This window comes from Ipomoea triloba, chromosome 1 (genome assembly GCF_003576645.1).
Source record: "Ipomoea triloba cultivar NCNSP0323 chromosome 1, ASM357664v1".
Taxonomy (NCBI): Eukaryota; Viridiplantae; Streptophyta; class Magnoliopsida; order Solanales; family Convolvulaceae; genus Ipomoea; species Ipomoea triloba.
In genome coordinates, this window is record NC_044916.1 from 22,489,758 (window position 1) to 22,561,846 (window position 72,089).

A 72,089-nucleotide genomic window follows, 5' to 3' on the forward strand; every position below is an offset into this window, starting at 1 on the left:
TGTGGAGTTTGTCCAGCTCCTCCTGGCCGCAGCCGACAAGGTTTCCGACCACCACTTTTGTTGTTTCCTTAGGAAAAATGCAGCTTTCATTGGCACACCTCCTTTTGCACTTCCAACTCAATCACCTTTGATTTCTTCCTTCCAAAAGCTTGTTGTACACTTGTTTGAAATTTGAATTGTTCCAAAACAGCCCAGACTTGCTTGCGATGGTCAACTAAGGAACCCTCATTTGTGGGAACAATGCATGTTAACATACCCTGAGGCAAAACCATTACTTAAACTAGGACTGATCACTAGATTCTGTTCTGAATCCCCAGAGTCTTCACTTGCTGCCACATTATAATGATATAATGATACGATCCCACATCGGCTCTACAAGAGATTGTGGAGTGGTACTTAAGTTGTGGTGGAGTTAGGGTCTTGGCTTGAGTACCGTATCATTGGTGCTTTCATTGAGAGGCCGGAGTGTGGTGGGAAAGGGCTACCTGGAAGAGGGCTACCCGATGCTTGATAAGGTTCAAAGGGAACCGAGAAGAGTCCGGAGTGAAAGCTATCCAGAGTGAAGCCATCCACTCTTCCGGTGCCGGCCTAGCGGAGGGGGCGACCTAGAAAAGGGCTACCTGGTGCCGAGAAGAGTCTGGAGTGTGAGCCGTCTAGAGTAAGCCGTCGCGGACGTCGGCTTCTCAAGGGGTGGGCAATGATACGATCCCACATCGGCTCCACAAGAGATTGTGGAGTGGTACTTAAGTTGGGGCAAATTGTTAAGGAGGGAATGTAGGTAGCAAGGTTTCCACTTTAGAGGATGGAATGCCTCCAGACAAGAAAAGGGTTAGGGAGAAGAGAGAACCAGAGTTTAGAGGAAGGAAACGATGTTATTTCTTTGACCATCACTTTGCTGTCAAAAACGCCATTTATACAGCACACATAACTAATGAATTCCTACCAAGAAGCCTACATTATTGCTTAACCACATGTAATCTAATAAAGTTGAAAGCAGAATAAGAATTTGTCAGAACTAGACAATTTAGGAGCAAATATAGTCCTTCAGTTTGCTAGGTGGTCTTGTGATTCTCTTGCCACGTTCATGTTCCTCCTCTGCGGATGCATGGTTTGCTGATGCATGGTTTGTAACATTACCCTCTCCATCGAAAGAAGCCTTGTCCTCAAGGCTGATGTGGGGAAAGGTAGCATGGAAAGGTTCCCAGTATTCCCAAGTAGCTTCTGAAGGCATAGAGTGAGCCCACTGGACCAGAACTTGTAGGAGCTTTCGACGATTTTCCTTCACAACCCGACGGTCAAGAATACGAAGCGGAGCTGGGAACTGTGCTGCAGAAGGGGGAGGATGGACTGGCGTAGTAGCGATCGGGTTTGGGCACCCCTTTAGAAGTGATACATGGAACACAGGGTGAATGTTTGCACCGTCAGGCAGTGACAATCTGTATGCCACTTTACCGACCCGAGCCACGATTCGGTAAGGGCCGAAGTAGCGCTTAGCCAACTTCTGGTTAAGGCGATGAGCAACGGATCCTTGTCGATACGGTTGTAGCTTAACGTAAACCCATTCATCAACATTGAATTCTTTATCTCGGCGATGGCGGTTGGCCTGCATTCTCATTCTCTCCTGAGTTCGCTGCAAATTTAATTTTAGTTGAGCTAATAAAGCATCACGGTCCCGCAAGGCAGTGTCTAGAGAAGCAATAGGAGTTTCATCACCCGAATACCCAACTAAAGGTGGCGGAGCTCTACCATATACAACTTGGAAGGGAGAAAAACCAGAGGAGCTATGGACACTGGTGTTATACCAATACTCAGCCCAAGGAAGGGTGGGCACCCACCGAGTAGGATAGTCACTTATAAAAGCTCTTAAATACATCTCCAGACACTTGTTGAGTACTTCCGTCTGACCATCCGTTTGAGGGTGGTAAGCTGTGCTAGGCTTCAAATTTGTTCCTTGCAACCGAAAGAGTTCCTTCCAAAACAGACTAATGAAAAAATGATCACGGTCAGAGACTATGGAACGGGGGAACCCATGGAGCCGAACGTATTCACGAACAAAGTATTCGGCTAATTTAGGGGCTGACAAGCCGTTTGGTAAGGCACAAAATGCCCATATTTAGACAACCGATCGACAATTACCCAAATAACAGTTTTTCCACAAGACGATGGTAAAGATGTGATGAAGTCCATAGAAATGTCTTCCCAAATCTGGGAAGGAATTGGTAGTGGTTGTAATAACCCCTTTGGGCAAAAGTTTTCGGGTTTGATTTGTTGACACACGAAACAATGCTTGATATACTGCTGGGTGTCCTTACGCATTGCCGGCCAATAAAAAGAAGCTGCCAGTCTGGTGTATGTTTTCTGTTCTCCGGAATGACCGCCCAACAATGAGCTATGGAATAATTCTAACAAGTGTTGTCTCATGCCCTTCCCTATTGGAACATATATTTTTCCATGAAAATATAAAATTCCATTTTGGAAGGAGAAGCCCACGTCAACCACACCACCTGTGCGTAGTGAGGTAATGATATCTTGTGCAACTGGGTCACCATGCAATGCCTCTTTAAGATCGAATAAAAACGTGGTGGTGGTGATAGTAATAGACATTAAATTAGTCGTTGCTTCTTTAGTCCACCGTGACAACGCATCCGGACCACTATTTTCTGCACCTGGTTTGTGCTCAATTGTAAACTCGAAGCCCAACAATTTGGCAAGCCACCTTTGTTGTTCTAGAGTCTGAATAGTTTGAGATATTAATTGTTTCAAGCTTTTGTGATCGGTCACGACCGTGAAGGGTCGCCCTAGCAAATAAGGTCGCCAACGTCGAATCGCCGCAGTGATAGCGTACATTTCGCGACTGTAAGCCGAGGCAGCTTGGTAGCGGGGTGGGAGTTTTTCACTGAAATATGCAATGGGATGGTTTTCCTGGGTTAGAATGGCACCAACTGCACTCCCAGAAGCATCCGTCTCCACGGTGAAGGGCATATCAAAGTTTGGAAGACGTAGTACAGGAACCTCAGTCATAGCTTTTTTTAATCGTTGGAACGACTCTTCTGCGGCTGATCCCCATAACATCCCCCCTTTTTTTAATAACTCGGTTAAAGGGCCGGCAATGGCAGCATATCCTTGGACAAATCGCCGATAGTAGCCAGTAAGGCCGAGGAAACCCCGTACTTCGGTCACCGTCGATGGTCGTGGCCAATCCATTACAGCTTGTACTTTTGCTGGATCCACATGAACTCCTTCGCTAGACACAAAATGGCCTAGATATTCAAGTTGGCGTTGTCCAAAACTACATTTGGAGAGCTTTGCATAAAACTGGTGTTGGCGTAGTGTTTCTAGAACAATGCGAAGATGTTGGACATGATCCAGAAGGGAGCGACTATAGATGAGAATATCATCTATAAATACCAAAACAAACTTCCGCAAATACGGGTGGAAAACAGTGTTCATAGTAGCTTGAAAGGTTGCTGGGGCGTTGGTGAGGCCAAAGGGCATCACGAGAAATTCATAGTGACCTTCGTGAGTTCTAAAAGCGGTTTTAGGAATGTCAGGTGGGTGAACACGGATTTGAAAATATCCGCTACGTAAGTCCAATTTGGAAAATATTACTGCACCATGTAGTTCGTCGAGCAATTCATCAACCGTTGGCATAGGAAATCGATCCTTAACAGTGACAGCGTTAAGAGCCCGGTAATCAATGCAGAACCTCCAAGTCCCATCTTTCTTTCGGACCAATAAAACTAGGGATGAAAAAGGGCTAGTGGACGGTTGGATGATTTGTTCTCGTAGCATGTCTTGGACGAGTTTTTCAATTTCGTCTTTTTGGAAATGAGGGTAGCGGTATGGTTTGACGTTAACTGGACATGCGTGAGGTAGGAGGTTAATTTTGTGGTCTAAGGTTCGATTAGGTGGCAGCCCTGTAGGAATACTAAAGATATCGGAAAATTGGTCTAGGAGTTTCTGTATGGTAGGATGGTTTTTCTCTTCAGGTGAGGAATTGCATGGATTGATAATTAGAAGGAGATATTGAGCTATACCGTTAGTTTGTTGTAACCTTGTCAATTGGTGGCAGGAGATATTCGAGGCAATAGGTGTAGAAGTGCCCACCAATTTTATTGGTTGTCCCTTATAAACAAATTCCATCGTTAAATTCTTGTGATCTGTAACTATACGTCCTAAGCCTTCCAGCCAATGGACTCCCAAGATGGCATCTGCTCCTGAGAACTCCAATACATGGAAGTCAGCATCAAACTCTGCCCCTTGCATGATGAAGGGCACAGCCCGACACGTTCCCTCGCTCTGTATGCGCTCCCCATTACCAACCGCTACCGGAAAATGAATGGTTTTGTCCACTGTTAAATGGAGATATTTTGCTAGTCGAGGTTGGATATAGTTGTGTGAACTGCCTGTATCAACCAGCACCGTGAATTCTCTTCCCTTAGCGCAGGCTTTAAGTCGAAATGTTTGAGGGCCAACAGTACCTTCCAATGCATGCAACGAAATTTCAGGCACAAACTTTGCTTCTGGTTCGACTTGAACGTCTTCGACCGTCTCCTCGCCATAGTCGACGTTTTCTCCTTCGTCAATCGCCACAAGTGGTTCGTCTGCCAATAGCAATAAGAACTGCTTTGTTTGCCATCGATGTCCCGGTCGAAACCTCTCATCACAATTATAACACAACCCTTGTGCACGTCGTGCTTGGATTTCAGCCGCGGTTAGCCGTTTAATGGGTAGGGTGGTTCTACGGGGGGTATGTTGGTTGTTTGGTGTATTTTGGTTGATTGGTGTAGGCAATAGTGGAGTTGGATCAACTTGTCGAAGTGCAGGGGAATGGCTAGTTTCAATGTTGAACGGTCTCCAGGTGGTGGGCCTTGGGTTTAGAGGCCTTGAGTCCCGTAGCTTTTCCTCAACCAACTTTGCCAAAGCTATTGCGTCTGACAAGGTCGTGGGTTTGAGGATAGACAGCTCATTCTGTATTGCAGGTTTTAAGCCGGAGATGAAACAATCCAATAAAGCATCTGGATGAAGATCGGTAACCCGGTTGCTCTTCGTCTCAAACTCAGATTGGTAAGCCTCCACAATAGTCTTTTGAGTTAGTTTGAAGAGTGCTGCACGGTGGTTGACATAGGTTGACGGCCCAAACCATTGTTCCAAAGCGGTCGTAAATGCTCTCCAAGAGGACAATTGCTGGTTCTTGTGCATCCATTGGAACCAGGATAAGGCTTGTCCCACCATGTAAAACCCAGCAATATCGATTCGTTGTTCGTCGGCAATCTCCCAGAAACTAAAGTACTTCTCTGCTTGAAATACCCAGTCTAACGAATTGGTTCCATCGAAGGCAGATTGAAATACCCAGTCTAACGAATTGGTTCCATCGAAGGCAGATATGTCGCACCTGAGCGAACGAGGATATTGCATGTTGCCAGGTTGGTTTATCGCAAATGGTCCGGCACGGAGTGGTGTTGTTGGTACTGGCGGGGCAAATGGTCCGGCACGGAGTGGTGTTGTTGGTACTGGCGGGGTTGAGGTAGAAGCTGCTGGAATAATGTTCTGTTGAGTGATATGGAGGGTCAATTCTGCCATGGCAGTTTGGATGGCTTTAGTGGCCTGGGTTTGTTCAGCCAATGTTTGGCGTAACTCTTCTGTGGTTTGTTGATGGGTTTCACGTATTTGCTGGACTTGGTTTTCCAGTGATCGACTTCGAGTTTGTGCGCCATCGGGAGCCATAATTTCTCTCAATGAGAGCACCAAATTGTTAAGGAGGGAATGTAGGTAGCAAGGTTTCTACTTTAGAGGATGGAATGCCTCCAGACAAGAAAAGGGTTAGGGAGAAGAGAGAACCAGAGTTTAGAGGAAGGAAACGATGTTATTTCTTTGATCATCACTTTGCTGTCAAAAACGCCATTTATACAGCACACATAACTAATGAATTCCTACCAAGAAGCCTACATTGTTGCTTAACCACATGTAATCTAATAAAGTTGAAAGCAGAATAAGAATTTGTCAGAACTAGACAATTTAGGAGCAAATATAGTCCTTCAGTTTGCTAGGTGGTCTTGTGATTCTCTTGACACGTTCATGTTCCTCCTCTGCGGATGCATGGTATGCTGATGCATGGTTTGTAACATATAATTAGAAAATACATATAAATATATATATATATATATATATATATATATATATATATATATATATATATATAGAATATTAATCAAATGTGGCCTGTGCATTTTGTGCGGTCGTGTAGCCCAACATATGCCGCTGGATTGAGGTGATCTGACGGTGGAGGCTATATATTAGGATTTATGAAGTTTAATTCGCGTAACTTAAGTGGGACTTTATGGTAATTGTAAGTGGGAAAGTAATCTTAGAGTACAGAATGCACCAACAAACGTATTATTAAAACACGCCATTCAACGTACTAAAATGCACCAGTTCATAGATTAAAACACATCACTTAACCACCACACACCAAATGTAACTACTCTCGTAAAATTTACCACCATGTGTATTAAAACACATCATTCTACGTATAAAATACACCACTGGAAAAATTAAAACACACCATTCCCCACCATACCGAAATACACCATCCAATTCAAATGCACCAACAAAATTAAAACACATCATTATACGTTATAAAATGCACCAGTTCTCAGATTAAAACATACCACTTAACCACCACACACCAAATACACATACTATTGCGAATTACACCAATATTATCTCAAATATAAACCAGATTGATGCTGATAATGACCAAACTATTGCGTATTACTTCATTCTCGTTTCTCTGTTAGAGTCGACCTGTGCGTTCTGTTCAGGATGGAGCGTTCGTTGCTGGTGATGGAGTCCTTCTACACTCGTCTAGTGTTCGTTGCATAGTGCTCATCAACTTCAAGTCTCCGCGTCGTCATCTTTGTTCGTTGCTGGGTTTTGAAATTGTAGTGAATTGTCAACATTATCCTTCCAATTCGCGTAACAAAGATCAAGCGCCTTTATTGTGTGGATTAATATGAAAACTTAGATCATGGAATCCAATGGTGCAAATCAGGTCACACAGCCGCACCTAAGAGACTGTTCACATCTGATGAGGCCTATATATATATATATATATATATAGATCGAAGGATTCATATACGTACAAATCAATATATGTAGATTGAAGGATTTGAAGTTGCTACGCTCGTCGCCACCTAACCTGGTACGGACCTGCTACGCTCCACCTCTACCATACCGCTACACCTGCTACGCCGCTGCCGGAGAAGACGACATGACTTGTTGCTGCCGGAGAAGACGACGTGACTTGCTACTGCCGGAGAAGACGCCGCGACTTGCTGCTGCCGGAGATGACGATCTGATTTGATGCCGCGACTTACTGCTCCCTGGACGAATAATGCGAGATCTAATCTAGGAGTTAAATAAATAAAAAAAAACTAGGACTTATGGCGTCGGTTCTTAGAAAAACCGACGCCGTATGTCGCCGTATGTCTATAAATTTTTTTAATAAATTACTTATGACATACGACGTCGGTTCTAGGGAGAACCGACGCCGTATGTTTTAATTTTTTTTTAAATAAATTATTTATAGCATATGATGTCGGTTCAAGGGAGAACCGACGCCGTATGTTTTTAAATTTTTTTAAAAATAAATTATTTATAACATATGATGTCGGTTCTAGGGAGAACTGACGCCGTATGTTTTTAATTTTTTTTTAAAATAAATAATTTATAACATACAACGTCGGTTCTAAGGAGAACCAACGTTGTATGTCTTTAATTTTTTTTATATAAAAATATTAAAGACATACGACGTCGATTTTTTCCAAGAACCGACGTCGTAAGTAATATATATTACTTTTGCTTTATTTTATTGACATATAACGTCGGTTTGTCAAAAACCAACGTTAATTAGGTGACGTAGTATCCTTTTTCTGTAGTAGTGCTCGTCTTTTTAATCCAGCTAGGTCAATAAAGCTATGCTATGTGTCGATCTTGTGTTGTGTTTTTTTTTTTGTATTTTGTGTTACGAAATTTTGTACCTTGCGTCGATGTCGTCTTTTTAATCCAGCTAGGTCAATATATTTCTATCATAATATAATTACCATAATTACTAATAATGAATTATAATCAATTATAATTAATATTATTTTATCATAAAAATTTAGAAAGTAAAGTAATTAAGGTAATAACATTATTATTATTATTATTATTATTATTATTATTACTATTATTATTATTATTATTATTATTATTATTATGCATATACTGGATAATTGGAGACTAAAATCATTATTTGATCACAATTTTGCAAATAAAGTTTGCAATTTTCTTGTTTATAAATAACATTATAACCAATAAACATAAACACATAGTAAAGTATGATTGTTTAAGAGAAATAATTTATAATAAATGCCTTTAAATTTTGGGGGAAAAACTTGGTACAAATTAGTTGATTTAGTGCAGAAAGAGAAAGAGTTGCTCTATTTTCCAAGGTGAAACCCGATCAGGCCTTAAAATCATTGAAGTTTCATCCCACTGCACCTAAAGATAGCAATACATATCACTTTAGGCATCACAAATAAAAATGTATCACCAAACCCCTCCCTTTTAAACACAAGGGTATTACCTTTAGACATCTCCATTTTGATTCCGGCCACTTGTGGGGATCATGATCTTCAATGCCAACAATAGTTCCAATAAACATAAAACAAAAAAAAAAACAAAAACAAAAAAAAAACAAAAAAAAAAAAAACCCCACCACATAGCGCTCATAATATTAGTTACTGGTCTAGAATTGATACGAAGAAAAGACACATCACCCTCAATAATGCTAACACATGTGACATACCTCTGCTCAGGAGCTTCTTCTCCTTCAAACCTCATTTTAAATCTCATTCCTATGGAGTACTTGTTTTTTAGAGACTCCAGGTCATATGGAATGATAAATTCAGCTGCGCTTGTTTTGTAATATATGATGATATATATAGCACAAAAATTGTGAAACAAAGGATCCTCTCAAAGGAAAGTGTAATAACTTTTAATTGTAATAATAATTGATTGCTAATTTTATAAAAATATATTTGGTTGATTAATAAAATCAATGATTTTACTAAAATAATTTTGAGTTTAATTTTACAAAATGCTCCTGTTTAGACAGGAAAAATTGTCCAGGCACTTCTGTTTATATATATATATATATATGTATGTATGTATGTATGTATGTATGTATGTATGTATGTATTACCAATATATCACCAATTAATATTAACAATATTACTATATTACCATAATAATATTATAGATGAATGAGCTGAGATTGGTATGTTCTTAGCAATTGACTGATTTTATGAATAAATATATATGGATAATTAATTAATAAATGAATAAATGAATAAAATAAATGATTTTACTAAAATGCCACTAAGTTTGGACAGGAAAATTTGGGAGGAGGATATTGTTTTTATATATAGTATAGATAGATTAATTACACATATATGTGTATACATACACATATATATATGATAATACAGAAAATAAAAAAAATTATTAAATACAAAAATAATTGTATAAATACATATACCCACACAATTAAAATCGGACCACACAATTAATTGAATTGTTAAATAATTAAACTGTTTTTGGGCTTAAATATATAATTTTAATTTAACTGGCTCAAAAAGAGCTCATACCATATCCCAGTCCATAATCTAACCCTAATTATTCAAGTATTTATTTTTATCCATAATTACTCAAGTATTTATAAATACATAAACTAATTTTTTTAAAAAATGGATCTAGAAATAATTTTTAAATAATAAACCCATAGTTTCAGTTTTATTAGTCTAATATGATACACATGCGATGCATGCACGGACTAAATATTTGAAATATAAATTTAATTTTATATTATAAAAAAATATTAATGTTATTAAATTTAATATATAAAAATGAAATTTGAGGTTTATTTTTTAAAATTTTGTTGTTCACTTACTATAATAGCATTATGACCATAAAGATGTGAAATTAAAATAATAATTGATATTTAAGGTGGTAGTGATATTTATTGGAGCATATATACACATTTTTGCTTACACCTAAGTTCTCATTGTTCCATACAGTTCTTGTAAAATAAGCAATTAACACTTCAATAATAGCAACTACAATTTGTATATTAAAGTTACAAATTCTTAAAAACCTCATTGTATACAACATTTCATATATAAAAAGTAAATATGAGATTTATCCATTTATAAATTTTTGTTATTTAATTATTACTTGTTAATTTTCCTCAATAGCCTAAGTATAATCATCTTTGCCCTAGGACACATTAGGGGATCATATCTAGGGATGGCAATTCAACCCGCCCCCGATGGGGAAAACCGATCCCCGCCCCGATTGGGGGCGGGTTCGGGAAATTATTTCGGGGAACGGGGAGGGTATTCCCCGCCCCAACCCCGACCCCGATCCCCGATCCCCGATCCCCGCCCCGTCCCCGATTCCCCGTATATGTATGTATGTGTATGTATGTATGTATGTATATATATATATATATATATATATAAAAGAAATTCAACTTATAATCATACTTTAATGCTTTATGGTTGTCTGCTCAACGCCCTAGCCTCCCAAAACAGTGTAGAATTGTAGATGCACATTCTCATAGTTTATGCTATTACTCAGTTTATACTTTATGATTTATAGTTCATAGTCTATTAGTTTATAGTTAATAGTTGTCTAGTTCTTTGTTTATAGTTTATACATAATTTAAACAGTGGAAAACTTAAATAAGCAGTGCAAAGACTGCAAACTAGAAATAACCAGTGAATTACTAAAAATAAGCAGTGAAAATTGCAAAGTGAAAACTGGCAGTTCTTTATTTATTGTTTATACTTTAAACAATGGAAATAAACTAGCATAATAACCTGTTTATATTGAATTAGAGTTATATATTCTATTTTCCTTGTATTTGATGTTTATACGTTATGATTATGTTTTTTTGTTTGAAAGTTTGAAACTTTGAATATTTCTAGTAAATTTAGAGTTTGAATATTTTAATTTTATTAATCTATTTATTTTAAATTTGGACTTTGTTTAAAGATTCAAGGCTTAGTTTCTTTTTCATAATATTAGTTTTTTTTTTTTTTTGTAAATTGACATAATTCAAAAAAATCCCCGCGGGGATTCCCCGTCCCCGAAAAATCCCAGCGGGGGACGGGGATGAGGAATAATTCCTATCCCCGCCGGGGAACGGGGCGGGGACGGGGAATGGGGAGGGATTTCGGGGACGGGGACGGGGACCCCATTTCCCGCCCCCGCCCCGCCCCGTTGACATCCCATTCATACCACTTCATAAATTCATAGCGTGATTCATTATGAAAAATTACCGAAATTGAAAAAAAAAAAAAACCTCAATTCAAAATTACCGTAATTCATTAACCATACACTGCATTATAGATTAGCCTCATTGCAAAAAGAAAAAAAAATTACTATGAGATAATTGAAAAAAGAACAACAATACTAATCATAGTAATAATTATATTCCCATATATCTACTATACTAATAAGAGCCAAAGAAAGTTAGGCCTATAATGGGTAGATAAAATGACGGTCAAATTATTAAATCAAATGGATGGTTCAAATTGTTTAACTTTATATTTTTCCTTGAGATTTCCTAATTTATCCTTAATTATATGATTATCCATTAAATTTTCCGTTAAATATTCTCTTCTCCGTTAATATTTCGTTAACTTTTAACTTACCCATTAATTTCTATAAAGAGGTCTTAGGTTCGAACGTCATCCCAATCAAAGTTGGCATATTGTTGAACATATACTACGAATATGTTAGAGTATATTATTCAAAAGTAATTACCACACTTTATTACTCTTATTAAATTAATAAATTAGTAGTTACAACAACAACAAAAAAATAATACATATGCATTTCTTTAATTTATAATTCGATGTCTACAATACCTTTTATTTATAAAAAAAAAATATTCATCATCAAAAAAATTAAAAAGATATATAATTTCATTAGTTATATTGTCTATATTTTCTACAATGCAATGATTCTGTACCTTCAAATTTATTAATTAATTATATTCACTACATTGTTCATTGTTTTCTTTTTACACTATCTTGTAATTAAATATCAAAGGTATACTACAAAATAATGTTATATATTTATTTACCAAGTGTTATGTTAATAACTTGGAAAAAAAAAAATTTAAAAATAGTTTGAAGCCAATCATATTAACTACTTAGGGAGGATTCATTGACAAAGAAGACATTCAAATAACCCAATAAATTGATTTAAAACTCATTATTAAAAATGTTAATGTAGGGCAATAGAACATTGTGACACACTTGATGCATTAAAAAGATGTTGAGACTACAACATTGCTGGAATCAATCTTTCAAATTCAGAAAATGAAAAAATTTCAAAAATAGCTATCGTTGCAGCATTCATTAATCTTTTATGTAAAATACTTATTGTGCATTCTTTAAATATATTAGAACTAATATAAATTAGCAATTCATTTAATTTTTTACTATCAACCTGCTTGGATTAAAGACAAAATCAGAATCAATCTTGAAAACAAAAATAATTGGTATATAGGATGTAGCCACTTGTTTAAAAATATTTATGTACAAGTGACAAACTATTTTGAGAAAATGCCCAAAATGGTCCTCCAACTATGGCCTTTTCTTAATTTAGTGCATTGACTTTTAATTACACCCAATGTGGTCCCTAAACTATTCAATTTTAAGCCAAAAAGGTCTTCGTTAGCTTTTGCGTGAACCAAACGTTAAATACAAGGGTAAAATGGACAATTTAACATCTTTGTAGTTAAAACCATTTGACCAGTCAATTTCTTCCCCAAATTAGCGACCATCTTTCTCCAAATCTGGGTTCTCTTCTTCCTCATCCGTTCCTCGCCGGCCAAGTCCACCGCCGGCCACCACCATCTGTTGCCCCACCGCCACGACTGCAGGTCCGGCAAGGTCTACGTCTATGAAACTCTGCGGATGTTCAACTACGAGCTGGTGGAGAATTGCAACGAGCTGGATCCCTGGAAGGCGACGGGATGCAAGGTGGTCGCTAATGGCGGATTTGGGTTGTCGGCGAAGGGGCTGGAGAGCGTGGTTCCCGAGAATCTGCTCCCGACTTGGTACTGGACGGATATGTACTCGGTGGAGCTGATTTATCGCGAGAGAATGTTGAATCACCAGTGTAAAACCATGGATCCAGAGGAGGCCACCGGATTCTTCATCCCGTTTTACGCCGGAATCGCCGTCGGCAAGTTTTTGTTCAGAGTTTTAGGTTCAACTATGCGTACATCCTTACCTATCGGGCTTTAGGTCCAGTTTCTATAATCTCTTCGAGAAAGCATTGTTTGACATTTGAGGAAGCTGCAGACTTGCTTTAAGAGTTCCAGAGTTTAATCATTACGGAACTTGTTTTTGTCATCAGGAAGCTGGAACAATCTACACACACCATCAGAAAACTGTTAATAGTTGATGCAGATGCGGGTAACTACAGGAGAAAGATCTTAGCTTTTGTTGGGGGCCTTGATTTATGCAGGGGACGATACGATACTCCAAATCACCCTATTTCCAGAACATTACAAACTGTGCACAAAGATGATTATCATAACCCAAATTTCACGGTAATCCTTTGGATGAATTCTTTATGATCATAATCTAAAACTCTTTCATGTTTTCGAAAACAAAAGATCTGTTAGTGGTTGTGTTCTTTTGAATTTGATCACGAATCCAGAACCCAAGAAGGGTAACAAAGGCAACTCCAAGACAAACCAAGAAAATAGACTCAACACTGACAAGGCCTCCAGGCTCAGTGACTTCAATAGTCCTATTGTAGAATATGTTTTGATAAGGTTGTCTATTTATTTCATAAATAACGCTTCCAACAAGATCAAATGTTCCAGGCTGCAAGAATTTGCTGACACCAAATATATATGGAAGTGTTGCTTGGGCAGAAGGAGGAATTGTTGAGTTGCTAAACCCCTGAGTAGTGAGATTTTGAACTAAATAGCGATGATCAAAAGGAAGATGAAGAGTGGCCTTGATGAATAAGACATTCAGTGTTGATTCCCCATCATTTTTCATTCCAACTATAAGTTCACTCTCCTCTCCAGCTAGAACAGACTTAGAAGGGTTTTTGGGGAAAACACAAACTGTATCAACTCCAGGAGCTGGACTTAAACTTTCCTCGCCAAAGTCTTGAGCATCCTCACCAACTATTCCAAGATCTCCTCCTTCCTCAGTACCTTCAACTACTTCAGCTTCAGCTTCTGATTCACATTTAGTAACTCGCAAAGATGAGGCGGAGAAGAGAATGAGAGCGAGAAGGAAGAAAACCATAATCGTCATTGCCGAGGCAGGAAGTATGCAGAGGCACACAGTCGTGACTCGTTAGCGCTCCTTAGTACCTTGATATGCAATCATTATTGCATGGACCATGGTCCACACAGCTGTGTAGACCAAAAATAAAAAGTACATTATTTTTGTATTGAAAGTACATTATTTTTGTACTGTACGTACATTATTTTAATGTACATTATTTGATATACTATCAAATAATGTACCTACAGTACAAAAATAATGTACCTTCAGTACAAAAATAATGTTCTTTTTATTTTTGATCTACACAACTGTGTGGACCATGGTCCATGCAATAATTTGCCTAAATCATACCAAACCCGTTTCAACCCAGCTTCATGCATTCATCTCTGCGATTTCATCATCTCTCGCTTTCCAAACCCTTCTCAGTGTCTACCATTTTAGACAACAAACTCCGACTTGCTTCGCCTGCAAAACTTCAAAGGAAATCCTCCAAATACAGTATGGAGCTGAGGTCAGTATCACACCGACCTAAATCAGAACGAAAAAACACCAAACAATGTAGCGATACGTGTTCGGAGGCATCAATTTCCTTTCTTATTGGGAATGAAAAAATTTCTGATATTCTGTTTTTTTTTTTTTTTTCACTCATCATGTGTTATCTATTTCCTATACTCCTAAAGTTATACTTATTGACAATTCTGAATAAAAAGTGAAAACACTGCAATTATATAAGCATTAAGGTAGGATATTGTTTATAATATTAATAATCTGTTATATGGTTTTATATATAATATTAATAATCGGTATTTATGATAACTATTATATCACTCAATTTATATTAACACCTTAGTATTAAATACTAAGGAATCAAAGATAAACTAGGTACACTTAAAGCTTTTTTTACTCTATTCAATAGGCTTAGTAGTTGGTAGTATATAACTACTTATAACTGCAGATATTGTTTGGTGTTAACACAAACCCTCCAAGCTATATATTGCATATTTGCAGACAATTGTATTTTAGGAGAGTCATAGATGAATGAATTTTCAATTACTCTTTTCTCACGGTAAAATTCTTCCCTAACATCTTTCTCAAATTTATATGTTTTTGATTGTTTATGAAATATAATGTTAACCTTATATTATACTGGTTGTGTTTGTTTAACTTGATAAAGGGTATAATATATGCTAATAAGGATGATAACAAAATAGTTATGCATCCAAATTTTCTTAATACCTTAGATGCTTTTGTGTCATGAAACCTATATAATTTAAATGAGAAATGTCATTTGGTGACTATTTGAATATATATGATTCAAATAAGATGAACTGAACATGATGAAGGGGCACCGGATCTGGTTTCTCGTTACCTCAAGAGTAACGAACATAAACCCTTAAGTACACCACTCCAAAAACACATATCTACAAATAGATAAGTTCATCTCTCTAGTTCCTAATTTTTTTTTACTCAAACTATGCTTTAGAGAAATATTTTGTATAATATTTATAAGTTAATAATAATAATTTGAATTTGTTTTTTTGTATGCATCAGTTACGGTTATTCATGCTTTCTTTGCCACGTTTGTGGGTGATCTATTTCTGGAATTTGACCTTCCTCACGTTTGTGGGTGATCTATTTCTGGAATTTGACCTTCCTCGAGTGGCAATTAATCTCGCTTCCCTGAATCTATTGACACTGCTTCTTGACCTTTGACAATTTACGCATACGATCACATTGTTTCAGAAAAATATACAGGACTTTGTGTTTCTATAGATTTATCCATTCAATATTTATTTGTCATTCTTCTATTTCGATCTCACCAACAAAATAAATACCTTGGTCCACAAAGGAATTGGAAGAGAAAGGCACCTTATATCCACCTCTATATTTTACCAGTCTTCAACCTCTTCCGCCATGAAAATTCAATAATTGTTATTCTGCAACTTTAAACCATTTTTTCACCGATTAACTCCGAGTAGCTATCTTGCGAACTGTTAAGCGATTATTTATAGTGAATGATTATAGAAGCATATGTATATTTAATTTGAATATTAATATATTTGTATAGCTGCAAAATTAGAAATATTTTCTATTTTTAATTACCAAAAAGGTTTTAAGAAGGCGTATATATTTGTTACTGTTACTATCTGTACTGTCATTTTATATATTCAGATCTTATGTTTTTTTGGAGCTTTCTTGATTCATTATATTCACATTTAGACTCAACATAGAATGATGATGAAACTTTTTGGCAATTTTTTTTGTTGCGCAATAGCTAACTGGAAGCTAAGGGGCTTATGACAGTTTTGTATATTGGGAATAATAATTATAATGAGTTCATCGCTTCTTTCATTTTAATACATAACTTTAATTTGCTTCTATATTTAATGTGCCAAAATATTATGTGAGTCATCAATTTGATAAGTTCTGCTTTGCTTTGGTTAGATGATGAGTTTGAATTTACTTGTGTTCATCTCTAACTCTTGGGATTGTTCACTATTATACATGTAGGTCCAAGCATACATTAGAGATACTAGTATTCCACCCGTGCGGTGCAAGGAAAAATACGTTTGAAATTTTATTATTGTTGGTCTTCACAGAAGGGCTCCTCTCGACCTTGTTCGCCGTGTACTTGAGCATCTGCCCTGCGTCGGCCAATCCCAACTCGGCAATTGCGGTCGCCAATGGGGACGGCCCTTGAGATGCCGACACGACTAGGGGGTTTTTGGTGAGGTGGTTGAGGCAGAACTCTTGGTCGACGGTTTTGTTGCAGGCTCTTTGGATTAGCGTCACGTTTAAAGGAGAGGTTGCGGCTGTGGATGGTGAAACCATCGTGAGGAAACATAAAAGACTGGCAATCATAACATTGGTTAAAGAATCCATGATTGGGATAAAAAGAATAGATAGGCACGAAAGGGTATTTATTATTTATTAAAGAGTGTGCCCTCCAATCTAATGTTTCCTCGACGTTGGCTTGAGGGAAATGGAGTTGAGCAATGCATTATATAGATGGTCTTGGATGGTATTTGGGATAGAGATTGCAACAATAATTTATGATTGGACGATTGTTTAGGGACTATGTGCCATTCCCCGCTTAAATAGCAATAGATCTGATCTGATGGTTATTAAATGGTTAATGGCTAAGGTTGAGAACTTGAGATGGCTTGCCTTTATACACATTTCTTATACGGTTCTAATTGTTTTAATTTGTATGATTGTGCCGACTTGAAAAGTTAAATAATGTTGCCCCTAATTTGTATGATTATGCGACTTGAAAAGTTAAATAATGTTGCCCCACGGCGTAGCATAGTAATTGGTTTGTCGTCTGACTTAAAGGTCATAACTGGAAGTGGCAGTGTATAGGTTAGAATCTGATCCAAAGCCCAAGGATGATAGAAGGTCTAGATTGAAACCCTTGTGTGCACATAAATACTAGGATTTGATTGGTGAGTTGAAGGTTGATTGTGCGGTCTGGATTGGATTCCTTGTGCACACATGAAGAATAGGACTCGTGATTTATCTTCTCAGCGGCTCTAAAGGCGGAGTTCTGTGGGTTTTTCACAATATGATGCACGTCAATCTATAGCTATCAATCACTCTAATCCTAATCCTCAATAAGCTAAGCTAAGCTAAGCAACAAGTTTAGGGTTTATATTTTGTAATCCTAAATAAGCCAAGACATTAACTCGGTTAAATTTATTAATTTTTTTGGATTAAAAATCAGTTACCAAATAAGTACTTTATAAAACTAATTAACAATAATTATATCTTGGATCAAAATACATGTAGCAATATGAACCCAATGCCTCCCTTTTTTTATAAAATTGTTTTCAACTTAGGCAAGTTGGATCTTGTCCATGATATAATTTACAAAAACGAACCATCCAATCGTTATACCATGGATCAGGATTCACACTGCACTATGGACCCTGGTTCATGTGTGTTGCGTTTGGGATTATGACTTTTTGTGTCTTGCGTTATGCAATTTTGTACCTTATGAGTATGAATTGTGTACCTGAAACAAATTAGTAATTGTGTCTTATGTAATGAATTTTTGTGTCTTGCGTTATGAAATTCTTACAATTATGAATTAGAGCAAAATTGCCATTTTGATCCACTGACTATAGGGGTCCTGTTAATTTTTATCCACAACTTTCAAAAGTGTTAATTGCATACCATGACTTTTCAATTTATATCAATTTTGGTCACTCCGGCCAAATTTCGCCGGAAGTTAAAATAATGAAGGCATTTTTCTCATTTCACTTCTTGTTCTTCTTCTCCGGCTAATCCTTCCTTTTCGACGGCAGACTAGGCAGCCATGGACATCCTTCAAAAGCTTCAAACGCTTCAATGGACCATAATCCTTCTTGCAAATCTCGTCTCTCTCAATGGATTTCCTTCAAAAGCTTCAAAGCTGCAAATCTCTAACTCTGCACACCATAACAGCCGCCGAACAGATCCTGCCTCTTCTTGCCGCCGAACAGATTCAACTTCTCCTCGCCGCCAACACCGCCAGACAGATCTAGCCACTCCTCACCGGTCTCCTCTGCTCGCCGCCAACACCGAATAGATTATCTACAGATGACGGATGAGGTGGAGAAGGAGAACCGCCACCGAACAGATCCAGCCTCTCCTCGCTGCCAACATCGCCTGACTGATCCACACCGCTGGATTAGTTTTTTGTTTTTAGCCTAGGTTTGCATCGCTTGTCCGGAAAAGAAGAAGAATTCGCTACAGAAGAAGAAGAGTTCGCCGCAGAAGAAGAAAAGAAATGTGAAATGACTAAAATACCCTCGTTATTTTAACTTTTAAAATTTTTCTGGCGAAATTTGGCCGGAGTGACCAAAATTGATACAAATTGAAAAGTCATGGTATGCAATTAACACTTTTGAAAGTCTTGGATGGAAATTAACAGGTCCCCTATAGTCAGTGGACCAAAATGGCAATTTGCTCTTATGAATTATATACCTCGTCTTTTTAATCCAGCTGGGTCCATAAAGCTATGCTTTGTGTCTTGTGTTGTGTTTTTTTTTTTTTTTTTGTATTTTGTGTTATTAAATTTTGTACCTTATGAGTATAAATTCTGTACATCGTTGTTTTAATTCATGATCAATAATGCTATGTGAACTCTGGTCCGTGATATAAATCGTTGTAACCATCGGCACCGGCAAAAAAAGGTCAATTTTACTTCTCATATTCCCAGTCTTAGTTTGTATCATTGAAAATCTTGAATGGGGGGATGCTTGAAGATTTATGTCACGTGGAATCCTTGCTCATTTTTTGTTATCAATTATGTATAATTTATCATTATTATAGCGAGTGTAGCAGGTTCCTAGTAGTTGCTATGACCTAACCTTTCAGATTCCATATTTGGAAGAACCCCTACTATGACCAGTTGACCACGTACCATTTCAATTTTCACTTTCTATTTTTTATTCTCCTCTTCAGTCTTCAGGTCAACCGCCCACCGGATACGAATTTCTTCCGCTTACCAGGACCGACCAGGATGCCCACACTGCACCTAATGATGCCCATAAATACACGGCTGATGCTGCGGCTATTAGCATCACTATTCAATTTCCGCTCTTTGCTTCGTCCATCCATAATATAATACTCCGTATAATCCTTTGAAGATCGTTTCCCCAGCTGCAATGGAGAGCAACGTCATTTACTCCCACAATCTGCCCACAGTGATGGTGACCAACGACGACGGAGTGGACGCTCCTGGGTTGAGAGCTCTGGTTAGCGTCCTCGTCTCCACTAATCGCTTCAACGTCCTTGTTTGCGCTCCCGATTCCGAGAAATCCGCGGTTAGTCACAGCATTACCTGGCGTCACGCTATTCAGGCCAAAAGAGTTCACGACATTCCCGGAGCTACTGCCTTTGCAGTTGCCGGAACTCCAGCAGATTGTGCCTCCCTCGGCATCTCAAAAGCTCTGTTTTCTTCTGTCCCTGATTTGGTGATAAGCGGTATTAATATGGGCAGCAACTGTGGCTATCACATTGTCTACTCCGGAACTGTTGCTGGTGCCCGAGAGGCTTTCGTCAATGGCGTCCCCTCTGTCTCTCTATCCTATGACTGGGTTCATGGAAAGAGCAATCTTAATGACTTCACACTAGCTGCTCAGGCTTTCATACCCATCATTTCTGCTATATTGGGTGATATCAAGAATCAAACTTATCCCCTTAATTGCTTTCTCAATATTACTGTGCCAACCGATGTTGTGAACCACAAGGGTTATCGCCTCACTAAGCAAGGCAAAAGTTTCATCAGAACCGGATGGAAACATGTTACTTGCGAAGCAGAAGGAGGGAAGATGTTATCAACTATGACTATGGACATGACTCCAACACAAACTGCACAACAGAGTGTTGTTAGCACTCAGGAGGATCAGTTTCTATTCACTAGAGAAGTGAGATCAAAGCAAGTAGATAAAGAAGGAACAGATTATTCTTCTCTTCAAGAAGGATATGTAAGTAATATAATGTTTGTTTATTTGTTATTTATGTTTGCTATTTAATTTGATGGAGTCTTATGATTAACATATTGTTTGTTTTTTATTATAGATAACCGTCACTCCCATCAGTGCTTTGTTCAATGCCGACATAGATGGTGTAACATTCTTCAACAAATGGTTGCCTTCTTTGGACGAACACTCAAATTTTCCTTGTAAGTTTCAAACTTCTCTACAAAAAGAAGGGAAGACGCGTCATTTGGATTCCAATATTGTTTCGGGATTGTTGTGCTAGTTCCCTAGTCACAAGCTCATTTATTTGATTAGGCTAGAAAACTATTCAATTCTTTATATACTTTGATATCAATGGATTCATGCATTTAATTAGTTGAAACGCGTTAATACTTAATATGTTAGCTTCTAAGTGTATTGTTCTTGGTGATGCTTAAGGAGCATGTTGTAATTTCATTTTGTTGGAAAGATGTAACTATATCTTGTGGTAAAATAATGTGATGAGTGATACCGAGTATTATTTAAATCCTCATATTTGTTACAATTTTAGTTGACTCTCTATTACAACTTCGATTGCATGCTAATTTTGACATTTTTAACTTTTGAATTATCCTTTATGTTAAGCACATTGTGCTTTAATGGCATCATTGTTGCATTTCATAAGGTTGTAGGCTCAAATCATGTTCTATACTAACCTTAAAACTTTCTACTTTATTATTATTCCACATTTGCATCGCTTAGCTTACTCATTTCATCATCAAATTTATACTCATCTACACTTTGGTTCTAGTATTCACTTAAAATTATCCTTAGCTTGCATAGTTCCTTCGTCGCAGGATGGTCTAAACATGTTGTTTAATGCACCAAAACCTTTCAAAGTAAAAATATAAAAATTTTGATCATTTAAGCACAAAAATAGTGATTTCAAAAAAAAAAAAAAAGCACAAAAATAGTTGCAACTGAAATTGTAATCGTGAGTCTTGAATGTACGAAAACTTAAAGTTCTACTTAATTTTAATCAAATTAAAACTTAAGCAATAGAATAAATAAACCTGAAACCGTGACAACCAGGATTGTTAACGCAGTTCGGAGCAATACTCCTACATCTGCGGGGCCACTCACGAAAACCCAATCCACTAACAAAAACAAAGAGTTACAAGAAATGAAGATACCAACACCATTCTACAATGGACTACGTTGAGTACAAAATTATTTCTTCAAAACTACAGTCGTGGATGAATTCGTGCAAGCCAATCACCAAGTCTTCATAAGCTGCATAATTAACCTCAACAGAGATCCGCAACCTCCAGCTTTAACAATGAATAACGATACAGAAAGCCATTAAATAATCCTTCGCAAACTGACAAAATGATAAATGAAGTAATATAGATAATTTGAAGTGATTTGTCCACTCTTGATTTTTCTCGTAAGTCGTGCGAGGAAATGAGAGACAAAGCCTTTCCTTTTATAGTTAACAAATAATCCCACTCTTGGCTGTGATTCATCATACGTTGGATCCCCACCAAAGCCTTATCACCATGCATTTTAAATTAATGCCACACTTTTCGGACGGATACGGAAGGTTTCAAATGCCAAGCTGAAGCAGGTTCTGAAGTAGCACCAGGAGTAGGTCCAGGCAGTCTAGAAAAACTAAAACTACATTTAAACTTAACCTAACGTGTGACAAATAATTAGGCCAATATCCTAACATGTACCAATTGAACATTTGAAATATTTATTATATTTAATCATGTATCAATTGGACATTTACAACAACCATAAAATAATCAACAGTAACGTGGTGAAGGGTTGTGTAATACTGTAATTTATGTGTTATCACCAGTCATGCTACTTTTGGATCACCCACAATGTGCTAGACCCAATGATTCGGAAGTGTTAATAAAATTAGTTTTATTATTAGATTCAACCAGTATGTCACTCGTGCGTTGCACGGTAATATTTGAAAATTAATAAAAGCAGAACATAAGCAATTCATATCAAGTTATTTAAAATATTACACATGACGTATAATATTTTTTTTGAATATATAAACATTAAAATCCCCTCAATGCTCAATACTTTTATTACATTATACACCATACCTCAAAGAAAATCACAAATGTAAATAAATCCGTCATAATTCATATTTATTGAAAATATTAAAAAAATGCAAACAGAAGAAATTAACTACTAAGTACTACCAATCTAATTTGAAATTTAAATTACGGAGTACAAATTATTAAAGATTTCTTTGTATACAACTATGGATTAAAAAATTATATACTATTATGGAGTATTTTTTAAAAAATATTTTAATATAATTAAAAATTTAACATTGAGTGTTAATATTGGACTTATATTTTTACGCATCGGGGATATAAAATACTAGTTATAATAATATATATAATAATAGATTTTTCAATGTTACAGAAAACGCTAGTCAGACACCAGAAGCGCCTAGGCCACTGTTTTTTTTTTTTAATTTTTTTTTTAATTTTAAATTTCCGTTCAAAACTATATCGTTTTTAGTTGAAAATCCAATTAAATAATTTTCAGCCGACTTTAATGAATTTGGAGCCAAGTTGGCCGACTCAGTCGCCTAGACGATCGACCAACTAGCGACCGCCTACACCCCTTTTGCCTCGTTCTAAGAGCGCTGACTGACTAAGTCGATTTTTAAAACACTGAGATTTTCACAAAAGAACAAGAGTAAAATGAAAATATGGTGTAATAATGTAAAACTTACCACATAGGGTTTGAGTGTAATACTAAAATAAGTGAGATTATCACAACATATACTCCGCAGTCCGCAATGGCGCAAAATAAGGAAATTGGTCAACGCAATATGCGATTTTGACAATAAAAATCCTCTCTTTCTATGGGGACGCTGCTTCCAATGAGTCAGCCATGAAAATGAAAATGAAAATCTCAGCTCTTTTTCTCACACTCTTCGTTCTTCTCTGCGCAATAGCAGTGACAGTTCATTCTCATTCCCACTCTTCATCAGAGACGAATTTCAAGAAGAAACAGAAGGGCGAGCAATGCAAAGCTTGGCTGGTTCAATCCATTCCGACCGACATGCCGCTACTCCCTCGCGTCGCCGGCGTTCTGTCCTCCGGTAACTCCCTTGCTTACTTAGGGCGGCACGGTGTATGTATATGCATATTGATATTTATGTATATATATTGTAGTAAGGTTAAGATTGAGCTATTAAGCATTTTATTTTGAAAAACTAGACATCAATTTAATTTTAAATAGGAGCAAATACTAATTTTAAACCCACGAGTATTAGCAAAATGATAGTCTTGGCCAACATGTTTAATTACTGAGGGATTGTGTAATTTGTAAGGATATTTTTGTCTAATATGCCAATTTCATTAATTTATAAACTTCCATCTAAAATATGCCAAGGCTTTTGTAATCCATTATTATATATTAATGGACAAATGTACCCTTGTAAATTATACATTCCGACATGTTTTAGTCGGTCGTGATCAATTTTGGCACAAAAACAATAGTGGTATATGAAAATTAATAGTAATTAAATATATGGATCAAAACTGTCATTTTACTCATTCTCATGGAATCAAAATTGGTATGTGCTCTTTTAGAAAGTTTTGAAACTATAAGGCTTAAAATTAACTCATTCTCAAGTCAAACCTACAAACAGTTTAGATGATATTGTTTTGATCCAAAATCACCCAGACGGTATTAATTGTATTCGGAGTATTATTTTCAAGACAATGCTTAATATTTTTATATTTTTTTAAAATGTACTAATGGGCATGCATATTACAATTTTTCATCAACAGTGGAGTTAATAGCTATAGTATCTAAAACTAGATTCTCAGTTAATACTTTTGTGAATGAATACCGTTATTGGGCCATTTTGAGATTTTATCTTGATCTTTAGCTCTCTTTGATTGATGACAAACTATGATGTGCTTATATAATGATGCTTGCAAGTTGCAATACAGACATTAGAGCGTTTTCGGGACTATTATCACTTTTCAGAGTGCAGGAGTTTCTTTATGCATATTGATTCAATTTCAATTGGTAGAGCTTATGATTATGGATTGTGAAAGATGAATAACCAAGTCCAAGTTACTTTTGAGTTATTAGCTAAAGTAATCTAAAAGTGTTGTTCCCTCATTACTTCATAATCTTTGCCAAACACATAAAGAGCCGATTTCTGATTAAGTAAGCTTTTACCAAACAGGAATAATTGTCTTTAACTTTGGCTACCTTAAGCTTTATGCCTTTATGTGCTATAAACCTGTAAGGCACCAACCATATCTTTGGACTTTTGATCTTCAATGGCTCAGCTTAAACTGTGACTTTGAACTTCCAATGTGTTCTTTGCAATCTAAATTCATATATAACTTGTTGCCTTGTTGGAGTCATATTTGTGCAGACATATTCGCCAAAAGTTCAAAGGAAATATTGACCTAGTCACCTAGGTCCAATACCCATAGAACACCAGCTCATTAGTGCAGTCTCTATACTTTTAGTGCCATTTTGAAACATATCTATGTTTCATTAAGTTTTTTGTCCTCTATATCATTTTTGGCTGTTCTTAAGGGATGTTGTATGAATTCTAGTTGGAACTGCACAGAGCTTTAGAAGCAATGAAACATACACAATATGATTACAGAATCATGTCGTAAAATATTTGGAAGGATGACTACTGTGAGGGCTTTACGAAAGCTTCGTTTTTGTAAAAAAATGGTTGTTGGAAAATCAGATTCTTATCAGTCTCCTTTACTATGTTACTCTTAAAAATTAAAAGTAGAGATTTTCAATTGCATGTTATAGTCAACTCCTCTCTCTGCTGAAATGCTTATGGGTTTGTGTTCCTTATTTAATGCAAATAATTTTATCTGGAAATGTTTATCAGCTGATGTGCTTCAGTGGTTAGCGGGAAATTCTTCAAAGAGTCTTGATATAATTGCTCAATATTGGCAATTGATAGCCAGCCCTTCTGATCCTCTCTCTGGCGATTACGGATACTCAAAGGATGACATGCAGAGATTTGGTGCTAATGATGGGTTGAAAGTTTACAGAGCAATAGAAGATGCTGCTAATCGCAACATTGCAATCAGGTAGAAAACTATGTATCTTGATTTAGAAGCAACTTGACTAGCTCTCTAATTTGTGTTTTCTAGCCATCATGTGAACATGTATTGTTACGCATGAAACCTTTGTTTAGTAATCCACACTGTCAATTGTTCAGTGTCCTCCTAGCTAAGAAACTTTACATGTAGTTAGCGATGTGATAATACCTGTTTCTAGCTGAAAGCTTCTCATGTGCCATTAAAAACAAAGCTTGAAATTTAATGCAGAATTTGATAATATATGATTTTTTGGTATTTGTTTTAGCTCAGATTTTTACAGCACTCGGGGGTATTTCCTGATTACACTAAAGAACCATCTGCCCTTGCTTCGGGAAGGCCAAATGTAAAGAATGTCACCTTGCTGCTTAGTGATTGGTGGGAGTCTGGCATAGTCCATGCTAAAGTTTGGATATCAGACAGCCGAGATGTTTATATTGGATCCACAAACAATGACTGGAAATCTCTCACTCAGGTTTTATTACTAGTTTTCTGATCTTGCTAGGTATACTTTTGCTAAGTGTAGCTCATCCAATGAGAGCAACTAATGAACTAAGGATTATTAATTTAAATAATATATTTGACTTCTTGCAGAATGGAGTGTGATGTCTAAGAGGTTTTCTTATAATATTTTGTTTTCTTTTAAGAAAACCCCACCAAAAAAGGAGAAAACTTTCATCATCTTCCACTGCTTAAGACCCATCTCTAAAGAATTCAAGCTATTGAATACACATTTCCTATGATGTAATATAACGAATTTTTCTTGGAAAAGGAAACACTTGATATTTTTCTCTTTTTGGCTCGATGGTTTGTGGTTAAATCAATTTAATTCATGATTCGTTTAGGTAAAGGAACTAGGCGTGTATCTTGTTGGTTGTTCAAAAATAGCAAAGAAGGTTGAGGTCTACTATAACAACCTGTGGAAACTTGCTCATCTCAATGCTTCGGCTTATACCAAATTCATTTGGGATCAGCAGTGGCAGATTAATCGTCTGGTTCCTTGTTGGTCACACTTTCTACATCCTAAGGAAAGATGCAAGTATGCTAACCAGAAATGTTAAACTCATAAATCTTCTTTCTTGTTGTTGGTGGAGTCGTGGAAAAAAAAAAAAAAGGAACCAAAAAAAAAAAACTGGTTCTACAAGTGTGCTGCATCATTCTCCATAATCTTCATGATGTCCAAAGGGACAAGGAATTGATTACATATCCTAATTTTTTCTGATATTCTTCAATTTGGTTTTCATGTGCATTTTTAAACATACATTTTTCCTTGATTTTTTATCAAGCAAATTAAGCTGCCAGAAAACTCTGTTTTGCTTCAGGCCTAGGAATTAAGGTGTTATTAACAGTTGATTGTGTTATGACAGTTCACCTCTTCCTAAATATGTGGATATTGCTCATGTATCTGGCTATCCAGAGCTCTCGGACCCTTATATGTTTCACATACCGATTGAGACACCTGGATGTAATTCTTCAGTTTTGCAACCTGAGCACAGCTATCTTTCCTTTGCTCCACCAGAGGTTAGTTTTAGTGGCTAGTTATGTCATGAGCACAGCTATCTTTCCTTTATCGTTGTAATATTTTAATCTTAGCATCAAATGCTCATTATTGTTATGCTCATTGATTTTGAAGTAAACGTTCATCATACTTGTGAATAATGTTGATCGAGGCCCATATAACTATGTGATCTGGTGTTCATGCATCATTGTATACCAATTGGGGTGATAGTATTATAGTAATACCTTATACCTCTAATCTTCTGGAACATTTCTGTTCCTAAATCTCCTTTATTCATCATCCATGCACTCACTAAAGGAGCACTTTACTTTCATTCGAGGGCATTGGTTATTTTTTATTGCATTTGTACTAAACTTGATGGACTAAATGCAGACCAGAACTGCTGACTCTTATTGCAATCTTGTTGGAATTTTAGGTTCTTAAATTAGTTATGCTAATAGCTAATGCCTTGAGGCATTATGCCCATTGTAAAGTTCTGTATTTGCCATAGTAATTTTATACTATGTTTTATATGTAATGGAGTCATCAGTCATATTTGCTGTAAAACCATCATTATCAAGGTTGCAGAAGGTGCTAGGCGCTAATCGGGGCAGCCGGGGGATGACTAGCGCTTAGGCGCCGCCTAGACAACCAAGTAAAATAATACTCCGTAATAATAATAAAGTATAGCCGCTCTAAACCCTAAAAAAAATAAAGTTAGGCACCGACTTGGTCAAGTCGGGAGCCTAATCGGCCGGTTGAGTAAAAGGCTTCTAGGGGTGAAATCCCCTCGGCCTATGGACGCCTAGCGCCTAGTCAGTCCCATAGCAGCCACCTAAGCTGATTTTTACAATACTGATCATTATGAAACTCATAGATTTAACACTTTTTGGCCTTTAACTTCTTACGGGTTGCTCACTTGCTCTTATGTTTCTTCATGGCAGCTCTTGTTTGACAAATACCAGACAGATGAACAGGCTTGGGTGGATACAATAAAATCTGTAGGTAATGGTGCAACTGTTAGAATTAGTACCATGGACTGGCTTGGTCAGTCTGGTTACACGAAACAACCAGTGTACTGGCCTTCCCTTTCAACCGCTATTTCAGAGGTAATTTATGATTTCTTTGCTTAATTGTCATATTTACAAATTACAATACATTGATTTGGAGGTTCTGTTATCAATCAAGTTTCCATATCCTATGGCTTTTATTACGATGAGATTTGAAATTTAGCCTTTCTGAAGTGCAGGTTGTTTTCTCCAAGCATGCAAAGGTTAAATTACTGGTTGCATACTGGGCGCATAACATCAACAACACGGATCAGTATCTCAAGTCCTTGCTTTACTCGAACGCCCTATGTTCTTCCTCGGAGGAAAACAACTGTACGGGTAAAGTTGAGATCAAATATTACATGGTTCCCGGATTCAACCTCACTGGACCTGCAATCAGCAATGGCACTGTCACCGGCAACAAGTACCCTGGCTACACCCGAGTAAATCATGGCAAATACGCAGTTAGTGATGTACGTGCCCACATAGGAACGAGTAACCTACTATGGGATTACTTCTATGCGGATTCAGGCGTCAGCTTTGGGACGTACAATACCGCCATTGTTTCACAGCTCCAGGAGATCTTTGATGCTGATTGGAATTCGTCATATGCAGTGCCAGTTCAGCCACTGCAGGATGGTCATTCATATTCAAGCATATAGCGAAGGAAATTCACTGGTTTGGCAGTCTTTATCTATGTCTAACTCTTTTACTTTTGTTTATTCAATTGAATTAAATTGAGAGTTGCATCAAATAAAAAGGGTTGGCTTGAATTTGGACATAGAAGAGTTTTAACTTGAGCCAAAAAGCCTTGATTGCGATGAAGCAATTTTACTCATGCCAAGTAGTTTTGAACATGAACATGAACATGAGTTGCTTGAGAAAGATTGCATGAGAAATGTTTCCTCTACTTGTATCATCTCCCTTCATATGTCCCAGTGTCAAATTACATGTTTTTACATACTGTGCTATACTGTTTGGAATTTCGTTTATCATCAAATTATTGGAATTGCAGAAGTTGATAATTATCAGAAATCCTTAAAATTATTAAATTATTGATGTTGCTTTGGCATAAGAAAGAGCCTTCTGTTGAATTTTGATTTCATGGGACTAAATGAGTAAATTTCATAACAAACTATCTTGAGTGCAACAAACTTTGACTTAGATGCCTTAACATGAACTCTCTCAAAGCTCAGACTTGAACATTTTTGTCATAAATTATCTTGAACGCGATGAAAATTTTAAATGATATTTTATGTGAAGAATGTTGGAAAAAAAAAAAAGGAGAGGTTTTGAATTGAAACGCTCTTACTCTTATTGTCAAATCGACATATTTGTAATTTATCATAATTTTCTCCGCATTGCAATTCTAATTTACTCAAAATATAACATAATATAATAACATATTATAATTATAAAAATACAATTTTAACTTTATTTAAAAAATAATAATTGAGCTCCACGGGCCACAAGACTAATTGTGTTAAATTTGCCTAAATTGTAAAATTTCAAATTTGTAATTCTTGTAATACACTTAAGGAGCATTTTGTTCAAGGAATTGTATATTACTCTAGGTTATGTTAAATTACCTTGACATATTCTTGAGAAATTGTACACTTTGTTTTGTTGAGATTTCAGTAATATATTATTGAAATGTTTGGTTGGAGAATTTGGGGTTTATATTGCAAAGGTTGGGAAATGGTGTACCAAACACAAAGGTAGGAAGTTCAAGGGCGGAAGGCGCAAAGATAAGAAGTGGGAAAAATTGAAAGAATAACAAAGTTTTGGTGGGGGGTGGGGGGTGGGGGGCAGGTGCAAAGATATGAAAGGGGCAAGAATAACAAAGTTCGGGGGTGCTGGATGGAAAACTTGGAGGGCAGAGTCCAGCACTGTTATCGAAACGTGGCACTGATTGCTATATAAGTAAAAGGAAATAAAGTTATACTTTTGCTATTAGCTATAACTTTTGGCGTAGTGATAAATGCTTGATACTAACAATTGGTATTAGAGCAAGTTACGAGCTCGAATCGCATTAGAAATATGTTGTCCAATTGAGGTTGGGAGGGAGATTGTTGGATGGAGGCCTAGAGGGTTGAGTCTAGTATCCTGCCACCGAAATATGGCGCTAACTGCTATGTAAATATAAGAAAATAAAGTTGTGACTTCGCTACTAGTTATAGATTTTCACGTAGTGATAAGCGCTTGATCTTGATTGAAGGACATATGGTGCAAAGATTGGAAAGGGGGTAGCCGGGTAGGGTGACTAGGCACCCCACCCTGCCACCCACTTAGTCACCCAACTTCATTGTGTTGCAATGAGTTGGTTAGTGAACTATGATCTCCAAGCAATGGCATCGCTACCCGCCCTTGGCTAGCCATTCGGCATGGGGTGGCACACTACTAGGTGCCCCTAATGCTCTATTTCAACTTCCTTAGAGCATATGTCTTGGATTTCCTACACCTATAAATAGAAAGGTTGTCCTTACTCAAACAGTCAAACATCATAATCCAAATAGACTCTTCTCTTACTTCCTTTGATCTTCTCTCCTCTCGAGGTCGAGCATGGAGCAAGCGTTGGGCACCAGAGGTTGGCTCGATTGCCTTGACTCATCTACTTGGGTTGGTTTGCCCTAAACTCGTTTCCAATATATGCATCAATGAGTATTTTCCTTGTTGGAATAGAAAATTAAAATTATCAAGTTAACTATCAATTTAAAAATCAAAATCTATATATGACAATATTACTAGTAATATCAATCTTAACTCGAAATCGATGGGCTGGCCCGATAGTACCAAAATTTTTTTGGGTTAGGGCCAAAATATTGTAGTCTGATGAAAAATCAACTCGATAAATCCGATGGTCCAAACAAGCTAGCCCGAAATTTAGTGTGCTAGCCTATAGCCAGAGCCACTTGACTACTCTTTATTATAGAAGTGATGTGGAAAAAAATATACATGAAGTTTATATGTAAATTTATCTTACGGAGTATTTTTCTATTCAATTTGTAAATAAAATTTTAATAATTACAAAATAAAATATTTGTATGAAAGTAAATAATGAAAACTAAAAAACTTGCTATAAAAAACTAGTGGCACCAAGTTGCACTCCTATATGGGAGGTTGTGTGTTCGAGTCTCAGTGGATGCGGTATTGACTCTTTGTGCTTCAGTAGGTTGAGAAAGTAGTTATGAACAGATACTACATTATAACAAAGTCAGTAGTACTCAAAAAAAATTATTTTTAGGTTGCATTTAGAAATCAAGGTTTAAATTGATTTAATAATGTATAAGTGTATATTTATTAGTGTAAATGTGTTAGTTTATTTAAATTAAAAAAATGTTTAGTATGTGTTTAAATAAAATGTTTAGTATGTTAATTTGAAAATGTCAAAAATTTTGGTTGACCTGCTTGACAGCTCGAGGTTTTAAGATCAGGGCCAATAATTATGAACCCGACTAAAAAAAATCGACTAGTCTGAAACCATAAGGCTAAATCAAAATATTACAACAATTATAGGAATTGAAATTTTTGAAAGGACTTTGCTACACTTCTCTACATTTAACACTTACACATATTCACTCTCTAATGTGACATCTTATAATAAATTAAAATTTAAAATAAATAAATAAATAGAAACAACTAACCACTCAAAAATAATTATATAAAAAATAGTTATGAATTATGTGATTTTTGTTTTGTAGGGGTGAAACATTTCGGGGTCATTTACTTCATTTATCTGTTTTCCCTTTTTCAGTTTTTATTTCTCCATTTTTTCAATTTTCCATCTCCATTTCTCCAGTTTTCCATTTCTTCAATTTCCTGATTTCATTTACAAATTTCATAATACCAACACAAGTAATAATAATAATAATAATAATAATAATAATAATAATAATAATAATAATAATATCATTTTACAAATTTAATTTGTAAATAAAAAATTCAATTACACTAATACTAATTAAATGTACAAAATGTAACAAAACTCGATAAGAACATATTACTCTGTACTAAATAAATTACAACTATTTCAATTATTTTAATACATAATTTGAGTACATAATAATAAAAATTAATATAATAATAAGTAATAATAATAATAATTAAAGTAAAAAAGGTAAACATAATAATAATAAATAATAATAGTAATTAAGGTTTAAAAAAAGGTAAACATAAACATAATAACAATAACAATAACAATAACAATAACAATAACAATAACAATAATAATGTTCCCTTTTTGCGCAGGAGAAGGGGAAAGAACAAAAGAAAAGGGGGAGGGGTTTGCACTGCGCTCAGCCGAATTCGAAGCTCAGACCTCGCGGAAGGAGTACACTGTTCACCTGACTCATTCCATTCTTCTATTTGGAAAGAGCTAATTTTCATCTCTCCATTTTTGTATAAGATTTAAAAGAATGGAGTGGAGAATGAATTTGAAAAAATGAATTTAGTAAACAATTTCTCTAATTTTTCTTTTTCCACCTTTCTATTTTTCAAATTTTTTAAAAAAATCCTCAATTTTTTTAAGTTACTAAATCACCAATTTTTTTATATTTTAAATTACTTGTTAACACTTAACATTATCTATAAGCATTCCCTTTCGGAGTTCCCACCTTTTTGTCTTACTAAAAGAAAAAACGCATAACGTGACCAAACCGTCGTCGGAAACGCGCTTTCTCTCCTCCGGTCCTCCCTTCTTGAATTGAAGTGAAGTCAACAAGTCAACGGTGGAAAAGAGGCTTAAAAGTTTTTTTTTTTTTTTTTTTAACCTGGCTTCTTCTTCGCGTTTTCTTGCTTCGGCTTTCTCTCCTCCCTTCTTTCATCTCAGCTTTCCTTCTTGATTCAGGTAGGAGTTTGCAGCCCTTATCTCTTCTTCTTCTTCTTCGTTCTTCGCCACAGCTCTTTCTCGTTACTCTCGATTTTTTTGTTTACTTCGCATACTGACAAGCTTTTCTCTCAGTTTCGGACTCTGAAGTGATCACACTTTAAAAAAAAAAAAACTGAAAACAATAAAATCATGCAACACATCGAAATGTGTAGATAATATGTCAACTTTAAAAATCAAGAGGGAGAGGATGAAGAAGCTTATAAGGATGATATGTTTCTTTTCTACATATTTTTCTGATGAAATAAACTGAAATTCCATCTCAGGAAGATAACTTAATGAATGTTCTAATTGATTTTTTCTAGCACTACAACGGAGCATATGTCGATAATATCTCCAAATTGGAGATCCATACGCCCTATTACTTCTTGGCAGAAGGGTGTACTTTTGGGACGTGGATCATTTGGATCGGTTTATGAAGGCATTAGAGAGTAAGTGTTAGTTATGCTACCATTTTTTTCTTTTTTCTTTTTTTTTTAATGAATGTTCTAATTCTTTTTTTTGGTTTAATCCTTCAATATGCTGTTTGCAGTGATGGCTTCTTTTTTGCCGTGAAGGAAATGTCCTTGCAGGATCAAGGTGATGATACAAGGCAACATATTAACCTACTCGAACAGGTTAGTAGTTATTTAATTGCACCAAACTGTCGGCCAATAATTCTTCAATCTCAATATTCTCCTACTTGCTCTTTTTCCCTTCTTGATTTATTTATATTCCACTTTTTTTTTTTAATCAGGAAATAACTCTCTTAAGTCAGTTTGAGCATGAGAACATAGTACCGTATTATGGTACAGACAAGGTAAACACCTCTTTTGCTTTCTTGCTGTTACTTTTGTTGGCATCTCTATGCAAATATAGGTATCTTCAATCATTTCTCTTTACATAAATAAGCCTTGGCTGTAAATTTTTGCATTGTTGCAATGTTGAATTCCTCAAAGTAAAGCAAAATTTCTATTAAATTTACCATGAGCATTTAGATGTTGGCCCTGTTTGGTAAATAATCAGCCTATCAGCCAATTTTGACTTATTTGACTACTATTAGTTGTTTGGTTAATAAGCTTTTTGTAACTCTAAAATGCTAAAATTCAAAAGGCTACTCAAAGCAGCATTTTCAATTAGCTTTTTGAGAAAAGAAATTATACCAAACAGTTATTCGCTAACAACTAATTTATCAAACAACTTTCTACAATCAGTTAATGTCATCAACAAATCATACCTTCTAACCCAAACAGCCAACCCAATCAGCTAACAGCCATTTACCAAATAGGACTGTTGGGAATAAAATATAGGTTTCTGGTAGTTCGTATGGGTGCTCTGCCGCCTCTGCTCTTAAATTTCTGAGTGGTTTTTCATCAGCTAATTAATTCATTTTTTTTTGCAGGATGATTCAAAACTATATATATTCCTTGAGCTGGTATCTCATGGGTCCCTTCGGAGTCTATATCAGAGGTATCATCTTCAAGACTCCCAAGTCTCTGCTTATACAAGGCAGATTTTGCATGGGTTGAAGTATTTGCATGACCGAAATGTAGCCCACAGGTGACTAAATCAATGTTTAAATGTTTCTCTTGCATGAATCGTTGTTCTATTGTTTAATGCGTGGAATCAAGAGAATGGGAAAGGAATGTTATGAAAATTGGAAGCAAGAATTTGCAGATTGAATTACCAATTGCTTGCATTGATCTTCATTTGTTATGTAATTCATTGGAATAAGTCTGTATAGGTTTCTGAATTGAAGTCTACCTTATTTTGTATTCCTAGAGATATTAAATGCGCAAACATATTGGTGGATGTTTCTGGCTCAGTCAAACTTGCAGATTTTGGCATTGCTAAGGTTGGAGTCATATTATTTTCCTTTCAGATTATAATACCCTTCTTTTCTTTTATAACACCAGATGCCTTCTTTCAGTTCTGTTTTGGATAATGTGAAGTCTAATATTGGGATTAATAAGTTGTGCAGGTTATCAAATCGAACAATGCGCTGTCCATCACGGCATTCACGGGCACTGCCATGTGGATGGCTCCTGAGGTTAGCCATGATTCTTTTACTGCATCCACTGAGTAATGAATGCTATACGGCTTCGTATACACATTTATGTAGGAAAATCTTATATTGGTGAAAGTCAATTTCGGGTTGCTCATTGCATAACTTAAAACCAGATTTCTATGGTGATATTGGTAAAATGAGTATAATTTCCTTGCCCCAAAAGATTGAATCCTAGAAGTCCCCACACCCCAGCCCGACAGAATAGCTAGGAGGATATAAATTACGGTAACCTAATGGTTCAATAGACAGGGTCAAATGCCGGTGAGCACAAGGGATCTGTCCACTTTGGACATAATCCACATGCTACTATTGTCGAGTTTCGAACCTTTGTCTCTTGCCTCAAGATTAGGGATGTCAATGTGTCCCGTCCACGTCAGGGATGGGGAAAACTTTCGGAGATAGGGGACGGGCATGGGAATTTTTCAATTCCCCGCCGGGGACGGGGATACACCTCCCCGCCCCGCCCCATCCCGTCCCGTCCCCGAATAATATATATATATATATATATATATATATATATATATATATATATATATAATTTTTTTAAAATTAAAATAATAGTTTTTAAAATTAAAATTACACTAATTTAAGATATTGACTAAGAATTGACCGGTGACGGGAAATCCCTATCCTGCCAAATTTTCCGCGGGGACGAAGATGGGGACTATTTTCTATTTCTCGCCTGGGACGGGGATGGGAACTATTTTCCATTGCCCGCCGGGAACGGGGACGGAGAGTATACCCTCGGTCCCGCCCCGCTCCGTTGCTATCCTTACAAGAATACTGCCTATTGAACCAGCGAGCGAAGCCCGTGCAAGCAAATGAGTATGATTTCCTGATTACATTAAGCTGTGGCTTCAGGTGGTTAGAAGGAACTGTAGCTATTGGCTTGCCGCAGACATATGGAGCCTTGGCTGCACTGTCTTGGAGATGCTTACGCGACAGACCCCCTATTGCCATCTAGAGACTGTATGTGATCATATTTACTTTCATTTTATGCTACCCAAACTGAGCCTAATTCAACTTGATGAATTGCAGATTCAGGCTCTTTTTAAGATTGGGAAGGGCGAGCCACCTAATGTGCCTAGCACGCTTTCGAGCAATGCACAAGATTTTATACACAAGTGTCTTCAAGTCGACCCAAATGCTCGTCCAACTGCTTCTCAGTTACTAGAGCACCCATTTGTGAATCATCAATTCCCATTGCCTCACTAGCTAAGCTAGGCATGTGGATTTCAACTGCACTGTGAATTGAAATGGTATGTGTTTCTCTGCATGCTTATGGAGCTGGTGGAGGGTCCTCATTTGTACTTTGGGCTACATCAATCTCACACCATCGTTTTACTAAAGTTACCTCTGCAATATTTTCGATTATGCACTGCCCCCTTTATTATTACTGCTAATCTTGTCATTGTTGTGATTGACAAATTATACTATGGACCTGTGATTGACAAATTATATTATGGATGAACGTCTACCTTGCATTTGTAGATCCTGGTCTAAAAATAACATTCAGATTCTGTATTTGCAGTTGACACATTTTGTACCTAGTAAACCGTTTTTGCACCTGCAAGCAAATTGAAATTGGGTTAGAAGCTAAAATGTGGCCGGTGCAAATTCACCATTAGGTATGCAAAAATCATCACATGGTATTCAAATGCACCACAAAGAAATGTACCAATGCAAAAAAACACTCAAAAAATGTACCACAATACACCACACCTAATGGTGCATTTTTGAACACTTCTGTGGTGCATACGTACCTAATGGTGCATTTTGAACACTTTGTGGTGCATTTATACGTACCTAATGGTGAGTGATCGCACGGCCGTACGGGAAGCACTGTTCGCACGGGAACATGACCCTATATATATATATATATATATATATATATATATATATATATATATATATATATATATATATATATATATATATATATATATATATATATATATATATATATATATATATATATATATATATATATATATATATATATATATATATATATATATATATATATATATATATATATATATATATATATATATATAATGTTTCTGGTGCGGGAATTTGCTTAGGTGCAGACATGTAGTTTAATCTGAGCCGTTGATCAAATCTAGATCAACAGCTCAAATCAATGAAAATTAAAAAAAAAAAAAAGCGCATCTAGAAGGACCCAGCAACTTACCTTAAGCATGAAAATGACGTACCTTAAGTAAACCACGCACCTTAAGCATGTAGAGAATGTGAAAAGCTTGAATTATTAAGCTAAAGCCTATAAGCTATTTATACATGTACAGGGAGATAAAGTAGCTAACAAAACTAACAATAAAGAACTATTCTGCAGGATGAAACTAAGCAACAAATAAATGAAAATAAATAAAATTATTAATCCTTAACACGCCCCCGCAAGATGGAGGAGCCATCGGATACTCCAATCTTGGAACGAAAACGCAGAAAGAAGTCACAGCCAAGCGGTTTTGTAAGGAGGTCTGCAACCTGATCCTTTGAGCTAATATGCTGAACACCCAAAGTGCCGTCCACGACACGCTCACGGACAAAAAAGTAGTCAAGCGCAAGATGTTTCATCCTCGAATGGAACACCGGGTTCTTCGCAACATACGTGGCCCCCATATTATCACAATACAACAGTGGAGAACGTGGTAACACTATGCCCAACTCAAACAAAAGATTCCGTACCTAGATTACCTCCGCAGCTGAACTCGCCAAAGCACGATACTCAGCCTCGGTTGAAGATCGTGAGACAGTTTTCTGACGAACGCATTTCCACGACACAACATTCGAACAAAGACAGATAACAAAACCAGTGGTAGAGCGACCGTCATCTCTACTACCTCCCCAATCAGAGTCTGAAAAAGCTGTCAGCAACAACCGTTTAATGACACCCCAATGATATGCCTTTGGCGAGTGCATGCATTGTGACAAGGAATTAACAGCATAAGCAACGTCTGGTCTAGTAACAGACAGGTACTAAAGCATTCCAATCAACCTACGAAAATCAATCACATCAACCACAGGCTCCCCCTCGTGAATAGATATAGATGTCAAAGTGGACATTGGAGTGGAAACAGGCTTTGCACCATCCATGTTATAGCGAGCGAGAATATCTGTAATGTACCTACTCTGGGAAAGAAAATAACCACCAGAGACTGGCACAACCTCAACACCAAGAAAATGATGTAGTGTGCCTAAATACTTCAAAGCAAATTTTTGTGACAATATGTTTATAAACTGGTCAAGGAAAACATCATTATTGCCAGTGATAATTATATCATCCACGTAAACCATAAAATAAACAAGCACTCCACGAGTAGCATAAACAAACAAAGAAGCATCACTGACAGTTCTCTTAAAACCAATCTTAATTAGAAAAGATGATAGCTCAAGGTACCAAGCCCGCGGAGCTTGCTTTAGGCCATACAAGGCCTTTTTTAACTTACAGATGTAGTTAGGCTGAGTAGAATCAACAAAACCTGGAGGTTGCTCCATAAAAACCTCTTCACTCAATGTCCCATTTAAAAAGGCATTGTTAATGTTAAGCTGTCGTATAGACCACCCTCGAGACAATGCAATTGTAAGCACAACTCGGATAGTTACTGGTTTCATAACTGGACTGAAGGTCTCAAAGTAATCATAGCCAGACTCTTGTAAAAATCCCTTGGCTACTAAACGAGCCTTGAACTTGTCAACAGAATCGTCAGCGCGTCTTTTTACCCGAAACACCCATTTACATCCAATAATTTTTTGCCCAACATTTGGTACCAACTCCCATGTCCGATTTTGGATCAATGCCGTAAATTCAGCTTCCATCGCCTTACGCCAGAGTGGTTGCTTTAGAGCATGCGCAACCGTAGATGGTTCAACTGCACTAGGCATAGAGTGATTCGAAGTCACATTAACAAATGCATCATTGAAATATTTGGGATTCGGCCGTCGGGTTCTTTTTGGACGATCGCTAACTTGCGACAAGGTGCCAGTGGATGCAGCCTGTTGGTTACTAATTTGGGATGTGCCAGGAGCAGTCTCTGTCGGCATATTACTGACCTATGGTATGCTAGAGACGGACTCCGCAGACTCAGCCGAGGAGGAAGCCGATTGTACATGGTCTCGGGAAGAGGTATGTGCACCATCCCCGAATGATGAAGCATTATCCTGCAAAATTACTGGACTCACATACATAACTGAGTTATTGTGGGATTCCACATCACGATTAGCCGGAGTAAATGGAATAGAGGTTGAAGTCTGTATCGCTGGCAAATTAATAGGAATAAAAATTGGTGTTGTACTAGAGGAAACTGCAGGCAACTGGTTATTTGCATTATACATAAGTATTTTCTGGTAAGGAAATTCAGACTCAACAAACGTGACATGGCACGAAACATAAATGCGATTCGTAATCGGCTCAAGACACTTATATGCAGATTGAGAAACAGAATAACCAATAAACACACATGGTGTTGACCGCGGTTTTAATTTTGAAGAGGCATAAGGTCTGAGCCATGGATAACAAAGGCACCCAAAACACTTTATTTTATCATAACTAGGGACTTTATGGAATAATTTTTGATATGGGGAAATATTATTAAGAACATGGGTTGGCATTCTATTTATGAGGAAAACAGCAGTTTGAAAAGCATACGTCCAGAACTTAATTGGTAAAGACACACGATGAAGCAGCGACAAACCTGTTTCAACAATATGCCTATGTCACCGTTCCGCCGTACCATTACGCTCAGGGGTATGCGGAGGTGTTGTGAAATGGGATATACCAACTGACTTGAATATAGGAACTAGTTTGACGAACTCACCCCCATTATCTGAGAAGACGGATATGATTTGGTGACCAAAAAACTTTTCAACTAGAGCCTTGAATTGAGGAAAAATGAAAGCAACATCAGACTTCTTTTTAAGAGGATATAACCATACATATTTCGTAAAAAAGTCTACGAAAATGACATAATAATAACAACCATCAATGGAAACATCCTTGGTTCCCCAAACATCTGTATACAAAAGTTCAAGAGGTTTTGAGCTTTTTAGGGAATTCTGAGCAAATAGTAACTTATGACTCTTACTTACACTACAAGACTCACAATGAAAAGAATTGACATTAGACAATTTATAGGGAAAATTAGTATTGCGAGCAATAACACTGAGAACTTTATTGGACGAATGCCCCAAACGGTGATGCCACTCGGAGACACTAGTATGAGTAAGAGCATTAATCTGTGGGTGACATGGCATAGTGGCAGAATAAATATCATGCACGTTGTTTCCCTGCATCAGACACGCCCCCGTGCGAAGATCCTTGACACGAAAAAAATATTGAAAAAATTCAACAGAAACTGCGTTAGATTGACAAAGATTAGAAACTGAAACCAAGTTGCGACTCAACTTAGGGACACAAAGAATATTTTTTAAGGATAAATTACGAGTAGGAGTAGGAAAAAACAGTAGTGCCTGTGTGAGTAATTTGCAAACGATTACCATCTCCCAAGTGGACTTCATCGGGGCCTCCATATTCAAAAAATGATGGCAAAGATGTTGCACTCGAAGTTGCATGATGTGAAGCACCTGTATCAAACAACCAGGACTGTTGTGGCACATTGTTGACCATTGAAGCATTCACCGATGGATTTGGAAAAGTAGACATCTGTTGATTCCCAGTTGTAATACCATTTTCACGGAGAAACCTAGCCAGTTTGCGACATACTTTGACTTCATGCCCTTGCATGTTACAAAAACGACATACCAGATTGTTACGGTAAAAACCACCTTGATTTTGACGGTTGCCACGAAATCTTCTTTGGTTGTAATTCTGTCCTTGGTCACGATTGAAGGGCTGGCCATGTGGTCCACCATTAGATTGACTAGCTAATGGAGTTTGGCATTGGGTAACATTGGCAGTAGCAAGGTGCGATTGTCTGGCTTCTTCAGCGTCCTTCAACATGCGCTCATGTTCAGTCAAAATATTATAAAGATCACCATAGGTGATTCCTGCTTTCTGGACACGAACAACAGGGATTATGGAAGCATAGTCATCGCCAAGTTGATTTAACACATAGGCAATTAAATCATCATCATCAACCGGGCTTTGTGCAGCAGCAAGAGAGTCGGCGATTGAGCGCATATCCTGAAGGTACTCAACAATTGAGCGAGAACCTTTTGGATTTTTAGATAACTTGGTTTTAAGATAGATGACTCTACCCTTAGAGTCATTAGCATAGCTGGTCGCAAGTCTCGACCAAGCTTGATGTGCAGTGGTTGCGGACGAGATGAGAGGTTGGATTGAGTCGGAGCAGCTCCCTGCGGACGAGATGAGAGGTTGGATTGAGTCGGAGCAGCTCCCTAGGAACGAGATGAGAGGTTGGATTGAGTCGGAGCAGCTCCCTAGGAGAGCACTGACTAAGATTTGATCCTGTCGATACCAAGTAGTGTAAGCCGGATTCACAGTAGTGCGAGCCGTATCAGTGAATTGAGTAAGTGCTTCTTGTGTGCCATCAACATAGCCTAGGAGATCAAGGCCGATTAACGTGGACTTCACTTGTCGCTGCCAAACCGGGAAATTGGTGTCTGTCAACCGGATGGGGAAGTGGGTTGGGGCTGTTAAATGAACCAATGATGTGGTTGTAGAAGCGGAAGCCATAGAAGGGAGGGGAAAAAATGGGATCTTTTAGAAAAATTCTCACTTAGAGAAATAGGCTCTGATACCATGTAGAGAATGTGAAAAGCTTGAATTATTAAGCTAAAGCCTGTAAGCTATTTATACATGTACAGGAAGATAAAGTAGCTAACAAAACTAACAATAAAGAACTATTCTACAGGATGAAACTAAGCAACAAATAAATGAAAATAAATAAAATCATTAATCCTTAACAAAGCACACAAACAAAGCACCTAAAGAACACAAAACATGCACCAAAAATTTAAAAATGGCGCACTCAAATATTATAACTGACACACCTTAAGTATATAAATCACGCACCTAAAGCTTTAAACTGACGCACCTTAAGTTTCAACAACTGACGCATCTTAAGCACACAAAAAACACACCTTAAGAAGAAAAATCACGCACCTTAAGAAGTAAAACAACGCACTAAAGCTTTAGATCGACGTACCTTAAGTTTCAACAAAAACACACATTAAGTTCTCATTGAAGAACTGACGCACCTTAAGCACTCTAACCACGCACCTTAAGTTTGACCAATACAGAAAATTACCTAATTGTCATTGCATTTTTTTTAATCATTGTTAATCTTGGACGTTGATTTTGGTAAGATCAATGGTTCTCCTCTCACCGCACAACCGCACTTGAGACACCATTTACATTTGAATCGTATTATACATATGTATATATATATATATATGAGTTAATTCCAGCAATAGTCCTCCAACTATGTTGATTTTTTAAAATTAGTCCCGACTTTTAATTTGAACAATTTAGGCCCCTTGACTTTCAAATTCTTTCCAATGTTGGTCCTTTTGTCAATTTTTTTTAAAAAAAATTATTTATTGATATTTGATAATATGTCATGTGCTATTGAATTATTGTGATAGTATAGAGGGCAGCATTATGCAATGAGATTATGATGTAGGAAGTTGTGGATTTTTCTCGTTGTGTTGGTATATATGACTGAGATCTTAGTTGTATTATGAACTCTTGACCTTGCAAGCGCTTATTGATATTTGACAGTGATAATTTTTCCCCTACATGTTTCATGTGCTGTGAGATGTGTGTTGTACATTCTCACGTGAAAGTATTGAACAATATATTAATATTTATTATATTTGTAAAAGGTTAATGAGTAGTACATTTTGTTCTAGTTTCATAACTTGTTTACTTGATAGTAACAACAATAACTTTGCAGGTAGTCTGAATACTGATGCTGCAATATGTCCAATTTCATCAATAGTTTCTACATATATTTTGCACATGTTTATTTTGAAGTTCATAATTTTGGAATTAGTATGAATGGGTGTAGTACTTGATTTTGTGTGTGTGTGTGTAATTTTTATTTTTTTTTTGTAAATTTTTTTTGTTGATTTGATAATAATATTGGAGTATCCATTGCTACCTTTGCATCACAATGCATGCAGTTAAATAGTTTGTCACTTTGTGCATAAACATTTTTCAAACAATGGCTACATCCTATATACCAATTATTTTTGTTGTCAAGAATATGATTTTGTCTTTAATCCAAGCAGGTTGATTGTAGAAAATGAAATGAATCGTAAATTTATATGGAGTATTAGTTTTAATATATTTCAATAATGCACAATAAACATTTTACATACAAGATTAATAAATGCTGCAACGGTAGCTATTTTTGAAATTTTTTTCATTTTCTGAATTTGAAAGATTGATTCCAGCTATGTTGTAGTCTCAGCTTCTTTTCAATGCATCAAGTGTGTCACAATGTTCTATTGTCTTATATTGACATTTTTAATAATGAGTTTTAAATCAATTTATTGAGTTATTTGAATGTTTCTTTGCTAACAAATCCTCCCTAAGTAGTTAATATGATTGACTTCAAACTATTTTTAAAAATTTTTTTTTCCATGTTACGTTATTAACATAATACTTGGTAAATAAAAACATTATTTTGTAGTATAACTTTGATATTTAATTACAAGATAGTGTAAAAAGAAAACAATGAACAATGTAGTGAATATAATTAATTAATAGATGTGAAGTTAAAGGAATCTTTGCATTGTAGAAAATATAGACAATATAACTAATGAAATTATATCTCTTTTTAAATTTTTTGATATGAATAATTTTTTTTTTTGAATAAAAGCACGGTAGACATCGACAATTATGCCAACTTTGATTGAAAAAATATAAATCTAAACAATCTGAACCATCCATTTGATTTAATAATTTGACCGTCATTTTTTTTTCTACCCATTATAGGCATTTTTTTTGTGCTCTTATTAGTATAACTAGTTATCACATGCGCGTTGCGCGATTAAACAAATGCCCAATGAATATTTTTAAATTAGTGTTCCTTAATTGGTTAAAGTAGTCATATAATAATGAGAGAGAAAAAAAATGCTAAATTAATAAAAATCAAAGAAATAGTCTCGATGCTTATATATTTTAATAAAACATAATGAAATCGTAAATAGCTAAATTGCAACTAAAGTAAGTAGAAACAAATAAACCACTTACACGGGAGCAAATGACGTGTCATCATTTCCAATTGTTTGGACACCGGTCTGACCATTTAAAATTCATGTGTAATTGTATTTGTGATCAAGTACTTTAATTTATAGTTCGTTCGGACAGGTTTGACAATGACATTTGAGATGATGTACCATTTGTTGGTTTGTAAAGTGATATCATACATTCCAATGTCATTATCAACACTATTGATTGAACTTGAGTTCCTTACATTTAGATATAACATTTACAATGATGTTGGTGGTGAATGAGAGCATCTTAATAATAATAATAATAATAATAATAATAATAATAATAAATGGAGAAATTTTTTACTATTTACTTACTGTTTCATCCTCAAGTAGTCAAGTACGATGAGCAATACTTTTTCTCAGGCGTTCCAATAACGTTTTTTGGTTCTTTTTTCTTAATGACATAAATTGTACAACTCCAGCCCACAGTTTGTGTGTCAATATCAATTAACTTTATTGCATTTTTCATGACTAAAGGATGTTATGAAATAATAATATAATGAGAACCACAACATAAATTCAAAAACCATAGATTAGAGAGTTTGAAGTAACTAAAATGTGTAGATTATAGATGAATATAATGAGAACCACAACAGTACATGCAAGGATACAAGTATATATGAACAGATTATACAATAGATATATTTACATAACGATATTGAAGTTATACTAATTAATGAGTATACCATCATTGATTTTAAAAAAAATGAAATCATTGTGAGTACAAATACAAATAATAGAATTAGCATGATAATATTTTGACAATCATACCTATAGAATGTCAAGTAGATGGTGTGTTACAGAATATGTTAGGTTTAGTTTTGGGTGATGAATACCAATAAGAATAGGATGGATTTATATTGTTGTTTTGGGTAGAATAATGATTTAGTTAGGAATCTATACAAAACTGTATTATAGAATCCGATTAAGACTTCAATATTCTAATTTTAAGTTAGGAATCTATATAGAATTGTATTATAGAATATTGCCAATTTGTTTGAAAACAACACTAAAGAAACAAATTGCCTAAAAAAATTAATGTTAAACTTCCGTTATATTTATCTGAAAGAATTTGGTAAAATTATAAAGGATTAGGATATATTAGGAATTTAATTGGAGGTTGCACAATAAGAAGAACACAAAGTACAATATGTTGTAGCAGACTATTACACTAACATTTTTTTAGTTCCAGTTAGGGGTTTAACATTATTGGCTTTTATTATAAGTGCAGATAAGAGTAAAATAGAGTGAGAAACTTAATTATGCCAAATTTGATTGGGATGTTGACCTTTCTTATAAAAATTAATGGGTAAGTTAAAGTTAACGGAATATTAACGGAGAAGAGAATATTTAACGGAAAACTTAACGGATAATCATATAATTAAGGATAAATTAGGAAATCTCAAGGAAAAATATAAATTTAAACAATCTGAACCATCCATTTGATTAAATAATTTGACCGCCATTTTTTCTACCCATTTTAGGCGTAACTCTCTTTGACTCTTATTAGTATAGTAGATAATAGTATAGTAGATAGATAGATATTGTTGTATTGTATTACGAATAGGAATTATAATATAGTAGTACGAAAGGAATTGTAATGTAGAATTGTAGTACAAATAGAAAATATGAAATAATCGCATCCTTATAGGACTGTTTTAATACATAGATAATTTTTTTTATAAAGAAAACTTATTCAATGAAAAAAATGTTTAGAAAAAACAAATTTAATTAAAAAATAATAATAAAAAACATCACAACCGTCAAAAAATAGGACACTAAATCATGTTTAATAATCAACGCTTAAAATGTGTGTGTCCAGGCTCCACGAGGACCACGGCAAAGGCAAACCCTAGGGCAAAAATTTGCAAAATCTGGGCAGCCTATTCAGAGCTATAAAAGCCTGATGGTTCCGTACGTTTCTTTCTCTCCTTCTTCGGCTGCTGCTCTGAAGACTCATTTACAGGGAGTGAAGAGAAAAATCCGAAAAGAAAAGAAAAGAAAACAGAGGAGTGATGTCGGACGAGGAGCATCATTTTGAGTCCAAGGCTGATGCCGGCGCCTCCAAAACCTATCCTCAACAAGCTGGTACCATTCGCAAGAATGGTTACATCGTCATCAAGAACCGTCCTTGCAAAGTATATCTGATATTTATTTATTTTTGTTTATGATTCTTTTTCAATATTTTGCTACATGGGTTTTGCAGATTTATGATGGTTGAATAAAAGTTTTGATTTTTTTATATAGGATATGAAATCTAAGGATCTATGTTTTTTCTTGCCTTTTGTTACTTGTGCTAGTATTTTGTGTTTTCGATGAGGAATGAATTTCACTTGAGCGTTGTGATATATGATCCAGTTCTTTTTCCTGTATATTGGAAGTATCAGTGTTGTATGCCTGTGGTGTGAGGGATGAATTTTAATACCTAATTGGTGATGATTGGATCCTGGATTTTATGTACTGTCATGTGTATGTGCGTGTGTGTATTTACTTTTTTTTTTTTTTGTGCTTTTATCTGAATTGTAATCACTAAGAAATAGCTCTTTAACATACCTTTGCTACAAACTATTCTCTGAAATTCATAGAGGAGTCTGCTATGGTTTTTTGGACTTTTAATCTACTGACTTTGATACTTATTGTTTTCTGGGCTTTATTCTAAAGGAAGCTATCAGATAATATTGAATAATACTAGTAATAGACATGTTTGGAGCTATTTACTGTGGAATTAGTGTGCTTGCATTTCTTGTTTGTGCTTTATGTACAAATGCTCTGCTCCCTGCTCCCTGCTCCCTGCTCACACCTCTTGTGTTTTAAGTATTGCATGTGTTGTCAAAAACATGAATCTATGAAGTAAGTAATCAAGTAGTTTTAACATTTAAGAATATTGGGGACCTTTATCTTTTGTCATTGGTAGAGTTGCTGGGCGTTACATGTGCTTTGTATATCCTTTTAATTATCTTCATGATGAGCTGTGCATATGGTCTTTATTTTTAAATTGAAGGAAATGCAATATGCCACCAGCTATCTTTATGTTTTTCATTTTAAAGTATTCATTGTCTCTGTGGTTAATGCAGGTTGTTGAGGTCTCTACCTCCAAAACAGGGAAGCATGGACATGCCAAGTGTCATTTTGTTGCAATTGATATTTTCACTGGCAAAAAGCTTGAGGATATTGTCCCATCATCTCATAACTGTGATGTAGGAATTATACTTTTGTTCATTCAAGATGTTGCTTTTGGTTTTTTCTCATGACTCCTGTTTTGCAGGTTCCTCATGTTAACCGTACTGACTATCAGCTGATTGATATCTCTGAAGATGGTTTTGTAAGTAACCTTTGTCAATAAAAGATATGAATGCCAATTTAGTAGAAATGTAGAATCATATCCCATTTTATCATTTGTTCTTGCTACTTTGAGTTACTTTGAGACTTTGGTGTTGTCATTGTGTTATAAATATTTGAGTTTACACCTTAGGCATTAGAGCCTTACCCTTCCAAAGGATTGTAACAATAAATGGCTCCTAAATATGCAATTTCATCGTATTGACTTTTGTTAGATATCCTTTTCTAATAAGGTGTATTTGTGGAGTTATTATTCGTTGGCATGCTTTTATTAGATTCTTGCTCAATTGTAATTTCATCCTACTTACCTACCTTCATGGTTTCCTTTCAGGTGAGCCTTCTCACTGATAGTGGCAACACAAAGGATGATTTAAGGCTTCCCACCGATGAAAATCTCTTAACTCAGGTTCCAAAAGCTCTTGAAAGCTCTTGAATTAAAAGAAGTCATGTTGTCACATTTTGTTCCCTGAGTACAGTGAGGATTTGATTTTCCATACTCAGTGTTGTAAAAATCGGCCTAGGCCGTGGGGATTCCACTCCTAGGCGCCTTTTAGTCGGGGTCGGTTGACCGTGCCCAACTCGGCCAAGTGTTTTTTTTGTAGGGTTTAGGGTGGTCACACATTATTATTATTATTATTATTATTATTTTACTTGGCAGCCTAGGTGCCCCCGGCCTAGCACCTAGTGCCTTTTGCAACCTTGTCCCTACTCATTTAACTTCTGAATTCTACTTGGCAGATTAAGGACGGATTTGGTGAAGGAAAAGATCTTGTTGTATCGGTCATGTCTGCAATGGGGGAGGAACAAATCTGTGCTCTCAAGGACATAGGCCCAAAGAACTAAGATAAGTAGGAGTATTTACATCTTATCTTAATGCTTGCTTTGATGCATGCATGGATCGATGAACATTTCTGGAGCATTGGCTGTATTGCACTATTGTTTGCTTTAGTTATAGTTTTGAACTCTGTTTCGTGGAATATATATTGAAGTTTCGACGTACAATCCCATATTTACATGATGGTGTTTTTTCTCCTTTATTTTATTTTATGTTTGCTCACCCAAGCCATGATATATTGCCTATCATAAAAAGTTGGATTTAAATCTGTATTCCAGAAATTATTTATTGCCTCATCTGACTGCTTGTCTGGGACTTGCAGTGACAGAAATTTAGTAATGTTATCTTTTAAGCAATGCAATCAACTAACAAGGAAATTCATCAAGCATAGTTATGTAGCACAGAATTATCAATTTGGGGTGTTTCTTTAGCTGCAATTGTCCAGCTTGAGTAAAATACTGTACTTGGTGGACTTTCTTCATGGGAGTGTCATTTTAGTTGTCATTTTCTATTATGTGTGGCTAAGAGTTAAATAGTTAATACCATATGGGGTCCTCTGAGTATAGTGATTTCGTAATGTTTAGTCTTAAACTTTCAAATTAACTACTTGTGGTCTTTTGACTTTCAATTACTCTCATCTGAGAAGCCATCCTCCTTTGAGGAGGGCAACGACGGGTGGTCAATATAAAAGTTTAGGACTAAACATAGACAAAATCACTATAATCGGAGGACTTATATGACACTAACTTTGAGGCTAAAGTATTTCTCAACATTCAATATCCCATCTATATTCAATATTCTTTCTTTTTCAATGGTTTTATCCATCAACCAAATATTTGTAGATGTCAGTATTTTTTATTTTATTTTCATTTATTAATTTAATTTGAGTCATTGCATAAGAAATCGGAAAGCAAGGGAAGAAGATTCAAGCATGATAAAAGGAAGACTCTCATGAGTAACGCACCTGGTTAACTTGAAAATTTATTAATTTAATTTGAGTCATTGCATAAGAAATCGGAAAGCAAGGGAAGAAGATTCAATCATGATAAAAGAAAGACTCTCATGAGTAACGCACCAGGTGGTTAACTTAAAAATTTAGGACTAAACGTGACAAAATATCATTATATTTAGCATCATTCGTATTTAGTGAGATAAAGTTTTGCTTTTTTACTTAGCCAAGACACTAAGTTCTTCCCAATGAAGGAACATCCACCGGATGCACTTTTCCAATCATCAATATTTTCGACCCAATCAGCGTCACAGTAACCAACTAAACACAACTCACTCTCCTTTGAATACCATATGCCATATTGTTAAGTTCTTTTGGCATATTTTAAAATTCTCTCCGCAACAATTAAGTGAGATTCCTTAGGAGCATATTGATACCTTGCACACATCCCAACACTATATATAATATATGGTTGACGGGTTGTTAGATACAACAGACTTCCAATTAGGCTTCGATAAATAGTTTGATCCACTAAATGACACGTATCATCTTTTGATAGCTTTGTAGATGTTGAGATGAGTGTCCTAGTCAGAATATAACAATCATCTGAAGAGCGTGTACCTTCTATCACAGTTTGATTAGAATTGTCGAGCACATTGCATTGATCTCTATTTTAGCAGGCTTTCCGGTTATGATCGCATAATTGACTTATGCTGATCAAATTTGCACGTAACCCTTGAACAAATAGTACATCATCTAAGTGAGGTAGTACAGGAACATTCACGATACCCTTTCCAATGATCTTTCCATTCTGACCATATTCAAAAGTTACTGACCCATTGCTTGGTTGAATTGATCTCACATTTTTTTTCTATTACCCGTCATGTGCCTCGAGCACTGATCTCTATTGAAGCAGACTTTCCAGTAATGTCACACTAATGGTCAAACAACCGTTATCGTCCAAGTCAGTAGAAAATTTTGATTTTATAACTGACGAACAATTTGTTATTCTTGTTAGGAAATTCTAGAAATTTATGAGAAAAAATGATTTTAAAAATACACCACATGGACATCAATATAGAAGAAATTGGAGATCTATGCTACAACTCTAGAAGACCGAAGCATTTCATAGCCGATTGTCCATATTCAATCATGAACAAATATCAAGGTAAGAAAATATTTGAGTCCTTGCAGAATAAATCGGAGAGCAAGGGAAGAAGATTCAAATGTGATAAAAGAAAGACTCTCATGAGTAACGCACCAGGTGGTTAACTTGAAAATTTAGGACTAAACGTGACAAAATCACTATACTTAGAGGACTCTAATTGATATTAAGTCCACCAAAGAAATTCAATTATACTGCTCACCATTTTTAATTATCCGTTGTCCTTGCCAACTACTACGTAATGTGATGACACCTTTGTAACCATTCTAAATGGGGTTTCACATGATTGAACTCGATGGTGTGGGCATTGATTCCTTGAATTGATAAAGATTGAGAAAATATAAAATAGATACTATCTTGTAAAAAATTAAGAGTGTTTAAAAAAATTATCCCTACTCCTTCAATCATTAGGTCAATCTCTTCGCTGATCTTGAGTGCCTCTCGTTTATGATCAAATTAAACAATTGTATTTTTATTTTTCAGTTTTTCTTTTTAAAAAAAAAAACATATCCCATGAGAAAGCTGTTCAGCAAAAATCAAATCTAATTTAGAAAAAGATTTTTTTTTTAAAACACAACCGTCAAAAGATGAGGCTGCGAAATCATGTTTAGTAATCAATGCTCAGAATATCTGTCCCCAGTCTCCACAAGGGCCACATCACTCTCCTTTTCCAATAATTAATATTTTTGGCCCAATCAGCGTCACAGTAACCAACTAAACACAACTCACTCTCATTTGAATACCATATGCCACATTGTTCAGTTCTTTTGACATATTTCAAAATTCTCTTCACAATAATTAAGTGAGATTCCTTAGGAGAAGATTGATACCTTGCACACATCCCAAGAATGTACATAATATCTGGTTGACTGGTTATTAGATACAATAGATTTCCAATGAGGCTTCGATTGATTGTTGCATCCATTAGTGGACTTATATCATCTTTTGATAGCTTTGAGGATGTTGAGATGGGTGTCCTAGTCTGACTATAACAATGATCTAAATAGCGTGTACCTTCCATCACAGTTTGATTAGAATTGTCAAGCACACTGCACTGATCTCTATTGAATCAGGTTTTCCGGTTATGATCGCATAATTGACATATGCTGATCAAATTTGCACGTAACCCTTGTACTAGTAGTGCATCATTAAAGTGAGGTAGTGTAGGAATATTCACATTGCCCTTTCCAATGTTCTTTCCATTCTGACCATCTCTAAAAGTTACTGACCCACCTTTTGATTGAATTGACCTTAGATTTTTGCTATTACTCGTCATATGCCTCGAGCAGTGATCTCTGTTGAAGCAGACTTTCCAGTTATGCCGCATTAATGGCCGAAAAACCGTTATCATCCAAGTTAGTAGAAAATTTTGATTTTATAATTGACAAACAATTTGTTATTCCTTTTAGGAAATTCAAGAAATTTATGAGAAAACATGATTTTAAAAATACACCACATGGACATCAAAATTCTGAGTTACAATTGTAGAAAACTGGGACATTTTAAAGCCGATCGATTGTCCATATTCAATTGTGAACAAACATCAAGGTTAGGAAACATTGAGTCATCGCATAATAAATTTGGAAGGCAAAGGAAGATGATTCAAGCGTGATAAAAGGAAGATACTCATGAGTAACACACCAAGTGGTTAACCTGAAAATTTAGGACTAAACGTGACAAAATCAGTATACTCAGAGGACTCCAATTGGCATTAAGTCCACCAAAGAAATTCAATTATATTGCTCACCATTTTTAATTATCCGTTGTCCTTGCCAACTACTACGTAATGTGATGGCACCTTTGTAACCATTCTAAATGGTAGTTCACATGATTGAACTCGATGGTGTTGGCATTGATTCTTTGAATTGATAAAGATTGAGAAAATATAAAATCGATACGACCTAGCTTGTAAAAAATTAAGAGTGCCTAAAAAATTATCCATACTCCTTCAATCATTGGGTCAATCTCTTCGCTGATCTTGAGTGCCTCTCATTTAGAATCGAATTAAACAATTTTATTTTTGTTTTTCAGTTTTTTTTTTTTAAAAAAACATATTCCAATAGAAAAATGTTTAGCAAAAATCAAATCTAATTTGAAAAAGATTTTTTTTTTTAAAAATCACAGCCGTAAAATAATGAGGACGCGAAATCATGTTTAATAATCAACGCTCAGAATCTCCGTCTTCAGTGTCCAAAAGGTCCACATTACTCTATTTTTCCAATCATTAATATTTCTGACCCAATTAGCGTCACGGTAACCAACTAAACATAACTCAGTCTCCTTTGAATACCATATGCAATATTGTTTAGTTCTTTTGACATATTTCAAAATTGTCTTGGCAGCAATTAAGTGAGATTTCTTAGGAGCAGATTGATACCTTGCACACGTCCCAACACTGTACATAATATCTAATCGACTGGTTGTTAGATACAATAGACTTCCAATTAGGCTTCGATAGACGGTTGGATCCAATGGTTAACTCGTATCATCTTTTGATAGCTTTGTAGATGTTGAGATAAGTGTCCTAGTTAGAGTATACCAATTATCTAAAGAGTGTGTACCTTTCATCACAGTTTGATTAGAATTATCGAGCACAGTGCATTGATCTCTATTGAAGTAGACTTTCCTGTTATGATCGCATAATTGACTTATGCTGATCAAATTTGCACGAAACCCTTCAACAAATAGTACATCATCCAAGAGAGGTAGTTCAGAAACTTTCACAATACCCTTTTCAATGATCTTCCCATTCCTACCATCTATAAAAGTTATTGAATTAATGTTGCATTTTTGCTATTACCCGTCATGTGCTTCGAACACTAATCTATGTTGAAGCAGACTTTCCAGTTATACCGCACTAATGGCCGAACACCTATTATCGTCCAAGTCAATAGAAAATTTTGATTTTATAATTAACTAACAATTTGTTCTTCTTGTTAGGAAATTCAAGGAGTTTATGAGAAAAAATGATTTTAAAAATAAACACCACATGGACATCAAAATTTTTCATCAAAAAAGTCACGTGAAGAAAAAATAGAAGAAATTGGAGATCTAAGCTACAACTGTAGAAGACTAGGACATTTCAAAACTGATTGTCCACATTCAATTGTGAACAAACATCAACCTAAGAAAACCTTTGAGTCCTCGCAGAATAAATTGGAAAGCAAAGAAAGATATGATTCAAGCGTGATAGAAGAAAGACTCTCATGAGTAACGCACCAAGTGGTTAACATGAAAATTTAGGACTAAACGTGACAAAATCACTACACTCAGAGGACTCCAATTGACATTAACTCCACCAAAGAAGTTCAATTATATTGCTCACCATTTTTAATTATCCGTTGTCTTTGCCAACTACTACGTAATGTGATGACACCGCTTTAACCATTCTAAATGAGAGTTCACATGATTGAATTCGATGGTGTGACATTGATTCTATTAATCAATACTGATTGAGAAAATATAAAATAGATACTACCTAGTGAAACATTAAGAGCGCTTCTCATCTAGCATCAAATTAAACAATTGTATTTTTATTTTCCAATATTTTTGAAAAAACTTATTCCATGACAAAAATGTTAGCGAAAAATCAAATCTAGTTTTGAAAAATAAAAATTCAAAAAAAAAAAATCACAACTGTCAAAAAATAGGACACGAAATCATGTTTATTAATCAACGCTAAAAGTCCCCCTCTCCAGTTTCCTCAAGGGCCACATCACTATTCTTTTTCCAATCATTAACATTTCTGGACCAATCAACGTTACAGTAACCAACTAATCACAAGTCACTCTCCTTTGAATGTCGTATGCAATATTGTTCCATTTGACATATTTCAAAATTTCTTGGCAGCAATTAAGTGAGATTCCTTAGGAGCAGATTAATACCTTGCACACATCCCAAAAATATAGATAATATTTGGTAGACTGGTTATTAGATAGAATAGACTTCTAATTAAGCTTCGATAGATAGTTGGATCCACTGGTTGACCCGCATCACCTTTTGATAGCTTTGTAGATGTTGAGATGGGTGTCCTAGTCAGAATATAACAATGATATGAAGATCTTATACCTTCCATCAAAGTTTGATTATAATTGTTAAGTACACTGCATTAATCTTTATTGAAGTAGACTTTCCAGTTATGCCGAACTAATGGACGAACAACCGTTATCGTCCAAGTCAATAGAAAATTTTGATTTTATAACTGTCGAACAATTTGTTTTTCTTGTTTGGAAATTCAAGAAGATTATGAGAAAAACGATTTTAAAAATACACCACATGGACATCAAAATTTTTCGTCAAGAAAGTCGCATGAAAAGAATGTAGAAGAAATTGGAGATCTATGCTACAACTATAGAAAACTAGTACATTTCACAGCCAATTGTCCATATTCAATCGTGAAAAAACATCAAGGTGAGAAAACCTTTGAGTCCTCAAGAATAAATAAGAAATCAAGGGAAGATGATTCAAGCGTGATAAAAGAAATTAAAGACATTCATGAGTAATGCACCAGGTAGTTAACTTGAAAATTTATGACTAAACGTTACAAAATCACTATACTGAGAGGTTGCTCACCAAACAAATTCAATTATATTGCTCACCATTTATAATTATCCGTTATCCTTGCCAACTACTACGTAATGTGATGACACCTATGTAGCCATTCTAAATGGGGGTTCACATGATTGAACTCGATGGTGTAGGCATTAATTCTTTGAATAGATATAGATTGAGAAAACATAAAATAGATACTACCTTGTAAAAAATTAAGAGTGCTTACAAAAATTAGCCCTACTCCTTCAATCATTGGGTCAATTTCTTTGCTGATCTTGAGTGCCTCTTGTCTAGGATCGAATTAAACTATTGTATTTTTATTTTCCAATTATTTTCCATTTTTTTTAAAAAAATTATTCCATGACAAAAATGTTTAGCAAAAATCAAATATGATTTTGAAAAAGAAAAAAAAAATTAAAAAATAATCACAACCGTAAAAAAATAAGGAAGCGAAATTATATTTAATAATCAAGGCTTAGAATCTTCGTCTCCAGTCTCCTCAAGGGCCACATCAATCTCCATTTCCAATCATTACTATTTCTGGCCCAATCAACGTCACAACTACCAAGTAATCACAAGTCACTCTCCTTTGAATACCATATGTAATATTGTTTAGTTCTTTTGACATATTTCAAAATTGTCTTGGCAGCAATTAAGTGAGATTTCTTAGGAGCAGATTGATACCTTGCACACGTCCCAACACTGTACATAATATCTAATCGACTGGTTGTTAGATACAATAGACTTCCAATTAGGCTTCGATAGACGGTTGGATCCAATGGTTAACTCGTATCATCTTTTGATAGCTTTGTAGATGTTGAGATAAGTGTCCTAGTCAGAGTATACCAATTATCTAAAGAGTGTGTACCTTCAATCATAGTTTGATTAGAATTGTCGAGTAAACTGCACCGATCTTTGTTTAAGCAGATTTTCCAGTTATGATCACATAATTGACATATGCTGATCAAATTTGCACGTTACCCTTGAACCAGTAGTACATCATCCAAGTGAGGTAGTCAAGGAACATTCATGATACCCTTTTCAATGATCTTTCCATTCTGACCATCACAAAAAGTTACTAACCCACTGCTTGGTTGAATTGATCTAAAATTTTTCCTATTACCCGTCATGTGCCTTGAGCACTGAACTCTGTTGAAGCGGACTTTCCAGTTTTGCCGCACTAATGGCCGAACAACCGTTATCGTCCAAGTCGTCATTATAAAATTTTGATTTTATAACTGATGAACAATTTGTTCTTTTGTCAGGAAATTCACGAAGTTTATGAGAAAAAATGATTTTAAAAAATATACCACATGGACATCACAAAGTTTTTTTGTCAAGAAAGTCACGTGAAGAGAAAGTAGAAGAAATTGGAGATCTGTTGAATTAAAAGGTTGATCACAATTGTTGGCAAAAAGAAATTCCAATTCGAGTCAGAAAAGGAGTACACCAAGATTAGAAATCAGATCACAAACAAACTAGGAATAACACCAATACTGTTTTGGTTCTGATTAGTTGGCTATTTAAAGGACCTCTCACCATTACACCAGCTGGATTTCCTAGCTAATCTTGTGAGGTATTAGAGAGTTTGAGATGATTCTAAATTCCCCTAGAAAGTAGTACATGTGTTTAGGTTACAATAGATTAGATAGGAGAAGATCAATCTATTGTGTAATTTCTGGTCCCAAAACTATGTAGTTTGAATATTAAGCTTTTAGTGGATTTAGGCAAATTCTCAAATTGAGAAGTGCCTCGCAAACTAGGGTTTTTCCCAAACTGCGTTATCAGTCTCTTGTGTTACAACTGTTGTTTTAACATCTCTATGTGCTGCGAATTACATTTTTCAATTGGTATCAGAGCCAAACTGTGCTGCGAATTACATTTTTCAATTGGTATCAGAGCCAAACTGCTTAAGTTATTAGCAGGATCCTAATGGAGTTTCCCAGGGAAGGACTATCAAACAACAGACCACCAGCCCTAATTCCCAGGGAAGGACTATCAAACAACAGACCACCAGCCCTAAGTAGTACAAACTACTCTTATTGGAAAGCTAGAATGAAAATCTACATATTAGCCCATGGAGAAAGAGTGTGGAGGGCTATTGAAAACGAATGGAAACATCCCCTTGATGACAATAACAAAGCAAAAGGTCGTGCTGATTGGAGCGAAGAAGAACTCAAAGAGTTCAACTATAACTCAAAAGCTATGAATGCCATCTACGGAGCCGTGAGTGAAGAAACATTCAAACTAATCGCTGCCACAAATGTAGCAAAAACAGCATGTGATATATTGTGTGATCATCATGAAGGAAACTCGACAGTCAAACAATCAAAACTACAAATGGTCCAAACTCAGTTTGAAAATCTGAAGATGGAGGAAGAAGAAAATATCACACAATTTAATGGAAGAATACTAGAAATTGCTGGGGAAGCCTATAACTTAAGAGAACCCATTGCTGAAAACATGTTAGTAAAAAAGGTGTTGCGATCATTACCAGAAAGATTTATGATGAAAGTAACAGCTATTCAAGAAAGCATAGATCTCAATACCTGCAAGTTAAGTGATCTAATGGGAAACCTTAAAACATATGAGCTTGAGATGCTGCAAAACAAAAAGCCTAATCGCAAAGGAATAGCCTTTCAATCAAAACAAGACACCAACTCAGATGAAGATACTGAAAAAATGGAAGAATCCATTGCTGTGTTGACAAAAAACTTCAACAGAGTTCTCAAGAAATTTAACAAATTCAGAAATAAGAACAAGAGTTTCTCAAATAATCAAGGGAGTCCATCATTTGCACAAAACCAATCCGTCAATCCCAAAAAGGAAGGGAATCCAAACCTAGATGGAATACAGTGCTATGAATGCAAGGGATATGGACATATTCAGTCAGAATGTCCAAATTACCTAAGAAGGAAGAACAAAACATATGTAACAACCTTGAGTGATGACTCAGATAGTGAAGAAGAAAACAACACAAATTTTGTGGCATTTTTCACAAATCATGAAGACGATGATGAATCAAAGGAGGACATGCAAGATATATTAAACTCCTATACACAGCTGCACGCCAAGTGGGAAGAAATCATCAAAGTAAACTTAAATCTCATGCAAGAAAATCACTTCCTTAAAAGTGAAAAGGAAAAGAAAATACTTCTTCACAAAGAAACCCAAGAAAAGTTAATGAAATCACTAGAAGATGGAGACAAGTTGCTACAGGAAATAAGAAGACTAACTGAAAGTGCAGTACAACCAGACTTAGCAACAAGGAAAGATTCTGCAGTCGAAAACAGAGAAGTGTTACAACATCACTTTCAACACCGTGGAAGAATTAGATGTTACTACTGTCACAAATTGGGACACATCAAGGCACACTGCTTCAAAAGACAAAATGATCTCCATAACAGAATCTGGGCAAAGCAAGAACAAAAACCAGCCCAAAAAGTCTGGGTCAGAAAAAATCAAACACCAGTCACAGCTTATACTTCAAAAATCAGCAAAGAAACAAGTGTTTGGTACTTTGACAGTGGGTGTTCAAGACACATGACCGGAAACCCAAACAATCTAGAGGACGTCCATTACAAAAATGAAGGACATGTAACCTTTGGAGATGGAGAAAGGGGGCAAATCATTGCTAGCGGAACACTAAATGTCCATGGTCTACCCAGATTGCCAAGAGTCTTCTTGGTACAAGGCTTAAAAGCAAACCTTATCAGTATAAGTCAGCTGTGTGAAGATGAACTAAGGGTAGAATTCTCAAAAGAAAATTGCAAAGTGTACAACCAAGGACATGAATGCGTCATGATGGGAAAAAGGTCCTCGGATAAATGCTACATATGGGATAGCCATTTAACCTGCAACCAAGTCAATATCAATCAAACACTTCTGTGGCATCAATGTATGGGGCATATAAATTTTTATGATAGGAAAAAGAGACTAAAAAGGGGAGCATACCGAGGTATTCCAAAACTGGACATTGATGAAAATAGAAAATATGATGCATGTCTTGAAAACAAAATGACAAGGAGTAGCCACAAAAGAACACCAAGAGTTCACACTTCAAGAATTATGGAACTTCTCCATATGGACCTCTTTGGACCCACTCAAACAGAAAGCAAAGTTGTTAGAACACCTGTTCCAACAACATAGAGGATCTCTAAAGATTCAGAAGGAAAGAAGGTGGAACAAACTCTGTATCGAAGCATGATAGGGGGTCTACTCTATTTAACAGCGAGCAGACCAGATTTAAGTTTTGGGGTAGGGATATGTGCCAGATATCAAGTCAATCCCATGGAAACGAATTCAATTCTGACTTTCTGACTCTTTTTGATGATCTACTGAAGATCTGTTGATGATGAAATCTTTTGCTGAATATTATGCTGATGATGAAGTTTTTTTTGCTAATATGCTGATGATGAAGTTTTTTTTTTGCTAATATGCTGGAATGATAAGAACATATTTCTGTGCTGCCGATGTTCATATTCTTGTGCTGCTGATGTTATGAAGTCCAGAATACTATAGTACTCAAAATTTTTGTTGTTCTGATAAGAACATATGTTTGTGCCATTAATGCTACTATGAAGTTCAGAATACTATGAACTATCATGTATACTACTAATGATGAAACTTCTCTAAATAGCCAAATGATTCAAATCATTAACAAATGATGAACTCTGATGCTGATGAATCTACTCACTAATTGGTACTACTATAATCATCTCCTCTGTCTCACAAAAACTACCATACTGGCCTGAAGTCACAAAGACTCAAACAGAAGATTCAGGACCAAAAGAGGAAACACAGGAGAATCAACTAAGGGGGAGAAATCAAGGTTTTTGCCAAAAATTTGAGAAAGGGGGAGAGTGTTGAATTAAAAGGTTGATCACAATTGTTGGCAAAAAGAAATTCCAATTCGAGTCAGAAAAGGAGTACACCAAGATTAGAAATCAGATCACAAACAAACTAGGAATAACACCAATACTGTTTTGGTTCTGATTAGTTGGCTATTTAAAGGACCTCTCACCATTACACCAGCTGGATTTCCTAGCTAATCTTGTGAGGTATTAGAGAGTTTGAGATGATTCTAAATTCCCCTAGAAAGTAGTACATGTGTTTAGGTTACAATAGATTAGATAGGAGAAGATCAATCTATTGTGTAATTTCTGGTCCCAAAACTATGTAGTTTGAATATTAAGCTTTTAGTGGATTTAGGCAAATTCTCAAATTGAGAAGTGCCTCGCATACTAGGGTTTTTCCCAAACTGCGTTATCAGTCTCTTGTGTTACAACTGTTGTTTTAACATCTCTATGTGCTGCGAATTACATTTTTCAAGATCTATGCTACAATTGAAGAAGATTGGGACATTTCAAAGTCGATTGTCCATATTCAATTGTGAACAAATATCAAGGTAAGAAACCCTTTGAGTCCTCGCAGAATAAATCAGAAAGCAAGAGAAGAAGATTCAACCGTGATAAAAGAAAGACATTCACGAGTAACTCACCAGGTGGTTAACTTGAAAATTTAGGAGTAAACATGACAAATTCACTATACTCATAGGACTCTAATTGACATTAACTCCACCAAAGAAATTCTATTATATTGACCACCATTTCTAATTATTCGTTGTCCTTGCCAACTAGTACGTAATGTGATGACACCTTTTTAACCATTCGAAATGTGGGTTCACATGATTGAACTCGATGGTGTGGGTATTGATTCTTTGAATTGATAAATATTGAGAAAATATAAAGTAGATACTATCTTGTAAAAAATTAAGATTGCTTAAAAAAATTATCCATACTCCTTCAATCATTGGTTCAATCTCTTCGCTGATCTAGGATCTAATTAAACAATTGTATTTTTATTTCCATTTTTTTAAAATAAATTATTCAAGGACAAAAATGTTTAGCAAAAATGAAATCTAACTTTCAAAAAGAAAAATTTTAAAAAAATATTTACAACCGTAAAAAAATGATGACGCGAAATCATGTTTAATAATCAACGCTCAGAATCTCTGGCTCCAATCTCCATAAGGGCCACATCAGTCTCCTTTTCCAATCTTCAATATTTTTGGCCCAATCAGCGTCACAGTAACCAAAAACACAACTCACTCTCCTTTGAATACTATATGCCATATTGTTCACTTTTTTTGGCATATTTCAAAAATTCTCTTGGCAACAATTAAGTAAGATTCCTTAGGTGCAGATTGATATGTTGCACACATCCGAACACTGTACATAATATCTGGTTGACTGGTTGTTAGATACAACAGACTTCCAATTAGGCTTCAATACACTGTTGGATCCACTGGTTGACTCTTGTCATCTTTTGATAGCTTTATAGATGTTGAGATGGGTGTCCTAGTTAGGATATAACAATTATATGAAGACCTTATACCTTTCATCATAGTTTGATTAGAATTGTTAAGTACACTGCACTGATATCTATTGAAGTAGACTTTCCAATTATGATCGCATAACTGACTTATGCTGATCAAATTTGAATGTATCCCTTGAACTAGTAGTACATCATCCATATGAGCTAGTCCAGGAACATTCACGATACCCTTTCCAATGATCTTTCCATTCTGACCATCTCCAAAAGTTACTAACCCACTGTTTGGTTGAATTGATCTATGATTTTTGCTATTATCCGATCAGTCATGTGCCTTGAGCACCCACTGTTGAAGTACCATCTTGTATCAGTTAAGGCAGCAGATAGAACTATTATTGGGTAGCAGATCACTTCGGACTTCTTAACCCAAATTTGTCTTTTGAAAGGTGTGATGATCTTCTTCTTGTACTTTTCCTCTCTTTGACGCCTATAGAAGTGGTAGCATTTTGGACGTGTATGTCCCTTTGTCTAATAGTAGTGGCATTTAGGAATGTATTGTGTGGTTCTCCTTCTATACTTTGCATTGTTTGGCTTTCTAACAAGCATAGCAGAATCTGAAGTATTTCCTTTGACAAACATTGTCTTAGTGACTAGTGATTGACCTTCCTGATAGTGTAAACCAGTCTTGATGTGGTTCTTCCACAATCAAGGATTTCATCCAATGTTGACGTAGTATCTATCATCTTGATGTTATGCTTTAATTCCTCTAGTTATTTTATTAGCTTCCCTTATCTTATACGCATATGGTTTATCAGATCATCCTTCATGACAATATCAACGTTCAACTTTTTCACAGTATCTTCGTAGGTCTTCAATTTATCATTCAAGTTCATATTCATTTTGACCAGTTGTTCCCAACTAGCAACCAACTTTGCATATTCTTTCTCAAGATGAGTATGCCTTTCCTCAAAGTCATGGCATATAATCTTCATAATCTGACTCTAACAGATCAATTCTAGGTGCAAAAAATGCAATAAAATTTCCAAAAACTTCACCATCATTCTGATCCATATCATCGCACTCATCATCACTCCAAGTAGTGACATTCATGGACTTCTTTCTCTTGAGATATGTAGGATACTTAGGTTGAATATGTCCATAGCCCTCACACTCACGACATTGGATTTCTCTATTGAGATTCTTTCTAGAATTGGATGAGGAATTCTTAGTTTGTCTAGCAGAAGATGTTTGACCAGACTTCGACTTAGATGAGTTGGATGTAGACTTACTACCTTGTGAAGATCCCTGTTTGTTTTGACTTCTACTAATTTGTCCTTATCCATGATGATTAAAACCTTTTAAAATCTTTTTGAAGTTCTTTGTCAATAAGGCAAGTTCTTCATCATCCAGATCCTCACCATCTGATTCAGTCTCGGCTTCAGTAGTGAATGCGACTGATTTACCTTTCCTTGAAAATCCATGGTTATCCTCAGCAAGAACTTGTAGTTCATAGGTGTGTAGGTTTCCATGAGTTCACCAACAATCTTGTTCTCTCATCCTGAGTTCTCTTGCATAGTAGTAACCTTCATACCGAATCTTCTTAGTAAATAACAAATTAAAGGATTTTCTTTACAACTCGTGACTCAAAAAATGGTTCGCTAACAATTAAGGCTCTATTTGTCAAATCTTGTACTTGGCTGTGGAATTTATGTAAGTTTATTCCCACATATATAATATAATATAACATATTATATTATTAAGTGATTGTGGTGCAAGTAGATGATTAAGTCAATTAGTGATTTAGTCCGTTAATTTAGTTCACCAATTTAAGTCTAAACCATGAGTGAACCTCTATTTTGATTTAGAACTCTCAAACTACTATACATTGAATGTGAAAACACATGAACGGGGGAAGTTTTCTGGGGAGGAATACTACTTCTCTGGCCCTGGCTTAAACGCCTTGCTGGCTTAACCTGTCATATTGCTACTAGTCCCCTTGAGATGCTACTCTGTCTAAGGAGTTGGTATTTAACTAAGCTTCGTCTTGACCAACTTTCCTGGGAGTATACTTGGAACTTGTCTATCACATGTCAGTATAGTTTGTTTGTTAGGCTTTAAATTTCTCTTTTGTCAAAGTGATTACAATTTTAGGTTTATTAAAGAGTAGCCACAGCATCTTTAATTTACTAAAAATTGTCTAAAGTTCAAATCACATAAAGATGGCAATGATAGTTGTCTAGTGATCTTATAATTTTTAATTAGTTGGGGAGTAGCCACAGCATCCTTAATAAGTTAAAATTATATATTGAGTTGTTGGATCACATAAAGTTTTAGACATATCAGTTGTGATTAGTTGTATGTAATATGATGGAATTTAGCCCACAGGCAATTTCGTTATATTTGTATGATTAATTAGGATGAAATACTGGACTATGATCATAATTTAGCCCACAGGCAATTATGTTTCGGAATGTAGTTTAGTAGTTTTATTAGTGATGATAGAAATAAAGAATTTTATTTACTTTATGCTCATTTGTAGATAATTTTCATCCCTATCATGAAGCTTAATTTTATGGTGTAAACTTCGGATCATATTTCTTGATTTGCCCACAGGGATTAAGAAAAGGTACATGATTTCTTAAGTTTTTATCATAATGGTTGTAACGAATCTAATTGAATTAAAACTTTAGCCCACATGCAAGTTTTATGTCACTTGATTCTTCAACTCATTTGATAATTATTTCATCATAAAATTGCAGTTGGATCTAATGTGAGTAAAACTTTAGCCCACATGCAAGATTTATGTCACTAGATTCTTCTGTGTATTTCATAATAAAACTATTATCAGGGTTCTCATTGAATTTAATAGAATTAAAACTTCAGCTCACATGCAGGTTTTATATCAATAAATTCCTCAACCCATAAGATAATAATTTTATCAATTTCATTCTTAGAATTTATAAATTTAGTTCAATTATAATTCTAAGTTTCATGGTTTGCATTGGCAAAACATGTGTCTAGTTACTTCCCAAAAGTTTAATAACCACACTTATTAATTGTTTCACGAATCCTGCTCGGTTCTTTGAACTAACTGTAGTAAGTTACGTGATATATATAATATACCTCTTTTCTTTTTTGGATTCCAAGAATAAAATGTATCTTTTGAGCCAAATTCCAACTTGGTTTTGGAAGATGTATTTTGTTTTTTTAGTATGTCCAACTATGGTGGAGAATTATATCTTCATTGTTTAGTTTTAGCATGCCCAACTAATGGTGGGGAATTGTATCTTCATTTATTAGTTGGTCAAATCAATTATGAGTGTGTATATCATTAATTTTGCTGAAGAATATCTTAATTAGTGGGAGTGATCATTTAGAAAAAGATCATTAAGATACTCCACTAAAGATTATGGATTTTGTTGTCATTCATACATCTCAAATTGGATTGTATGTCAAACAATTAAGTCCAAAAGGTTCCACAAGTATTAATCTAGCTTGTATTTGTTCACATAAACTCATAAGTTCAAATTAATATTTGGTTGTACAACATATTTATGAAAATGGTGTAAATCTGTTTATTTCCGACCACCCGAAAGTGGTCGGAAATAGCCTTAATTAGGTCGGAAACGACCGTTCCGACCACTTTTCCGACCAAATTGTGTATCCAGAAAAACCCTCGTCGCTAATTCCCGACCATCGGAGGAAGTGGTCGGAAATTTCGACCACTTTTTAATATGGTCGGAAAAAAAACGACCAGCAGGACAACCCGCGAATCCAGATTTCCGACCACTTTGGTGGTCGGAAAATTGGAGGCAACAAATAAAAAAATTCATTTCACTACAGAGAGAAATGAATATATATATATATATATTGTTGGTATATACAACAAATTTAAAAGATTCTAGAATAGTTTATTAAGAGAATTCATTCTTGAATATGAATATATAGTTGAAATTTATAACATTCTGGAATTGAACTTCTGATTCAATCTCCAAACTAATACTTCTCTCCATACTTGAACTTCTGATTCAATCTCCAAACTAATACTTCTCTCCATACTGCCACCAACATTGGACCACAGGAGGAAGTGTGCAGTCAAGCTGCAAACAATCACAAAAAATAATAAGTTTCAGATAGTAACTCTTGACTTAAGTAGTTCATCGTACATAGCACCAAAAAGATCACAGTATTAGAACACAAAAAAGACTATGAAAACAGAGATGAACTCAAAATTAAACACAACATGTTAAAATGTTAAAAAAAATTAGGTAAATGAATGGGCAAACAAGAAACTAACATTGGCAACTGAATTGACATGTTGAGATTGCTCCAATGATCTTCCTGCAGCTGGTAAGGTTAACAGACTGCTCTAAAGGCAAGTAATGCACAATTAAATCCAACAAAAAATCAATAAACAGATCATAATATAGTGGACTATACAAACAAATATATATACCTGAGCTCAATCTGCATGCTGTCATTTTCTTTCTTCATCCTATCAATTTCATTTTCTTTCTTAACCATCCAGCATCTCAACTAACCTATCAACATAAATATGTATATATTTATTTAGTATTGTTCTTCATGTACTACAGAAACTGACCAGGCCAAGAGATATACACACACATACACTAGTACAAAAATGCAAATCCACTACAAAAATGCAATAAATAAAAACTATCATATTAAAACAATAAATAAAAACAAAGATTAAGCAAACAAACAGTGAGAATACCTTAAGCAAACAAACAGATAGACATTCATTCAGTGCTATACACACCAAGTGAGGAAAATGAGACTGAGACCAGTTAATTTAATACACCATCTTGAATTTGTCCATGGTTCCAGTTAAGATTCTGTTCGTATGTGGCCTTTTCTGCTAGACTATTGCATTCATATCAGTTGATTGTTGACTAACTCACATTAGAGGCTTTTGAGAAAGTAAAACACATTCTTTTTTGACAAATAAAGAAAGAAAAACTTACTCTTTTAGCAAATTGACTCTATCTTGCAGTCCTTCCAGTGCTTTTTCATTCTCATGTTCATCAATCTCATGAGAAGAGTATGATAATGAAGCCCTAATGCCACCTTCCTCAATACCATCAAACTTACTCAGGTTCATTTTTTGAAGTATACTTTTTCTGTAAAATAAAAATAAAGCAGTTAAATAGGGACAAAGCCAATTGCCAGGGATTGAATATCCCCATGGTTAAGTTGCAATAAAAAAGAATTGCAATTAAGAGATAAATTTTAGGCAATGAAGGGACAAAGCCTATGAATTGAGATAGCAGTAGAGTGCCTCCACATCAAACTACATAAAAAGGGGAAAATTTTGAAAGTTCACTAGTTACCTTTGGCATCTAAAGGATCAAATGTTATTGCATTGCCAGTTTGGGCCAAAGACACTAACTAAACATTGAAATGCAAAGACACTAACTAAACATATCCAATATAATTCTTTACCCAAACTGTAATGCAAAACCACCACCCATCCAAAAGGAGCACACTATCATCATCCTCTACAACTTTGCAAAGCCAAATGACCTTGTTCATCTATATCACATCCTTCCATTTCCATACAGTGAACAAAATTCTGCCTCAATATTTTTCTTTTATGCCTATACATAATCAATTACACAAAGACCCAATTTTTTTTAGCAGGAAGTTAAAAGCAATTATGAATCCTATGTAACCCAGCTTTATACTGCAAGTGACTGGTAATCTAGAACCAAATATAGTACTACAATTATTCACAGAGTAATTCAATATTAACTGGGAACATAATCTCTGATTAATCTCTGGCATAAATTATAAATCAAACAATTAACTAGAAGTGTCATAGAAGTATTTCAACAAATAAATGGGAAAAATTCAAGAAAAGGCAAAATAAAATTTCTACAAATCATAAAATACCACATTTATCAAATTAATAATAAAACACACATGTATTATTAACCATAAAAATAAAAATAAAAATAAAACAACACACCTGCAGATCGGGGGGAGAAGATGGCACCGGCAGTGTGTCGTCTGGGCTGGAGAAATCTTGTCAAGACAACAATAAAACACACATATATTATTAACTATAATTAAAAAAAAAAACAAAAACAAAAACGAACCTGCTTGAACGCGGCAGTGGACGATGAGGGCTGGGGCAGAGGCGGTGGCAGCGTCGGCGTCTTCGCAGGAGAGGCGGTGGCAGCGCAGAGTCGATGGTGGCGTCGGATCGAAAGAAACGACGAAGCAATCAGCGGTGGGGTCGGCGGCTGTGGCGGTGGAGGAGGTTCGCGGTGGAGCTACATCTGAGAGAGTGCGAAGGGAGTGTGGTGGAGGCTGGCGTCGTCTGAGAGAGAGGGTGAGAAGGGATCGGAGAGTAAGAGAGTGAGAGAGAGGAGCGGATCTGAGGTCTGATTTGGGAGGTAGGGTTTTGTTTTACTGAGTATTGGCGAAATTTTGGGGAGCTGAGGAGGGAGAGTGGAACATTGGCTAAATTTTGGGGTTAAATCTGATAATGGCGCCATTTTTATTTTTTATTTTTTTTTGAGAGAGAATGGCGCCAATTTTAATTATTTCGGGGGAAATTTTAGCACAATTTTTTTATAACATAATAATAATAATAATAATAATAATAATAATGTCAACTTTAAAATAAAATTATTTTAAAATTTATAAGTTCATAATTAAAAATAATTTATGATGATGACTATTATTATTATAAAAAATAAATTATATTAAACTTTAAATAAACCAAATGCATTTTTAAATGTAGCTAATACAATCAGTTAGTCAAATCAACTAACACAATAAGCTATTAGCTACCAACTAAATTAATTAGCTATCAACTAACATTCATTTGCCAAACACACACACACACACATATATATATATATAGAGAAAGAGAAGAAAAAAACTTTTTATTAAGTTAGAATAAAGGTTGTATGGAGTTGAAGACTTGAACGGAACATGTTCCCTCCTCTTTCCTATAAATACTGTATTTATTGCTGAGTGGGAGACTTTTGGCTACTCCTGTACGCTACTTATATGTTCGGGAACCTATGACCCACAATCATGTATTTCGAGCTCCATAACTTAAACCAACAAGCAAACTAGGTAAAGAGACTATAACCTGAACTGACCCTATATACTACACTAGAAGTGTACTATTAATGTTGTTTCAAAGAATATCATTTTTGATCATAATTTGCCCAAAGGTATGTTAAAGTGGTTGTTTATATTAATGGATGGTTTGGACGTTATTTTCTAGTACTTATCGCGTGGGCTTGGGGTCTAGGGCGAACAACCGGGTTGGGACCGAGGCGAAAGGTGTTTAAGCAGCAACTTACTAAGCTGAGAAAGAGCCTAAGTTTCAATTCGAGTCGGGTGAGTACCCTCAAGATGTCGAAAGTGATTAGAAAATGATCCTCCATATACGTAGAGCTTGATCCGATTTGGGCTCAATACACAAGTCGGTAAGCCCGGGGTATATTCCCTATAACAATACACTACGTGGGATTGTGAAACTCAATGGAATTATGATTCTCAATAAAACTAGGACTGTAAAGCCCTAACAACAATAAAGGTTTTAAGGAGTTGAAGTTAGAAAATGATTTCATATATCTATATAGCCGAAAAGGCGACACAGTCTTATTTTCATAACAAGAACGGTGAAATGGTTACGTTGTTACGCTGGGCTAATTTAGTTGATTATATTGAACATCACAACATGCGACTAGTAAACTCTCTACATCGTGGTCGATTGAAGAAATGCAAGTTGAAATCACAAAACAAAACAAAAAAAAAAAAAAAAAGTTTTTGACCACTTTTACTTGTGGTCGGTATTTCCGACCACCCTAGTGGTCGGAAAATACTCTTAATTTTAAAATATTAAATTTGACGATAGTTTTCCGACCACTTTGTAAATAGTGGTCGGAAGTTCCGACAAATTAGTAAAAGTGGTCGGAATTTCCGACCACTATAACCATTCGACGGAAAAGTGAAAAAAAGTCACTTTTGTGACCATATTTTTGGGTGGTCGGAAATGTGGTCAGAAAAATGATAATTTCCAGTAGTGATGTTGTAACAATACTAATGAGTTTATTAAAACAAATACATTTAACTTGTGGTGCACTGACAATTAATAAATTCTTTAGCAATTAATAGAGTCTTTAATTTCTTCAAAATTGATCCTGGGCCGCTTTAGTTTGTGAAGGCTCAAAACAATTTTGTAAGACATATAACTCATAATGTCCAGTTTATTTTGAGGTGGACCTTGAGATTATTTGGAAAGTTATGGTGTATGTTTAAGAGTTCAAACTTAAGACTCATAATGTTTTGTTCATTCTGTGACTAAGCTATCTTTCGGTTATTTTGATGAGTGGGAATGACAGACGTGTCAACTCCAAACTCTTAGCCATAATGGAGATAGTGTTAAAGTTATATAAATTAGTCATAGAATATACTTAGCATTATACTAAGAGATTCCTACTTCAGGCATGCTTTTGAAGATTTTAGGGATCATACAGTGCGCATTTTTTCTTATGCAAATTTGGATGATTTCTTATTCAGTTGCACATATACATTTTATTTGAGAAACATCCATTAAGGGACTGAGAATAAACGTAGGGTTTGTTCATAAAGTAACCTAAGTTAGAGAATGTAAATGCATGTGATCATAGAAGATAGTACTCTCTTGAGAAGACGACATATTACTATGGTTCGTGTATTTTGTTCTATAATGGAGGTTGTGACAAGTACTTGCACCAAGTGGGAGAATGTAAGTTTATTCCCACATATATAATATAATATAACATATTATATTATTAAGTATTATATTATTAAGTGATTGTGGTGCAAGTAGATGATTAAGTCAATTAGTGATTTAGTCAGTTAGGCAACTCAGAACATTCAGTTTAGCTAACTGAATATCTGCCTATATTGATGGCATGTAGGCTTTTTAAGCAATATAGTCCTCCCACTGCTCCTGTATTTCAGAATACGCACACCATCTAGTATTCGGGAGAAAGTGGTAGTCAAAACGTACTCTAATATTATTATTCAGGTTTACCATTGGCAGTTCCAACAACTATGGCTAGAGATGTTCACGTTCCTAAAGCTTCTGCTGTTACGAGTCAGGTTCCTTCTATTTATGTATTTATGTTTTCTTTAGTTTATGTTAGTCAATATAATGCTAACAATTTAGTGATTGTCTCATCTTCGTTCATCTTTAATCCTTCAAATTCAGACAACACCGTTTGGAGTTTGGACTCTTTGACATCATCCATTCCTTCAAATCTCGTTTGTAAGATCGCCTACACATTCTTGGCTTCTTCTACACCAGTGACTAGGGTGAATACATACTCATGCAACGATCCCAGAACTGAATTCAGTGCCTTTGTTGTAATCTGAGAGGGCTATTTCGGTATCAGACCATTTAGCTTCTGGTTTTACAACTATCGTACCATTTGGTCCAGCTTGTGTAGGAGGTGTCCAACTAGTAATCATAGCACACCAAACCCTAGCTCTTGGGCTTGAAGGTAAATATGCATCCTAGCTTTCCAGAACGAATAATTGGTACCATCCATTTCGGGTGGCTTTATGTTACTATCCATCTTGTCCAATTAGATTCCAACGCAGCAGTATATGTCGAATAAAGGAATAACCTAGATTTCTAGAATTTTTCAAGAAACTAATACAATACCCTAAATTCAACCAGTGAAATCATAGAATATAGAAAATTTAATTCCTTTAGGGATCAAGTCACTTTGTCTTATCGGAAAACGCTAAACTCGTTTGTTTGAATAGTTATTACAACAGCGATACGACTAAGTGTGGAATGTAAATCAAACAGAAAGTAAAAGACACATAGTATTGTTTACCCAATTTGATACAATCGTACCTACGTTTGGGGGACTATCATTAGTGAGTCCATTCCACTATCTCAACAGCAAATTAAATATAGGGTAAGAGAATGCACTCTCAACCCAATGTGCGATATACCTCACACGGTGAAGACTTAATCCGATGAAGCTATAGAGGATTTTCATGGCCGGAGATCTATGCAATCAGCAGTCTAAGCAGAAATCCCTTCTTGGAGATTCGCGTTGTCGCTGTCCGTCTCGCTGACTCACCCACCACTGTGACACAGTTGTATGGAATACGATTCAAAGATAAAGCTTTTTAGAACTTCTTCTCAAGATTCTTCTTAAACTCAGATCATCAACAATGTCTTGAGAAGATGATATCTCAGAGTATTTTTTTTGGTATTCG

General features: G+C 35.6%; 6 protein-coding genes and 1 long non-coding RNA gene across 9 annotated transcripts; 5 read left to right on the forward strand and 2 right to left on the reverse strand.

Moving 5' to 3' along the window:
• Nucleotides 1-13,709: 13,709 nt before the first annotated feature.
• On the reverse strand, nt 13,710-14,428 carry LOC116010616 (translocon-associated protein subunit alpha-like). The gene has a single exon (XM_031250100.1). The coding sequence runs from the start codon at nt 14,397-14,399 to the stop codon at nt 13,710-13,712; it is 690 nt and encodes a 229-aa protein (XP_031105960.1). The 5' UTR covers nt 14,400-14,428.
• A 5,514-nt stretch (nt 14,429-19,942) lies between these two features.
• LOC116019227 (5'-nucleotidase SurE-like) lies at nt 19,943-21,383 on the forward strand. Its single transcript, XM_031259377.1, has 2 exons — nt 19,943-20,845; nt 20,940-21,383. Exons 1-2 carry the CDS (start codon nt 20,024-20,026, stop codon nt 21,120-21,122), a joined length of 1,005 nt encoding a protein of 334 aa, XP_031115237.1. The 5' UTR covers nt 19,943-20,023; the 3' UTR covers nt 21,123-21,383.
• Nucleotides 21,384-23,678: 2,295 nt separating this feature from the next.
• On the forward strand, nt 23,679-29,466 carry LOC116015035 (phospholipase D Z-like). The gene is made up of 7 exons (XM_031255022.1): nt 23,679-23,957; nt 25,737-25,941; nt 26,224-26,425; nt 26,796-26,989; nt 27,318-27,471; nt 28,393-28,557; nt 28,698-29,466. The coding sequence occupies exons 1-7, from the start codon at nt 23,747-23,749 to the stop codon at nt 29,157-29,159; spliced, it is 1,593 nt and encodes a 530-aa protein (XP_031110882.1). The 5' UTR covers nt 23,679-23,746; the 3' UTR covers nt 29,160-29,466.
• Nucleotides 29,467-33,259: 3,793 nt separating this feature from the next.
• On the forward strand, nt 33,260-36,964 carry LOC116018871 (mitogen-activated protein kinase kinase kinase 1-like). Its single transcript, XM_031258893.1, has 9 exons — nt 33,260-33,343; nt 33,688-33,813; nt 33,915-33,999; nt 34,119-34,181; nt 34,764-34,921; nt 35,144-35,216; nt 35,343-35,411; nt 36,291-36,398; nt 36,468-36,964. Exons 2-9 carry the CDS (start codon nt 33,704-33,706, stop codon nt 36,642-36,644), a joined length of 843 nt encoding a protein of 280 aa, XP_031114753.1. The 5' UTR covers nt 33,260-33,343; nt 33,688-33,703; the 3' UTR covers nt 36,645-36,964.
• A 9,603-nt stretch (nt 36,965-46,567) lies between these two features.
• Nucleotides 46,568-49,022, forward strand: LOC115997105 (eukaryotic translation initiation factor 5A-2). The gene is made up of 5 exons (XM_031236597.1): nt 46,568-46,789; nt 47,726-47,848; nt 47,917-47,973; nt 48,322-48,396; nt 48,729-49,022. Exons 1-5 carry the CDS (start codon nt 46,667-46,669, stop codon nt 48,831-48,833), a joined length of 483 nt encoding a protein of 160 aa, XP_031092457.1. The 5' UTR covers nt 46,568-46,666; the 3' UTR covers nt 48,834-49,022.
• Nucleotides 49,023-57,422: 8,400 nt separating this feature from the next.
• LOC116010645 lies at nt 57,423-59,639 on the forward strand. Its single transcript, XM_031250134.1, has one exon. The coding sequence runs from the start codon at nt 57,423-57,425 to the stop codon at nt 59,637-59,639; it is 2,217 nt and encodes a 738-aa protein (XP_031105994.1).
• Nucleotides 59,640-65,713: 6,074 nt separating this feature from the next.
• Nucleotides 65,714-68,300, reverse strand: LOC115995732. Of its 3 annotated transcripts, none has more exons than XR_004093559.1 (6): nt 67,943-68,300; nt 67,813-67,858; nt 66,809-66,964; nt 66,280-66,364; nt 66,121-66,187; nt 65,714-65,923 (listed from the first exon to the last, which is right to left on the reverse strand). It is a non-coding gene; the product is annotated as an uncharacterized LOC115995732 (long non-coding RNA). The 3 variants fall into 3 exon arrangements; XR_004093560.1 differs by having other exon boundaries at nt 67,813-67,868; XR_004093558.1 differs by having other exon boundaries at nt 67,813-68,300.
• Between the last annotated feature and the right edge of the window lie 3,789 nt (nt 68,301-72,089).

What these genes read in the sequence shown, in the direction of transcription:
- LOC116010616 (XM_031250100.1), bottom strand. Translation starts at nt 14,399, where the DNA reads ATGACGATTATGGTTTTCTTCCTTCTCGCTCTCATTCTCTTCTCCGCC.
- LOC116019227 (XM_031259377.1), top strand. Translation starts at nt 20,024, where the DNA reads ATGGAGAGCAACGTCATTTACTCCCACAATCTGCCCACAGTGATGGTG. An exon ending in CTTCTCTTCAAGAAGGATAT is followed by an intron (nt 20,846 to 20,939) that starts GTAAGTAATATA and finishes TTTTTATTATAG; the next exon opens with ATAACCGTCACTCCCATCAG.
- LOC116015035 (XM_031255022.1), top strand. Translation starts at nt 23,747, where the DNA reads ATGAAAATGAAAATGAAAATCTCAGCTCTTTTTCTCACACTCTTCGTT. An exon ending in CGCCGGCGTTCTGTCCTCCG is followed by an intron (nt 23,958 to 25,736) that starts GTAACTCCCTTG and finishes AATGTTTATCAG; the next exon opens with CTGATGTGCTTCAGTGGTTA. An exon ending in TTTCCTTTGCTCCACCAGAG is followed by an intron (nt 27,472 to 28,392) that starts GTTAGTTTTAGT and finishes TCTTCATGGCAG; the next exon opens with CTCTTGTTTGACAAATACCA.
- LOC116018871 (XM_031258893.1), top strand. Translation starts at nt 33,704, where the DNA reads ATGTCGATAATATCTCCAAATTGGAGATCCATACGCCCTATTACTTCT. An exon ending in GTTTATGAAGGCATTAGAGA is followed by an intron (nt 33,814 to 33,914) that starts GTAAGTGTTAGT and finishes TGCTGTTTGCAG; the next exon opens with TGATGGCTTCTTTTTTGCCG. An exon ending in CGTATTATGGTACAGACAAG is followed by an intron (nt 34,182 to 34,763) that starts GTAAACACCTCT and finishes TTTTTTTTGCAG; the next exon opens with GATGATTCAAAACTATATAT.
- LOC115997105 (XM_031236597.1), top strand. Translation starts at nt 46,667, where the DNA reads ATGTCGGACGAGGAGCATCATTTTGAGTCCAAGGCTGATGCCGGCGCC. An exon ending in TCAAGAACCGTCCTTGCAAA is followed by an intron (nt 46,790 to 47,725) that starts GTATATCTGATA and finishes TGGTTAATGCAG; the next exon opens with GTTGTTGAGGTCTCTACCTC. An exon ending in ATATCTCTGAAGATGGTTTT is followed by an intron (nt 47,974 to 48,321) that starts GTAAGTAACCTT and finishes GTTTCCTTTCAG; the next exon opens with GTGAGCCTTCTCACTGATAG.
- LOC116010645 (XM_031250134.1), top strand. Translation starts at nt 57,423, where the DNA reads ATGGAGTTTCCCAGGGAAGGACTATCAAACAACAGACCACCAGCCCTA.